Source organism: Pseudorca crassidens, chromosome 6 (assembly GCF_039906515.1).
Source record: "Pseudorca crassidens isolate mPseCra1 chromosome 6, mPseCra1.hap1, whole genome shotgun sequence".
Lineage (NCBI taxonomy): Eukaryota > Metazoa > Chordata > Mammalia > Artiodactyla > Delphinidae > Pseudorca > Pseudorca crassidens.
Genome location: NC_090301.1, coordinates 107,757,775 through 107,829,863, shown reverse-complemented (window position 1 = coordinate 107,829,863; position 72,089 = coordinate 107,757,775).

The window sequence follows — 72,089 nt, the reverse complement described above, 5'->3', positions numbered from 1 at the left end:
AGGAACTTTATCTGTGCTCATTTCAATCTCTGGTTTTATGCAGCACCCCAACTCACCTTTCCCCTTAAGCAAGCATAAGTTGGTTTTCTAAATTTGAGACCCTCTTCTGTTTTGGAATTCATTTCCTGTGTAGCCAAGTTTACATTCTGTGTATTACTGATATCTTATGATGTTTCTTTTTCTGTGTGACTTATTTCAGTTAGAATCATCGTACCTGAATCCACTCATTATGCTGCTACGGGCCTGATGACATAGATTTCATTGCTGAGTGATACTGCATTGTACATAAGTACCACAAGTTCTTTATCCATTTTTCACTTTCTGTGATACTGAACTTGTACGGTAAACGAGGTTCTTGTAAACAGAGGCGTCCCAAACTTTGGGGTGGCTGTGTCTTTTTGATTTTAATTTCCCTAAGCTATAGGACCATAAGTGGAAGTGCCCTAGGCTCTGTTGCTTTGTTTTTTAGATGTTTCAGGAAACACCATACACTTCTCCCGAGTGTCTGTTGGCAATTTACATCCCGCCCATCAGCATAACAAGGCTCCCAGTTCTCCATGGCCTGTCCTGCCTTTCTGGATTTTACACTTTTTTCAGATGGCCCTTTTGACCAGGGGGAAGTGAGACTTCATTGTAGTGCAGATTTCCTTTGCAAGCTTGCTTGGTTGGCCAAAAAGGGCGTATGCGTTTTTTCCTGAATATATTCAGGAAAAAACGCATACGCCCTTTTTTGGCCAAGTGCATCATTGTGGACGTTCTGCCTCTTTTCCTACGCTTTCAATGCAATTCCAGTCTACCTCCTGAAATCGGTTTCCTGCAATTCTGCCCCGCTTTCAAGTCCTCTTGGCAGCCTTACTTCAGTATATTTTTGGACGATAGCTGTCATTTATAACTCTGCAGGTTTGTGAATTACAGTGCCCCTGAGCTCCTTTCTTCAACTCGCTTTCTTGTGAGCTGGCCGCAACACCGCAGGATGGCTTCAGGCCGTAATCTGATTCCGGCACGGCACGCTGAGCCTTTGGTTATTTCCTCTTCCTGGTGGAAATGAGAGTTAAATTTGCCCGTCCAGACACCTCCAGCTAGTCTCTCATTGGTTCTCCCTATTCCTGTTCATCTTCCGCAGAAATTGCAAACTGGGCCAAACAGGAGGTTAAAGGCGCTGACTCTCCAAGTGGGGAGAGTGTTAGTAAAGCGTGTGGAATGTTGCACCCGAGTACCAGGGGAGGAAAACTGAGACATATTTGAACACATCTCCCGTTCACACGGTTGATCATACTCTGGGTTCCACATGCATGTTTTAGCTGAAGGAAGAATACCTTAAACCTGGGTAGTTGAAACCCGTGGAATGGGTACCATGCAATATGACTTCAAAGGGTCTTCATTTGCTCACCGAACCTCTCCAATCCTATCACTGCTGCGTTTATGCCCCTGTACACATGCTTGATTCTCTTTCGGAGACATAGCAATCCATAGGTTTTAAGATACTTACTAGTCAGGTACATTCTTAGGCGTTTAATATGCGGTGTTGAGTCCATTTCATTGAGCAAGGAGTAGCTCTTGTCTATTCCATATTTGGCTTAAGGAACTTTATCTGTGCTCATTTCAATCTCTGGTTTTATGCAGCACCCCAACTCACCTTTCCCCTTAAGCAAGCATAAGTTGGTTTTCTAAATTTGAGACCCTGTTCTGTTCTGTAATTCAGTTCCTGTGTAGCCAAGTTTACATTCCGTGTATTACTGATATCTTATGATGTTTCTTTTTCTGTGTGACTTATTTCAGTTAGAATCATCATACCTGAATCCACTCATTGTGCTGCTAAGGGCCTGATGACATAGATTTCATTGCTGAGTGATATTGCTTTGTAAGTAAACACCACAACTTCATTATCCATTTTTCACTTTCTGCAATGTGGAACTTGTACTGTAAACGAGGTTCTTGTAAACAGAGCCGTTCCAAATTTTGGGGTGGCTGTGTCTTTTTGATTTTAATTTCCCTAAGCTATAGGACCATAAGTGGAAGTGCCCTAGGCTCTGTTGCTTTGTTTTTTAGATGTTTCAGGAAACGCCATACACTTGTCCCGAGTGTCTGTTGGCAATTTATATCCCGCCCATCAGCATAACAAGGCTCCCAGTTCTCCATGGCCTGTCCTGCCTTTCTGGATTTTACACTTTTTTCAGATGGCCCTTTTGACCAGGAGGAAGTGAGACTTCATTGTAGTGCAGATTTCCTTTGCAAGCTTGCTTGGTTGGCCAAAAAGGGCGTATGCGTTTTTTCCTGAATATATTCAGGAAAAAACGCATACGCCCTTTTTGGCCAAGTGCATCATTGTGGACGTTCTGCCTCTTTTCCTATGCTTTCAATGCAATTCCAGTCTACCTCTTGAAATCGGTTTCCTGCAGTTCTGCCCCGCTTTCAAGTCCTCTTGGCAGCCTTACTTCAGTATATTTTTGGACGATAGCTGTCATTTATAACTCTGCAGGTTTGTGCATTACAGTGCCCCTGAGCTCCTTTCTTCAACTCGCTTTCTTGTGAGCTGGCCGCAACACCGCAGGATGGCTTCAGGCCCTAATCTGGTTCCGGCACGGCACGCTGAGCCTTTGGTTATTTCCTCTTCCTGGTGGGAAATGAGAGTTAAATTTGCCCGTCCAGACACCTCCAGCTAGTCTCTCATTGGTTCTCCCTATTCCTGTTCATCTTCCGCAGAAATTGCAAACTGGACCAAACAGGAGGTTAAAGGCGCTGACTCTCCAAGTGGGGAGAGTGTTAGTAAAGCGCCTGGAATGTTGCACCCGAGTACCAGGGGAGGAAAACTGAGACATATTTGAACACGTCTCCCGTTCACACGGTTGATCATACTCTGGGTTCCACATGCATGTTTTAGCTGAAGGAAGAATACCTTAAACCTGGAGAGTTGAGACCCGTGGAATGGGTACCATGCAATATGACTTCAAAGGGTCTTCATTTGCTCACCGAACCTCTCCAATCCTATCACTGCTGCGTTTATGCCCCTGTACACACGCTTGATTCTCTTTTGTAGACATAGCAATCCATAGGTTTTAAGATACTTACTAGTCAGGTACATTCTTAGGCGTTTAATATGGGGTGTTGAGTCCATTTTGTTGAGCAAGGAGTAGCTCTTTTCTATTCCATATTTGGCTTAAGGAACTTTATCTGTGCTCATTTCAATCTCTGGTTTTATGCAGCACCCCAACTCACCTTTCCCCTTAAGCAAGCATAAGTTGGTTTTCTAAATTTGAGACCCTGTTCTGTTTTGGAATTCAGTTCCTGTGTAGCCAAGTTTACATTCCATGTATTAGTGATATCTTATGATGTTTCTTTTTCTGTGTGACTTATTTCAGTTAGAATCATCGTACCTGAATCCACTCATTATGCTGCTACGGGCCTGATGACATAGATTTCATTGCTGAGTGATACTGCATTGTACATAAGTACCACAAGTTCTTTATCCATTTTTCACTTTCTGTGATACTGAACTTGTACGGTAAACGAGGTTCTTGTAAACAGAGGCGTCCCAAACTTTGGGGTGGCTGTGTCTTTTTGATTTTAATTTACCTAAGCTATAGGACCATAAGTGGAAGTGCCCTAGGCTCTGTTGCTTTGTTTTTTAGATGTTTCAGGAAACACCATACACTTCTCCCGAGTGTCTGTTGGCAATTTACATCCCGCCCATCAGCATAACAAGGCTCCCAGTTCTCCATGGCCTGTCCTGCCTTTCTGGATTTTACACTTTTTTCAGATGGCCCTTTTGACCAGGGGGAAGTGAGACTTCATTGTAGTGCAGATTTCCTTTGCAAGCTTGCTTGGTTGGCCAAAAAGGGCGTATGCGTTTTTTCCTGAATATATTCAGGAAAAAACGCATACGCACTTTTTGGCCAAGTGCATCATTGTGGACGTTCTGCCTCTTTTCCTATGCTTTCAATGCAATTCCAGTCTACCTCCTGAAATCGGTTTCCTGCAATTCTGCCCCGCTTTCAAGTCCTCTTGGCAGCCTTACTTCAGTATATTTTTGGACGATAGCTGTCATTTATAACTCTGCAGGTTTGTGAATTACAGTGCCCCTGAGCTCCTTTCTTCAACTCGCTTTCTTGTGAGCTGGCCGCAACACCGCAGCATGTCTTCAGGCCCTAATCTGGTTCCGGCACGGCACGCTGAGCCTTTGGTTATTTCCTCTTCCTGGTGGGAAATGAGAGTTAAATTTGCCCGTCCAGACACCTCCAGCTAGTCTCTCATTGGTTCTCCCTATTCCTGTTCATCTTCCGCAGAAATTGCAAACTGGGCCAAACAGGAGGTTAAAGGCGCTGACTCTCCAAGTGGAGAGAGTGTTAGTAAAGCGTCTGGAATGTTGCACCCGAGTACCAGGGGAGGAAAACTGAGACATATTTGAACACGTCTCCCATTCACACGGTTGATCATACTCTGGGTTCCACATGCATGTTTTAGCTGAAGGAGGAATACCTTAATCCTGGGTAGTTGAGATCCGTGGAATGGGTACCATGCAATATGACTTCAAAGGGTCTTCATTTGCTCACCGAACCTCTCCAATCCTATCACTGCTGCGTTTATGCCCCTGTACACACGCTTGATTCTCTTTTGGGGACATAGCAATCCATAGGTTTTAACATACTTACTAGTCAGGTACATTCTTAGGCGTTTAATATGGGGTGTTGAGTCCATTTCGTTCAAAAAGGAGTAGCTCTTGACTATTCCATATTTGGCTTAAGGAAGTTTATCTGTGCTCATTTCAATCTCTGGTTTTATGCAGCACCCCAACTGACCTTTTCTCTTAAGCAAACATAAGTTGGTTTTCTAAATTTGAGACCCTGTTCTGATTTGGAATTCAGTTCCTTTGTAGCCAAGTTTACATTCCGTGTATTAGTGATATCTTATGATGTTTCTTTTTCTGTGTGACTTATTTCAGTTAGAATCACCATACCTGAATCCACTCATTGTGCTACTAAGGGCCTGATGACATAGATTTCATTGCTGAGTGATATTGCTTTGTAAGTAAATACCACAACTTCTTTATCCATTTTTCACTTTCTGTGATGTTGAACTTGTACTGTAAACGAGGTTCTTGTAAACAGAGGCGTCCCAAACTTTGGGGTGGCTGTGTCTTTTTGATTTTAATTTCCCTAAGCTATAGGACCATAAGTGGAAGTGCCCTAGGCTCTGTTGCTTTCTTTTTTAGATGTTTCAGGAAACACCATACACTTCTCCCGAGTGTCTGTTGGCAATTTACATCCCGCCCATCAGCATAACAAGGCTCCCAGTTCTCCATGGCCTGTCCTGCCTTTCTGGATTTTACACTTTTTTCAGATGGCCCTTTTGACCGGGGGGAAGTGAGACTTCATTGTAGTGCAGATTTCCTTTTGCAAGCTTGCTTGGTTGGCCAAAAAGGGCGTATGCGTTTTTTCCTGAATATATTCAGGAAAAAACGCATACGCCCTTTTTGGCCAAGTGCATCATTGTGGACGTTCTGCTTCTTTTCCTATGCTTTCAATGCAATTCCAGTCTACCTCCTGAAATCGGTTTCCTGCAATTGTGCCCCGCTTTCAAGTCCTCTTGGCAGCCTTAATTCAGTATATTTTTGGACGATAGCTGTCATTTATAACTCTGCAGGTTTGTGAATTACAGTGCCCCTGAGCTCCTTTCTTCAACTCGCTTTCTTGTGAGCTGGCCGCAATACCGCAGGATGGCTTCAGGCCCTAATCTGGTTCCGGCACGGCACGCTGAGCCTTTGGTTAATTCCTCTTCCTGGTGGGAAATGAGAGTTAAATTTGCCCGTCCAGACACCTCCAGCTAGTCTCTCATTGGTTCTCGCTATTCCTGTTCATCTTCCGCAGAAATTGCAAACTGGGCCAAACAGGAGGTTAAAGGGACTGACTCTCCAATTCGGGAGAGTGTTAGTAAAGCGTCTGGAATGTTGCACGCGAGTACCAGGTACGAAAACTGAGACATATTTGAACACGTCTCCCGATCACATGGTTGATCCTACTCTAGGTTCCACATGCATGTTTTAGCTGCAGGAAGAATACCTTAAACCTGGGTAGTTGAAACCCGTGGAATGCGTACCATGCAATATGACTTCAAAGGGTCTTCATTTGCTCACCGAACCTCTCCAATCCTATCACTGCTGCGTTTATGCCCCTGTACATATTCTTGATTCTCTTTCGGAGACATAGCAATCCATAGGTTTTAAGATACTTACTAGTCAGGTACATTCTTAGGCGTTTAATATGCGGTGTTGAGTCCATTTCGTTGAGCAAGGAGTAGCTCTTGTCTATTCCATATTTGGCTTAAGGAACTTTATCTGTGCTCATTTCAATCTCTGGTTTTATGCAGCACCCCAACTCACCTTTCCCCTTAAGCAAGCATAGGTTGGTTTTCTAATTTGAGACCCTGTTCTGTTCTGTAATTCAGTTCCTGTGTAGCCAAGTTTACATTCCGTGTATTACTGATATCTTATGATGTTTCTTTTTCTGTGTGACTTATTTCAGTTAGAAACATCATACCTGAATCCACTCATTGTGCTGCTAAGGGCCTGATGACATAGATTTCATTGCTGAGTGATATTGCTTTGTAAGTAAATACCACAACTTCTTTATCCATTTTTCACTTTCTGCGATGTTGAACTTGTACTGTAAACGAGGTTCTTGTAAACAGAGCCATCCCAAACTTTGGGGTGGCTGTGTCTTTTTGATTTTAATTTCCCTAAGCTATAGGACCATAAGTGGAAGTGCCCTAGGCTCTGTTGCTTTGTTTTTAAGATGTTTCAGGAAACACCATACACTTCTCCCGAGTGTCTGTTGGCAATTTACATCCCGCCCATCAGCATAACAAGACTCCCAGTTCTCCATGGCCTGTTCTCCCTTTCTGGATTTTACACTTTTTTCAGATGGCCCTTTTGACCGGGGGGAAGTGAGACTTCATTGTAGTGCAGATTTCCTTTGCAAGTTTGCTTGGTTGGCCAAAAAGGGCGTATGCATTTTTTCCTGAATATATTCAGGAAAAAACGCATACCCCCTTTTTGGCCAAGTGCATCATTGTGGACGTTCTGCCTCTTTTCCTATGCTTTCAATGCAATTCCAGTCTACCTCCTGAAATCGGTTTCCTGCAATTCTGCCCCGCTTTCAAGTCCTCTTGGCAGCCTTACTTCAGTATATTTTTGGACGATAGCTGTCATTTATAACTCTGCAGGTTTGTGAATTACAGTGCCCCTGAGCTCCTTTCTTCAACTCGCTTTCTTGTGAGCTGGCCGCAACACCGCAGGATGGCTTCAGGCCCTAATATGGTTCCGGCACGGCACGCTGAGCCTTTGGTTAATTCCTCTTCCTGGTGGGAAATGAGAGTTAAATTTGCCCGTCCAGACACCTCCAGCTAGTCTCTCATTGGTTCTCGCTATTCCTGTTCATCTTCCGCAGAAATTGCAAACTGGGCCAAACAGGAGGTTAAAGGGACTGACTCTCCAAGTGGGGAGAGTGTTAGTAAAGCGTCTGGAATGTTGCACCCGAGTACCAGGGTACGAAAACTGAGACATATTTGAACACGTCTCCCGATCACATGGTTGATCATACTCTAGGTTCCACATGCATGTTTTAGCTGAAGGAAGAATACCTTAAACCTGGGTAGTTGAGACCCGTGGAATGGGTACCATGCAATATGACTTCAAAGGGTCTTCATTTGCTCACCGAACCTCTCCAATCCTATCACTGCTGCGTTTATGCCCCTGTGCACATGCTTGATTCTCTTTCGGAGACATAGCAATCCATAGGTTTTAGGATACTTACTAGTCAGGTACATTCTTAGGCGTTTAATATGCGGTGTTGAGTCCATTTCGTTGAGCAAGGAGTAGCTCTTGTCTATTCCATATTTGGCTTAAGGAACTTTATCTGTGCTCATTTCAATCTCTGGTTTTATGCAGCACCCCAACTCACCTTTCCCCTTAAGCAAGCATAAGTTGGTTTTCTAAATTTGAGACCCTGTTCTGTTCTGTAATTCAGTTCCTGTGTAGCCAAGTTTACATTCCGTGTATTACTGATATCTTATGATGTTTCTTTTTCTGTGTGACTTATTTCAGTTAGAATCATCATACCTGAATCCACTCATTGTGCTGCTACGGGCCTGATGACATAGATTTCATTGCTGAGTGATATTGCTTTGTAAGTAAATACCACAACTTCTTTATCCATTTTTCACTTTCTGCGATGTTGAACTTTTACTGTAAACTAGGTTGTTGTAAACAGAGCCATTCCATACTTTGGGGTGGCTGTGTCTTTTTGATTTTAATTTCCCTAAGCTATAGGACCATAAGTGGAAGTGCCCTAGGCTCTGTTGCTTTGTTTTTTAGATGTTTCAGGAAACACCATACACTTCTCCCGAGTGTCTGTTGGCACTTTACATCCCGCCCATCAGCATAACAAGGCTCCCAGTTCTCCATGGCCTGTCCTGCCTTTCTGCATTTTACACTTTTTTCAGATGGCCCTTTTGACCGGGGGGAAGTGAGACTTCATTGTAGTGCAGATTTCCTTTGCAAGCTTGCTTGGTTGGCCAAAAAGGGCGTATGCGTTTTTTCCTGAATATATTCAGGAAAAAACGCATACGCCCTTTTTGGCCAAGTGCATCATTGTGGACGTTCTGCCTCTTTTCCTATGCTTTCAATGCCATTCCTGTTTACCTCCTGAAATCGGTTTCCTGCAATTCTGCCCCGCTTTCAAGTCCTCTTGGCAGCCTTACTTCAGTATATTTTTGGACGATAGCTGTCATTTATAACTCTGCAGGTTTGTGAATTACAGTGCCCCTGAGCTCCTTTCTTCAACTCGCTTTCTTGTGAGCTGGCCGCAACACCGCAGGATGGCTTCAGGCCCTAATCTGGTTCCGGCATGGCACGCTGAGCCTTTGGTTATTTCCTCTTCCTGGTGGGAAATGAGAGATAAATTTGCCCGTCCAGACACCTCCAGCTAGTCTCTCATTGGTTCTCCCTATTCCTGTTCATCTTCCGCAGAAATTGCAAACTGGGCCAAACAGGAGGTTAAAGGCGCTGACTCTCCAAGTGGGGAGATTGTTAGTAAAGCGTCTGGAACGTTGCACCCGAGTACCAGGGGAGGAAAACTGAGACATATTTGAACATGTCTCCCGTTCACACGGTTGATCATACTCTGGGTTCCACATGCATGTTTTAGCTGAAGGAAGAATACCTTAAACCTGGGTAGTTGAGACCCGTGTAATGGGTACCATGCAATATGACTTCAAAGGGTCTTCATTTGCTCACCGAACCTCTCCAATCCTATCACTTCTGCGTTTATGCCCCTCTACACATGCTTGATTCTCTTTTGGAGACATAGCAATCCATAGGTTTTAAGATACTTACTAGTCAGGTACATTCTTAGGCGTTTAATATGGGGTGTTGAGTCCATTTCGTTGAGCAAGGAGTAGCTCTTGTCTATTCCATATTTGGCTTAAGGAACTTTATCTGTGCTCATTTCAATCTCTGGTTTTATGCAGCACCCCAACTCACCTTTCCCCTTAAGCAAGCATAAGTTGGTTTTCTAAATTTGAGACCCTCTTCTGTTTTGGAATTCATTTCCTGTGTATCCAAGTTTACATTCTGTGTATTACTGATATCTTATGATGTTTCTTTTTCTGTGTGACTTATTTCAGTTAGAATCATCGTACCTGAATCCACTCATTATGCTGCTACGGGCCTGATGACATAGATTTCATTGCTGAGTGATACTGCATTGTACATAAGTACCACAAATTCTTTATCCATTTTTCACTTTCTGTGATACTGAACTTGTTCGGTAAACGAGGTTCTTGTAAACAGAGGCGTCCCAAACTTTGGGGTTGCTGTGTCTTTTTTATTTTAATTTCCCTAAGCTATAGGACCATAAGTGGAAGTGCCCTAGGCTCTGTTGCTTTGTTTTTTAGATGTTTCAGGAAACACCATACACTTCTCCTGAGTGTCTGTTGGCAATTTACATCCCGCCCATCAGCATAACAAGGCTCCCAGTTCTCCATGGCCTGTCCTGCCTTTCTGGATTTTACACTTTTTTCAGATGGCCCTTTTGACTGGGGGGAAGTGAGACTTCATTGTAGTGCAGATTTCCTTTGCAAGCTTGCTTGGTTGGCCAAAAAGGGCGTATGCGTTTTTTCCTGAATATATTCAGGAAAAAATGCATACGCCCTTTTTGGCCAAGTGCATCATTGTGGACGTTCTGCCTCTTTTCCTATGCTTTCAATGCAATTCCAGTCTACCTCCTGAAATCGGTTTCCTGCAATTCTGCCCCGCTTTCAAGTCCTCTTGGCAGCCTTACTTCAGTATATTTTTGGACGATAACTGTCATTTATAACTCTGCAGGTTTGTGAATTACAGTGCCCCTGAGCTCCTTTCTTCAACTCGCTTTCTTGTGAGCTGGCCGCAACACCGCAGGATGGCTTCAGGCCCTAATCTGGTTCCGGCACGGCACAGTGAGCCTTTGGTTATTTTCTCTTCCTGGTGGGAAATGAGAGTTAAATTTGCCTGTCAAGACACCTCCAGCTAGTCTCTCATTGGTTCTCCCTATTCCTGTTCATCTTCCGCAGAAATTGCAAACTGGGCCAAACAGGAGGTTAAAGGCGCTTACTCTCCAAGTGGGGAGAGTGTTAGTAAAGCGTCTGGAATGTTGCAGCCGAGTACAAGGGGAGGAAAACTGAGACATATTTGAACACGTCTCCCGTTCACATGGTTGATCATACTCTGGGTTCCACATGCATGTTTTAGCTGAAGGAAGAATACCTTAAACCTGGGTAGTTGAAACCCGTGGAATGGGTACCATGCAATATGACTTCAAAGGGTCTTCATTTGCTCACCAAACCTCTCCAATCCTATCACTGCTGCGTTTATGCCCCTGTACACACGCTTGATTCTCTTTTGGAGACATAGCAATCCATAGGTTTTAAGATACTTACTAGTCAGGTACATTCTTAGGCGTTTAATATGCGGTGTTGAGTCCATTTCGTTGAGCAAGGAGTAGCTCTTGTCTATTCCATATTTGGCTTAAGGAACTTTATCTGTGCTCATTTCAATCTCTGGTTTTATGCAGCACCCCAACTCACCTTTACCCTTAAGCAAGCATAAGTTGGTTTTCTAAATTTGAGACCCTGTTCTGTTCTGTAATTCAGTTCCTGTGTAGCCAAGTTTACATTCCGTGTATTACTGATATCTTATGATGTTTCTTTTTCTGTGTGACTTATTTCAGTTAGAATCATCATACCTGAATCCACTCATTGTGCTACTAAGGGCCTGATGACATATATTTCATTGCTGAGTGATATTGCTTTGTAAGTAAATACCACAACTTCTTTATCCATTTTTCACTTTCTGCGATGTTGAACTTGTACTGTAAACGATGTTCTTGTAAACAGAGCCATCCCAAACTTTGGGGTGGCTGTGTCTTTTTGATTTTAATTTCCCTAAGCTATAGGACCATAAGTGGAAGTGCCCTAGGCTCTGTTGCTTTGTTTTTTAGATGTTTCAGGAAACACCATACACTTCTCCCGAGTGTCTGTTGGCAATTTACATCCCACCCATCAGCATAACAAGGCTCCCAGTTCTCCATGGCCTGTCCTGACTTTCTGGATTTTACACTTTTTTCAGATGGCTCTTTTGACTGGGTGGAAGTGAGACTTCATTGTAGTGCAGATTTCCATTGCAAGCTTGCTTGGTTGGCCGAAAAGGGCGTATGCGTTTTTTTCTGAATATATTCAGGAAAAAACGCATACGCCCTTTTTGGCCAAGTGCATCATTGTGGACGTTCTGCCTCTTTTCCTATGCTTTCAATGCAATTCCAGTCTACCTCCTGAAATCGGTTTCCTGCAATTCTGCCCCGCTTTCAAGTCCTCTTGGCAGCCTTACTTCAGTATATTTTTGGACGATAGCTGTCATTTATAACTCTGCAGGTTTGTGAATTACAGTGCCCCTGAGCTCCTTTCTTCAACTCGCTTTCTTGTGAGCTGGCCGCAACACAGCAGGATGGCTTCAGGCCCTAATCTGGTTCCGGCACGGCACGCTGAGCCTTTGGTTATTTCCTCTTCCTGGTGGGAAATGAGAGTTAAATTTGCCCGTCCAGACACCTCCAGCTAGTCTCTCATTGGTTCTCCCTATTCCTGTTCATCTTCCGCAGAAATTGCAAACTGGGCCAAACAGGAGGTTAAAGGCGCTGACTCTCCAAGTCGGGAGAGTGTTAGTAAAGCGTCTGGAATGTTGCACCCGAGTACCAAGGGAGGAAAACTGAGACATATTTGAACACGTCTCCCGTTCACATGGTTGATCATACTCTGGGTTCCACATGCATGTTTTAGCTGAAGGAAGAATACCTTAAACCTGGGTAGTTGAAACCCGTGGAATGGGTACCATGAAATATGACTTCAAAGGGTCTTCATTTGCTCACCGAACCTCTCTAATCCTATCACTGCTGCGTTTATGCCCCTGTACACACGCTTGATTCTCTTTTGGAGACATAGCAATCCATAGGTTTTAAGATACTTACTAGTCAGGTACATTCTTAGGCGTTTAATATGCGGTGTTGAGTCCATTTCGTTGAGCAAGGAGTAGCTCTTGTCTATTCCATATTTGGCTTAAGGAACTTTATCTGTGCTCATTTCAATCTCTGGTTTTATGCAGCACCCCAACTCACCTTTACCCTTAAGCAAGCATAAGTTGGTTTTCTAAATTTGAGACCCTGTTCTGTTCTGTAATTCAGTTCCTGTGTAGCCAAGTTTACATTCCGTGTATTACTGATATCTTATGATGTTTCTTTTTCTGTGTGACTTATTTCAGTTAGAATCATCATACCTGAATCCACTCATTGTGTTACTAAGGGCCTGATGACATAGATTTCATTGCTGAGTGATATTGCTTTGTAAGTAAATACCACAACTTCTTTATCCATTTTTCACTTTCTGCGATGTTGAACTTGTACTGTAAACGAGGTTCTTGTAAACAGTGCCGTTCCATACTTTGGGGTGGCTGTTTCTACTTGATTTTAATTTCCCTAAGCTATAGGACCATAAGTGGAAGTGCCCTAGGCTCTGTTGCTTTGTTTTTTAGGTGGTTCAGGAAACACCATACATTTCTCCCGAGTGTCTGTTGGCAATTTACATCCCGCCCATCAGCATAACAAGGCTCCCAGTTCTCCATGGCCTGTCCTGCCTTTCTGGATTTTACACTTTTTTCAGGTGGCCCTTTTGACCGGGGGGAAGTGAGACTTCATTGTAGTGCAGATTTCCTTTGCAAGCTTGCTTGGTTGGCCAAAAAGGGCGTATGCGTTTTTTCCTGAATATATTCAGGAAAAAACGCATACGCCCTTTTTGGCCAAGTGCATCATTGTGGACGTTCTGCCTCTTTTCCTATGCTTTCAATGCAATTCCAGTCTACCTCCTGAAATCGGTTTCCTGCAATTCTGCCCCGCTTTCAAGTCCTCTTGGCAGCCTTACTTCAGTATATTTTTGGACGATAGCTGTCATTTATAACTCTGCAGGTTTGTGAATTACAGTACCCCTGAGCTCCTTTCTTCAACTCGCTTTCTTGTGAGCTGGCCGCAACACCGCAGGATGGCTTCAGGCCCTAATCTGGTTCCGGCACGGCACGCTGAGCCTTTGGTTAATTCCTCTTCCTGGTGGAAATGAGAGTTAAATTTGCCCGTCCAGACACCTCCAGCTAGTCTCTCATTGGTTCTCGCTATTCCTGTTCATCTTCCGCAGAAATTGCAAACTGGGCCAAACAGGAGGTTAAAGGGACTGACTCTCCAAGTCGGGAGAGTGTTAGTAAAGCGTCTGGAATGTTGCACCCGAGTACCAGGGTACGAAAACTGAGACATATTTGAACACGTCTCCCGATCACATGGTTGATCATACTCTAGGTTCCACATGCATGTTTTAGCTGCAGGAAGAATACCTTAAACCTGGGTAGTTGAAACCCGTGGAATGGGTACCATGCAATATGACATCAAAGGGTCTTCATTTGCTCACCAAACCTCTCCAATCCTATCACTGCTGCGTTTATGCCCCTGTACACATGCTTGATTCTCTTTCGGAGACATAGCAATCCATAGGTTTTAAGATACTTACTAGTCAGGTACATTCTTAGGCGTTTAATATGGGGTGTTGAGTCCATTTCGTTGAGTAAGGAGTAGCTCTTGTCTATTCCATATTTGGCTTAAGGAACTTTATCTGTGCTCATTTCAATCTCTGGTTTTATGCAGCACCCCAACTCACCTTTACCCTTAAGCAAGCATAAGTTGGTTTTCTAAATTTGAGACCCTGTTCTGTTTTGGAATTCAGTTCCTGTGTAGCCAAGTTAAATTCCGTGTATTACTGATATCTTATGATGTTTCTTTTTCTGTGTGACTTATTTCAGTTAGAATCATCATACCTGAATCCACTCATTGTGCTGCTAAGGGCCTGATGACATAGATTTCATTGCTGAGTGATATTGCTTTGTAAGTAAATACCACAACTTCTTTATCCATTTTTCACTTTCTGCGATGTTGAACTTGTACTGTAAACGAGGTTCTTGTAAACAGAGCTGTTGCAAACTTTGGGGTGGCTGTGTCTTTTTGATTTTAATTTCCCTAAGCTATAGGACCATAAGTGGAAGTGCCCTAGGCTCTGTTGCTTTGCTTTTTAGATGTTTCAGGAAACACCATACACTTCTCCCGAGTGTCTGTTGGCAATTTACATCCCGCCCATCAGCATAACAAGGCTCCCAGTTCTCCATGGCCTGTCCTGCCTTTCTGGATTTTACACTTTTTTCAGATGGCCCTTTTGACCGGGGGGAAGTGAGACTTCATTGTAGTGCAGATTTCCTTTGCAAGCTTGCTTGGTTGGCCAAAAAGGGCGTATGCGTTTTTTCCTGAATATATTCAGGAAAAAACGCATACGCCCTTTTTGGCCAAGTGCATCATTGTGGACGTTCTGCCTCTTTTCCTATGCTTTCAATGCAATTCCAGTCTACCTCCTGAAATCGGTTTCCTGCAATTCTGCCCCGCTTTCAAGTCCTCTTGGCAGCCTTACTTCAGTATATTTTTGGACGATAGCTGTCATTTATAACTCTGCAGGTTTGTGAATTACAGTGCCCCTGAGCTCCTTTCTTCAACTCGCTTTCTTGTGAGCTGGCCGCAACACCGCAGGATGGCTTCAGGCCCTAATCTGGTTCCGGAATGGCACGCTGAGCCTTTGGTTATTTCCTCTTCCTGGTGGGAAATGAGAGTTAAATTTGCCCGTCCAGACACCTCCAGCTAGTCTCTCATTGGTTCTCCCTATTCCCGTTCATCTTCCGCAGAAATTGCAAACTGGGCCAAACAGGAGGTTAAAGGCTCTGACTCTCCAAGTGGGGAGAGTGTTAGTAAAGCGTCTGGAATGTTGCACCCGAGTACCAGGGGAGGAAAACTGAGACATATTTGAACACGTCTCCCGTTCACACGGTTGATCATACTCTGGGTTCCACATGCATGTTTTAGCTGAAGGAAGAATACCTTAAACCTGGAGAGTTGAGACCCGTGGAATGGGTACCATGCAATAAGACTTCAAAGGGTCTTCATTTGCTCACCGAACCTCTCCAATCCTATCACTGCTGCGTTTATGCCCCTGTACACACGCTTGATTGTCTTTTGGAGACATAGCAATCCATAGGTTTTAAGATACTTACTAGTCAGGTACATTCTTAGGCGTTTAATATGGGGTGTTGAGTCCATTTCGTTGAGCAAGGAGTAGCTCTTGTCTATTCCATATTTGGCTTAAGGAACTTTATCTGTGCTCATTTCAATCTCTGGTTTTATGCAGCACCCCAACTCACCTTTCCCCTTAAGCAAGCATAAGTTGGTTTTCTAAATTTGAGACCCTCTTCTGTTTTGGAATTCAGTTCCTGTGTAGCCAAGTTTACATTCTGTGTATTACTGATATCTTATGATGTTTCTTTTTCTGTGTGACTTATTTCAGTTAGAATCATCGTACCTGAATCCACTCATTATGCTGCTACGGGCCTGATGACATAGATTTCATTGCTGAGTGATACTGCATTGTACATAAGTACCACAAGTTCTTTATCCATTTTTCACTTTCTGTGATACTGAACTTGTACGGTAAACGAGGTTCTTGTAAACAGAGGCGTCCCAAACTTTGGGGTGGCTGTGTCTTTCTGATTTTAATTTCCCTAACTATAGGACCATAAGTGGAAGTGCCCTAGGCTCTGTTGCTTTGTTTTTTAGAAGTTTCAGGAAACACCATACACTTCTCCCGAGTGTCTGTTGGCAATTTACATCCCGCCCATCAGCATAACAAGGCTCCCAGTTCTCCATGGCCTGTCCTGCCTTTCTGGAATTTACACTTTTTTCAGATGGCCCTTTTGACCGGGGGGAAGTGAGACTTCATTGTAGTGCAGATTTCCTTTGCAAGTTTGCTTGGTTGGTCAAAAACGGCGTATGCGTTTTTTCCTGAATATATTCAGGAAAAAACGCATACGCCCTTTTTGGCCAAGTGCATCATTGTGGACGTTCTGCCTCTTTTCCTATGCTTTCAATGCAATTCCAGTCTACCTCCTGAAATCGGTTTCCTGCAATTCTGCCCCGCTTTCAAGTCCTCTTGGCAGCCTTACTTCAGTATATTTTTGGACGATAGCTGTCATTTATAACTCTGCAGGTTTGTGAATTACAGTGCCCCTGAGCTCCTTTCTTCAACTCGCTTTCTTGTGACCTGGCCGAAACACCGCAGGATGGCTTCAGGCCCTAATCTGGTTCCAGCACGTCACGCTGAGCCTTTGGTTAATTCCTCTTCCTGGTGGGAAATGAGAGTTAAATTTACGGTCCAGACACCTCCAGCTAGTCTCTCATTGGTTCTCGCTATTCCTGTTCATCTTCCGCAGAAATTGCAAACTGGGCCAAACAGGAGGTTAAAGGGACTGACTCTCCAAGTCGGGAGAGTGTTAGTAAAGCGTCTGGAATGTTGCACCCGAGTACCAGGGTACGAAAACTGAGACATATTTGAACACGTCTCCCGATCACATGGTTTATCATACTCTAGGTTCCATATGCATGTTTTAGCTGAAGGAAGAATAACTTAAACCTGGGTAGTTGAAACCCGTGGAATGGGTACCATGCAATATGACTTCAAAGGGTCTTCATTTGCTCACCGAACCTCTCCAATCCTATCACTGCTGCGTTAATGCCCTTGTACACATGCTTGATTCTCTTCCGGAGACATAGCATTCCATAGGTTTTAAGATACTTACTAGTCAGGTACATTCTTAGGCGTTTAATATGTGGTGTTGAGTCCATTTCGTTGAGCAAGGAGTAGCTATTGTCTATTCCATATTTGGCTTAAGGAACTTTATCTGTGCTCATTTCAATCTCTGGTTTTATGCAGCACCCCAACTCACCTTTCCCCTTAAGCAAACATAATTTGGTTTTCTCAATTTGAGACCCTGTTCTGTTTTGGAATTCAGTTCCTGTGTAGCCAAGTTTACATTCCGTGTATTACTGATATCTTATGATGTTTCTTTTTCTGTGTGACTTATTTCAGTTAGAATCATCGTACCTGAATCCACTCATTATGCTGCTACGGGCCTGATGACATAGATTTCATTGCTGAGTGATACTGCATTGTACGTAAGTACCACAAGTTCTTTATCCATTTTTCACTTTCTGTGATACTGAACTTGTACGGTAAACGAGGTTCTTGTAAACAGAGGCGTCCCAAACTTTGGGGTGGCTGTGTCTTTTTGATTTTAATTTCCCTAAGCTATAGGACCATAAGTGGAAGTGCCCTAGGCTCTGTTGCTTTGTTTTTTAGATGTTTCAGGAAACACCATACACTTCTCCCAAGTGTCTGTTGGCAATTTACATCCCGCCCATCAGCATAACAAGGCTCCCAGTTCTCTATGGCCTGTCCTGCCTTTCTGGATTTTACACTTTTTTCAGATGGCCCTTTTGACTGAGGGGAAGTGGGACTTCATTGTAGTGCAGATTTCCTTTGCAAGTTTGCTTGGTTGACCAAAAAGGGCGTATGCGTTTTTTCCTGAATATATTCAGGAAAAAACGCATACGCCCTTTTTGGCTAAGTGCATCATTGAGGACGTTCTGCCTCTTTTCCTATTCTTTCAACGCAATTCCAGTCTACCTCCTGAAATGGGTTTCCTGCAATTCTGCCCTGCTTTCAAGTCCTCTTGGCAGCCTTACTTCGGTATATTTTTGGACGATAGCTGTCATTTATAACTCTGCAGGTTTGTGAATTACAGTGCCCCTGAGCTCCTTTCTTCAATTCGCTTTCTTGTGAGCTGGCCGCAACACCGCAGGATGGCTTCAGGCCCTAATCTGGTTCCGGCACGGCACGCTGAGCCTTTGGTTAATTCCTCTTCCTGGTGGGAAATGAGAGTTAAATTTTCCCGTCCAGACACCTCCAGCTAGTCTCTCATTGGTTCTCACTATTCCTGTTCATCTTCCGCAGAAATTGCAAACTGGGCCAAAGAGGAGGTTAAAGGGACTGACTCTCCAAGTCGGGAGAGTGTTAGTAAAGCGTCTGGAATGTTGCACCCGAGTACCAGGGTACGAAAACTGAGACATATTTGAACACGTCTCTCGATCACATGGTTGATCATACTCTAGGTTCCACATGCATGTTTTAGCTGCAGGAAGAATACCTTAAACCTGGGTAGTTGAAACCCGTGGAATGGGTACCATGCAATATGACTTCAAAGGGTCTTCATTTGCTCACCGAACCTCTCCAATCCTATCACTGCTGCGTTTATGCACCTGTACACATGCTTGATTCTCTTTCGGAGACATAGCAATCCATAGGTTTTAAGATACTTACTAGTCAGGTACATTCTTAGGCGTTTAATATGGGGTGTTGAGTCCATTTCGTTGAGCAAGGAGTAGCTCTTGTCTATTCCATATTTGGCTTAAGGAACTTTATCTGTGCTCATTTCAATCTCTGGTTTTATGCAGCACCCCAACTCACCTTTCCCCTTAAGCAAGCATAAGTTGGTTTTCTAAATTTGAGACCCTGTTCTGTTCTGTAATTCAGTTCCTGTGTAGCCAAGTTTACATTCCGTGTATTAGTGATATCTTATGATGTTTCTTTTTCTGTGTGACTTATTTCAGTTAGAATCACCATACCTGAATCCACTCATTGTGCTACTAAGGGCCTGATGACATAGATTTCATTGCTGAGTGATATTGCTTTGTAAGTAAATACCACAACTTCTTTATCCATTTTTCACTTTCTGCGATGTTGAACTTGTACTGTAAACGAGGTTCTTGTAAACAGAGGCGTCCCAAACTTTGGGGTGGCTGTGTCTTTTTGATTTTAATTTCCCTAAGCTATAGGACCATAAGTGGAAGTGCCCTAGGCTCTGTTGCTTTGTTTTTTAGATGTTTCAGGAAACACCATACACTTCTCCCGAGTGTCTGTTGGCAATTTACATCCCGCCCATCAGCATAACAAGGCTCCCAGTTCTCCATGGCCTGTCCTGCCTTTCTGGATTTTACACTTTTTTCAGATGGCCCTTTTGACCGGGAGGAAGTGAGACTTCATTGTAGTGCAGATTTCCTTTGCAAGCTTGCTTGGTTGGCCAAAAAGGGCGTATGCGTTTTTTCCTGAATATATTCAGGAAAAAACGCATACGCCCTTTTTGGCCAAGTGCATCATTGTGAACGTTCTGCCTCTTTTCCTATGCTTTCAATGTATTCCAGTCTACCTCCTGAAATCGGTTTCCTGCAATTCTGCCCCGCTTTCAAGTCCTCTTGGCAGCCTTAATTCAGTATATTTTTGGACGATACCTGTCATTTATAACTCTGCAGGTTTGTGAATTACAGTGCCCCTGAGCTCCTTTCTTCAACTCGCTTTCTTGTGAGCTGGCCGCAATACCGCAGGATGGCTTCAGGCCCTAATCTGATTCCGTCACGGCACGCTGAGCCTTTGGATAATTCCTCTTCCTGGTGGGAAATGAGAGTTAAATTTGCCCGTCCAGACACCTCCAGCTAGTCTCTCATTGGTTCTCCCTATTCCTGTTCATCTTCCGCAGAAATTGCAAACTGGGCCAAACAGGAGGTTAAAGGGACTGACTCTCCAAGTCGGGAGAGTGTTAGTAAAGCGTCTGGAATGTTGCACGCGAGTACCAGGTACGAAAACTGAGACATATTTGAACACGTCTCCCGATCACATGGTTGATCACACTCTAGGTTCCACATGCATGTTTTAGCTGCAGGAAGAATACCTTAAACCTGGGTAGTTGAAACCCGTGGAATGCGTACCATGCAATATGACTTCAAAGGGTCTTCATTTGCTCACCGAACCTCTCCAATCCTATCACTGCTGCGTTTATGCCCCTGTACATATGCTTGATTCTCTTTCGGAGACATAGCAATCCATAGGTTTTAAGATACTTACTAGTCAGGTACATTCTTAGGCGTTTAATATGGGGTGTTGAATCCATTTCGTTGAGCAAGGAGTAGCTCTTGGCTATTCCATATTTGGCTTAAGGAACTTTATCTGTGCTCATTTCAATCTCTGGTTTTATGCAGCACCCCAACTCACCTTTACCCTTAAGCAAGCATAAGTTGGTTTTCTAAATTTGAGACCCTGTTCTGTTCTGTAATTCAGTTCCTGTGTAACCAAGTTTACATTCCGTGTATTACTGATATCTTATGATGTTTCTTTTTCTGTGTGACTTATTTCAGTTAGAATCATCATACCTGAATCCACTCATTGTGCTGCTAAGGGCCTGATGACATAGATTTCATTGCTGAGTGATATTACTTTGTAAGTAAATACCACAACTTCTTTATCCATTTTTCACTTTCTGCGATGTTGAACTTGTACTGTAAACGAGGTTCTTGTAAACAGAGCCGTTCCAAACTTTGGGGTGGCTGTGTCTTTTTGATTTTAATTTCCCTAAGCTATAGGACCATAAGTGGAAGTGCCCTAGGCTCTGTTGCTTTGTTTTTTAGATGTTTCAGGAAACACCATACACTTCTCCCGAGTGTCTGTTGGCAATTTACATCCCGCCCATCAGCATAACAAGGCTCCCAGTTCTCCATGGCCTGTCCTGCCTTTCTGGATTTTACACTTTTTTCAGATGGCCCTTTTGATCGGGGGGAAGTGAGACTTCATTGTAGTGCAGATTTCCTTTGCAAGCTTGCTTGGTTGGCCAAAAAGGGCGTATGCGTTTTTTCCTGAATATATTCAGGAAAAAACGCATACGCCCTTTTTGGCCAAGTGCATCATTGTGGACGTTCTGCCTCTTTTCCTATGCTTTCAATGCAATTCCTGTCTACCTCCTGAAATCGGTTTCCTGCAATTCTGCCCCGCTTTCAAGTCCTCTTGGCAGCCTTACTTCAGTATATTTTTGGACGATAGCTGTCATTTATAACTCTGCAGGTTTGTGAATTACAGTACCCCTGAGCTCCTTTCTTCAACTCGCTTTCTTGTGAGCTGGCCGCAACACCGCAGGATGGCTTCAGGCCCTAATCTGGTTCCGGCACGGCACGCTGAGCCTTTGGTTAATTCCTCTTCCTGGTGGGAAATGAGAGTTAAATTTGCCCGTCCAGACACCTCCAGCTAGTCTCTCATTGGTTCTCGCTATTCCTGTTCATCTTCCGCAGAAATTGCAAACTGGGCCAAACAGGAGGTTAAAAGGACTGACTCTCCAAGTCGGGAGAGTGTTAGTAAAGCGTCTGGAATGTTGCACCCGAGTACCAGGGTACGAAAACTGAGACATATTTGAACACGTCTCCCGATCACATGGTTGATCATACTCTAGGTTCCACATGCATGCTTTAGCTGCAGGAAGAATACCTTAAACCTGGGTAGTTGAAACCCGTGGAATGGGTACCATGCAATATGACTTCAAAGGGTCTTCATTTGCTCACCGAACCTCTCCAATCCTATCACTGCTGCGTTTATGCCCCTGTACACATGCTTGATTCTCTTTCGGAGACATAGCAATCCATAGGTTTTAAGATACTTACTAGTCAGGTACATTCTTAGGCGTTTAATATGGGGTGTTGAGTCCATTTCATTGAGCAAGGAGTAGCTCTTGTCTATTCCATATTTGGCTTAAGGAACTTTATCTGTGCTCATTTCAATCTCTGGTTTTATGCAGCACCCCAACTCACCTTTCCCCTTAAGCAAGCATAAGTTGATTTTCTAAATTTGAGACCCTGTTCTGTTCTGTAATTCAGTTCCTGTGTAGCCAAGTTTACATTCCGTGTATTAGTGATATCTTATGATGTTTCTTTTTCTGTGTGACTTATTTCCGTTAGAATCATCATACCTGAATCCACTCATTGTGCTGCTAAGGGCCTGATGACATAGATTTCATTGCTGAGTGATATTGCTTTGTAAGTAAATACCACAACTTCTTTATCCATTTTTCACTTTCTGCGATGTTGAACTTGTACTGTAAACGATGTTCTTGTAAACAGAGCCATCCCAAAGTTTGGGGTGGCTGTGTCTTTTTGATTTTAATTTCCCTAAGCTATAGGACCATAAGTGGAAGTGCCCTAGGCTCTGTTGCTTTGTTTTTTAGATGTTTCAGGAAACACCATACACTTCTCCCGAGTGTCTGTTGGCAATTTACATCCCACCCATCAGCATAACAAGGCTCCCAGTTCTCCATGGCCTGTCCTGACTTTCTGGATTTTACACTTTTTTCAGATGGCCCTTTTGACTGGGTGGAAGTGAGACTTCATTGTAGTGCAGATTTCCATTGCAAGCTTGCTTGGTTGGCCAAAAAGGGCGTATGCGTTTTTTTCTGAATATATTCAGGAAAAAACGCATACGCCCTTTTTGGCCAAGTGCATCATTGTGGACGTTCTGCCTCTTTTCCTATGCTTTCAATGCAATTCCAGTCTACCTCCTGAAATCGGTTTCCTGCAATTCTGCCCCGCTTTCAAGTCCTCTTGGCAGCCTTACTTCAGTATATTTTTGGACGATAGCTGTCATTTATAACTCTGCAGGTTTGTGAATTACAGTGCCCCTGAGCTCCTTTCTTCAACTCGCTTTCTTGTGACCTGGCCGCAACACCGCAGGATGGCTTCAGGCCCTAATCTGGTTCCGGCACGGCACGCTGAGCCTTTGGTTATTTCCTCTTCCTGGTGGGAAATGAGAGTTAAATTTGCCCGTCCAGACACCTCCAGCTAGTCTCTCATTGGTTCTCCCTATTCCTGTTCATCTTCCGCAGAAATTGCAAACTGGGCCAAACAGGAGGTTAAAGGGACTGACTCTCCAAGTCGGGAGAGTGTTAGTAAAGCGTCTGGAATGTTGCACCCGAGTACCAGGGGAGGAAAACTGAGACATATTTGAACACATCTCCCGTTCACACGGTTGATCATACTCTGGGTTCCACATGCATGTTTTAGCTGAAGGAAGAATATCTTAAACCTGGGTAGTTGAAACCCGTGAAATGGGTACCATGAAATATGACTTCAAAGGGTCTTCATTTGCTCACCGAACCTCTCCAATCCTATCACTGCTGCGTTTATGCCCCTGTACACACGCTTGATTCTCTTTTGGAGACATAGCAATCCATAGGTTTTAAGATACTTACTAGTCAGGTACATTCTTAGGCGTTTAATATGCGGTGTTGAGTCCATTTCGTTGAGCAAGGAGTACCTCTTGTCTATTCCATATTTGGCTTAAGGAACTTTATCTGTGCTCATTTCAATCTCTGGTTTTATGCAGCACCCCAACTCACCTTTACCCTTAAGCAAGCATAAGTTGGTTTTCTAAATTTGAGACCCTGTTCTGTTCTGTAATTCAGTTCCTGTGTAGCCAAGTTTACATTCCGTGTATTACTGATATCTTATGATGTTTCTTTTTCTGTGTGACTTATTTCAGTTAGAATCATCATACCTGAATCCACTCATTGTTCTACTAAGGGCCTGATGACATAGATTTCATTGCTGAGTGATATTGCTTTGTAAGTAAATACCACAACTTCTTTATCCATTTTTCACTTTCTGCGATGTTGAACTTGTACTGTAAACGAGGTTCTTGTAAACAGAGCCGTTCCATACTTTGGAGTGGCTGTTTCTACTTGATTTTAATTTCCCTAAGCTATAGGACCATAAGTGGAAGTGCCCTAGGCTCTGTTGCTTTGTTTTTTAGGTGGTTCAGGAAACACCATACATTTCTCCCGAGTGTCTGTTGGCAATTTACATCCCGCCCATCAGCATAACAAGGCTCCCAGTTCTCCATGGCCTGTCCTGCCTTTCTGGATTTTACACTTTTTTCAGGTGGCCCTTTTGACCGGGGGGAAGTGAGACTTCATTGTAGTGCAGATTTCCTTTGCAAGCTTGCTTGGTTGGCCAAAAAGGGCGTATGCGTTTTTTCCTGAATATATTCAGGAAAAAACGCATACGCCCTTTTTGGCCAAGTGCATCATTGTGGACGTTCTGCCTCTTTTCCTGTGCTTTCAATGCAATTCCAGTCTACCTCCTGAAATCGGTTTCCTGCAATTCTGCCCCGCTTTCAAGTCCTCTTGGCAGCCTTACTTCAGTATATTTTTGGACGATAGCTGTCATTTATAACTCTGCAGGTTTGTGAATTACAGTACCCCTGAGCTCCTTTCTTCAACTCGCTTTCTTGTGAGCTGGCCGCAACACCGCAGGATGGCTTCAGGCCCTAATCTGGTTCCGGCACGGCACGCTGAGCCTTTGGTTAATTCCTCTTCCTGGTGGGAAATGAGAGTTAAATTTGCCCGTCCAGACACCTCCAGCTAGTCTCTCATTGGTTCTCACTATTCCTGTTCATCTTCCACAGAAATTGCAAACTGGACCAAACAGGAGGTTAAAGGGACTGACTCTCCAAGTCGGGAGAGTGTTAGTAAAGCGTCTGGAATGTTGCACCCGAGTACCAGGGTACGAAAACTGAGACATATTTGAACACGTCTCCCGATCACATGGTTGATCATACTCTAGGTTCCACATGCATGTTTTAGCTGCAGGAAGAATACCTTAAACCTGGGTAGTTGAAACCCGTGGAATGGGTACCATGCAATATGACTTCAAAGGGTCTTCATTTGCTCACCGAACCTCTCCAATCCTATCACTGCTGCGTTTATGCCCCTGTACACATGCTTGATTCTCTTTCGGAGACATAGCAATCCATAGGTTTTAAGATACTTACTAGTCAGGTACATTCTTAGGCGTTTAATATGGGGTGTTGAGTCCATTTCGTTGAGCAAGGAGTAGCTCTTGTCTATTCCATATTTGGCTTAAGGAACTGTATCTGTGCTCATTTCAATCTCTGGTTTTATGCAGCACCCCAACTCACCTTTCCCCTTAAGCAAGCATAAGTTGGTTTTCTAAATTTGAGACCCTGTTCTGTTCTGTAATTCAGTTCCTGTGTAGCCAAGTTTACATTCCGTGTATTACTGATATCTTATGATGTTTCTTTTTCTGTGTGACTTATTTCAGTTAGAATCATCATACCTGAATCCACTCATTGTGCTGCTAAGGGCCTGATGACATAGATTTCATTGCTGAGTGATATTGCTTTGTAAGTAAATACCACAACTTCTTTATCCATTTTTCACTTTCTGCGATGTTGAACTTGTACTGTAAACGATGTTCTTGTAAACAGAGCCATCCCAAGCTTTGGGATGGCTGTGTCTTTTTGATTTTAATTTCCCTAAGCTATAGGACCATAAGTGGAAGTGCCCTAGGCTCTGTTGCTTTGTTTTCTAGGTGGTTCAGGAAACACCATACACTTCTCCCAAGTTTCTGTTGGCAATTTACATCCCGCCCATCAGCATAACAAGGCTCCCAGTTCTCCATGGCCTGTCCTGCCTTTCTGGATTTTACACTTTTTTCAGATGGCCCTTTTGACCGGGGGGAAGTGAGACTTCATTGTAGTGCAGATTTCCTTTGCAAGCTTGTTTGGTTGGCCAAAAAGGGCGTATGCGTTTTTTCCTGAATATATTCAGGAAAAAACGCATACGCCCTTTTTGGCCAAGTGCATCATTGTGGACGTTCTGCCTCTTTTCCTATGCTTTCAATGCAATTCCAGTCTACCTCCTGAAATCGGTTTCCTGCAATTCTGCCCCGCTTTCAAGTCCTCTTGGCAGCCTTACTTCAGTATATTTTTGGACGATAGCTGTCATTTATAACTCTGCAGGTTTGTGAATTACAGTACCCCTGAGCTCCTTTCTTCAACTCGCTTTCTTGTGAGCTGGCCGCAACACCGCAGGATGGCTTCAGGCCCTAATCTGGTTCCGGCACGGCACGCTGAGCCTTTGGTTAATTCCTCTTCCTGGTGGAAATGAGAGTTAAATTTGCCCGTCCAGACACCTCCAGCTAGTCTCTCATTGGTTCTTGCTATTCCTGTTCATCTTCCGCAGAAATTGCAAACTGGGCCAAACAGGAGGTTAAAGGGACTGACTCTCCAAGTCGGGAGAGTGTTAGTAAAGCGTCTGGAATGTTGCACCCGAGTACCAGGGTACGAAAACTGAGACATATTTGAACACGTCTCCCGATCACATGGTTGATCATACTCTAGGTTCCACATGCATGTTTTAGCTGCAGGAAGAATACCTTAAACCTGGGTAGTTGAAACCCGTGGAATGGGTACCATGCAATATGACATCAAAGGGTCTTCATTTGCTCACCAAACCTCTCCAATCCTATCACTGCTGCGTTTATGCCCCTGTACACATGCTTGATTCTCTTTCGGAGACATAGCAATCCATAGGTTTTAAGATACTTACTAGTCAGGTACATTCTTAGGCGTTTAATATGGGGTGTTGAGTCCATTTCGTTGAGTAAGGAGTAGCTCTTGTCTATTCCATATTTGGCTTAAGGAACTTTATCTGTGCTCATTTCAATCTCTGGTTTTATGCAGCACCCCAACTCACCTTTACCCTTAAGCAAGCATAAGTTGGTTTTCTAAATTTGAGACCCTGTTCTGTTCTGTAATTCAGTTCCTGTGTAGCCAAGTTAAATTCCGTGTATTACTGATATCTTATGATGTTTCTTTTTCTGTGTGACTTATTTCAGTTAGAATCATCATACCTGAATCCACTCATTGTGCTGCTAAGGGCCTGATGACATAGATTTCATTGCTGAGTGATATTGCTTTGTAAGTAAATACCACAACTTCTTTATCCATTTTTCACTTTCTGCGATGTTGAACTTGTACTGTAAACGAGGTTCTTGTAAACAGAGCTGTTGCAAACTTTGGGGTGGCTGTGTCTTTTTGATTTTAATTTCCCTAAGCTATAGGACCATAAGTGGAAGTGCCCTAGGCTCTGTTGCTTTGTTTTTTAGATGTTTCAGGAAACACCATACACTTCTCCCGAGTGTCTGTTGGCAATTTACATCCCGCCCATCAGCATAACAAGGCTCCCAGTTCTCCATGGCCTGTCCTGCCTTTCTGGATTTTACACTTTTTTCAGATGGCCCTTTTGACCGGGGGGTAGTGAGACTTCATTGTAGTGCAGATTTCCTTTGCAAGGTTGCTTGGTTGGTCAAAAAGGGCGTATGCGTTTTTTCCTGAATATATTCAGGAAAAAACGCATATGCCCTTTTTGGCCAAGTGCATCATTGTGGACGTTCTGCCTCTTTTCCTATGCTTTCAATGCAATTCCAGTCTACCTCCTGAAATCGGTTTCCTGCAATTCTGCCCCACTTTCAAGTCCTCTTGGCAGCCTTACTTCAGTATATTTTTGGACGATAGCTGTCATTTATAACTCTGCAGGTTTGTGAATTACAGTGCCCCTGAGCTCCTTTCTTCAACTCGCTTTCTTTTGAGCTGGCCGCAACACAGCAGGATGGCTTCAGGCCCTAATCTGGTTCCGGCACGGCACGCTGAGCCTTTGGTTATTTCTTCTTCCTGGTGGGAAATGAGAGTTAAATTTGCCCGTCCAGACACCTCCAGCTAGTCTCTCATTGGTTCTCCCTATTCCTGTTCATCTTCCGCAGAAATTGCAAACTGGGCCAAACAGGAGGTTAAAGGCGCTGACTCTCCAAGTGGGGAGAGTGTTAGTAAAGCGTCTGGAATGTTGCACCCGAGTACCAGGGGAGGAAAACTGAGACATATTTGAACACGTCTCCCGTTCACATGGTTGATCATACTCTGGGTTCCACATGCATGTTTTAGCTGAAGGAAGAATACCTTAAACCTGGGTAGTTGAAACCCGTGGAATGGGTACCATGCAATATGACTTCAAAGGGTCTTCATTTGCTCACCGAACCTCTCCAATCCTATCACTGCTGCGTTTATGCCCCTGTACACACGCTTGATTCTCTTTTGGAGACATAGCAATCCATAGGTTTTAAGATACTTACTAGTCAGGCACATTCTTAGGCGTTTAATATGCGGTGTTGAGTCCATTTCGTTGAGCAAGGAGTAGCTCTTGTCTATTCCATATTTGGCTTAAGGAACTTTATCTGTGCTCATTTCAATCTCTGGTTTTATGCAGCACCCCAACTCACCTTTACCCTTAAGCAAGCATAAGTTGGTTTTCTAAATTTGAGACCCTGTTCTGTTCTGTAATTCAGTTCCTGTGTAGCCAAGTTTACATTCCGTGTATTACTGATATCTTATGATGTTTCTTTTTCTGTGTGACTTATTTCAGTTAGAATCATCATGCCTGAATCCACCCATTGTGCTGCTAAGGGCCTGATGACATAGATTTCATTGCTGAGTGATATTGCTTTGTAAGTAAATACCACAACTTCTTTATCCATTTTTCACTTTCTGCGATGTTGAACTTGTACTGTAAACGATGTTCTTGTAAACAGAGCCATCCCAAACTTTGGGATGCTGTGTCTTTTTGATTTTAATTTCCCTAAGCTATAGGACCATAAGTGGAAGTGCCCTAGGCTCTGTTGCTTTGTTTTTTAGATGTTTCAGGAAACACCATACACTTCTCCCGAGTGTCTGTTGGCAATTTACATCCCGCCCATCAGCATAACAAGGCTCCCAGTTCTCCATGGCCTGTCCTGACTTTCTGGATTTTACACTTTTTTCAGATGGCCCTTTTGACTGGGGGGAAGTGAGACTTCATTGTAGTGCAGATTTCCTTTGCAAGCTTGCTTGGTTGGCCAAAAAGGGCGTATGCGTTTTTTCCTGAATATATTCAGGAAAAAACGCATACGCCCTTTTTGGCCAAGTGCATCATTGTGGACGTTCTGCCTCTTTTCCTATGCTTTCAATGCAATTCCAGTCTACCTCCTGAAATCGGTTTCCTGCAATTCTGCCCCGCTTTCAAGTCCTCTTGGCAGCCTTACTTCAGTATATTTTTGGACGATAGCTGTCATTTATAACTCTGCAGGTGTGTGAATTACAGTGCCCCTGAGCTCCTTTCTTCAACTCGCTTTCTTTTGAGCTGGCCACAACACAGCAGGATGGCTTCAGGCCCTAATCTGGTTCCGGCACGGCACGCTGAGCCTTTGGTTATTTCCTCTTCCTTGTGGGAAATGAGAGTTAAATTTGCCCGTCCAGACACCTCCAGCTAGTCTCTCATTGGTTCTCCCTATTCCTGTTCATCTTCCGCAGAAATTGCAAACTGGGCCAAACAGGAGGTTAAAGGGACTGACTCTCCAAGTCGGGAGAGTGTTAGTAAAGCGTCTGGAATGTTGCACCCGAGTACCAGGGTACGAAAACTGAGACATATTTGAACACGTCTCCCGATCACATGGTTGATCATACTCTAGGTTCCACATGCATGTTTTAGCTGCAGGAAGAATACCTTAAACCTGGGTAGTTGAAACCCGTGGAATGGGTACCATGCAATATGACTTCAAAGGGTCTTCATTTGCTCACCGAACCTCTCCAATCCTATCACTGCTGCGTTTATGCCCCTGTACACATGCTTGATTCTCTTTCGGAGACATAGCAATTCATAGGTTTTAAGATACTTACTAGTCAGGTACATTCTTAGGCGTTTAATATGGGGTGTTGAGTCCATTTCGTTGAGCAAGGAGTAGCTCTTGTCTATTCCATATTTGGCTTAAGGAAATTTATCTGTGCTCATTTCAATCTCTGGTTTTATGCAGCACCCCAACTCACCTTTACCCTTAAGCAAGCATAAGTTGGTTTTCTAAATTTGAGACCCTGTTCTGTTTTGGAATTCAGTTCCTGTGTAGCCAAGTTTACATTCCGTGTATTACTGATATCTTATGATGTTTCTTTTTCTGTGTGACTTATTTCAGTTAGAATCATCATACCTGAATCCACTCATTGTGCTGCTAAGGGCCTGATGACATAGATTTCATTGCTGAGTGATATTGCTTTGTAAGTAAATACCACAACTTCTTTATCCATTTTTCACTTTCTGCGATGTTGAACTTGTACTGTAAACGAGGTTCTTGTAAACAGAGCTGTTGCAAACTTTGGGGTGGCTGTGTCTTTTTGATTTTAATTTCCCTAAGCTATAGGACCATAAGTGGAAGTGCCCTAGGCTCTGTTGCTTTGTTTTTTAGATGTTTCAGGAAACACCATACACTTCTCCCGAGTGTCTGTTGGCAATTTACATCCCGCCCATCAGCATAACAAGGCTCCCAGTTCTCCATGGCCTGTCCTGCCTTTCTGCATTTTACACTTTTTTCAGATGGCCCTTTTGACCGGGGGGAAGTGAGACTTCATTGTAGTGCAGATTTCCTTTGCAAGCTTGCTTGGTTGGCCAAAAAGGGCGTATGCGTTTTTTCCTGAATATATTCAGGAAAAAACGCATACGCCCTTTTTGGCCAAGTGCATCATTGTGGACGTTCTGCCTCTTTTCCTATGCTTTCAATGCAATTCCAGTCTACCTCCTGAAATCGGTTTCCTGCAATTCTGCCCCGCTTTCAAGTCCTCTTGGCAGCCTTACTTCAGTATATTTTTGGACGATAGCTGTCATTTATAACTCTGCAGGTTTGTGAATTACAGTACCCCTGAGCTCCTTTCTTCAACTCGCTTTCTTGTGAGCTGGCCGCAACACCGCAGGATGGCTTCAGGCCCTAATCTGGTTCCGGCACGGCACGCTGAGCCTTTGGTTAATTCCTCTTCCTGGTGGAAATGAGAGTTAAATTTGCCCGTCCAGACACCTCCAGCTAGTCTCTCATTGGTTCTCGCTATTCCTGTTCATCTTCCGCAGAAATTGCAAACTGGGCCAAACAGGAGGTTAAAGGGACTGACTCTCCAAGTCGGGAGAGTGTTAGTAAAGCGTCTGGAATGTTGCACCCGAGTACCAGGGTACGAAAACTGAGACATATTTGAACACGTCTCCCGATCACATGGTTGATCATACTCTAGGTTCCACATGCATGTTTTAGCTGCAGGAAGAATACCTTAAACCTGGGTAGTTGAAACCCGTGGAATGGGTACCATGCAATATGACATCAAAGGGTCTTCATTTGCTCACCAAACCTCTCCAATCCTATCACTGCTGCGTTTATGCCCCTGTACACATGCTTGATTCTCTTTCGGAGACATAGCAATCCATAGGTTTTAAGATACTTACTAGTCAGGTACATTCTTAGGCGTTTAATATGGGGTGTTGAGTCCATTTTGTTGAGTAAGGAGTAGCTCTTGTCTATTCCATATTTGGCTTAAGGAACTTTATCTGTGCTCATTTCAATCTCTGGTTTTATGCAGCACCCCAACTCACCTTTACCCTTAAGCAAGCATAAGTTGGTTTTCTAAATTTGAGACCCTGTTCTGTTTTGGAATTCAGTTCCTGTGTAGCCAAGTTAAATTCCGTGTATTACTGATATCTTATGATGTTTCTTTTTCTGTGTGACTTATTTCCGTTAGAATCATCATACCTGAATCCACTCATTGTGCTGCTAAGGGCCTGATGACATAGATTTCATTGCTGAGTGATATTGCTTTGTAAGTAAATACCACAACTTCTTTATCCATTTTTCACTTTCTGCGATGTTGAACTTGTACTGTAAACGAGGTTCTTGTAAACAGAGCTGTTGCAAACTTTGGGGTGGCTGTGTCTTTTTGATTTTAATTTCCCTAAGCTATAGGACCATAAGTGGAAGTGCCCTAGGCTCTGTTGCTTTGTTTTTTAGATGTTTCAGGAAACACCATACACTTCTCCCGAGTGTCTGTTGGCAATTTACATCCCGCCCATCAGCATAACAAGGCTCCCAGTTCTCCATGGCCTGTCCTGCCTTTCTGCATTTTACACTTTTTTCAGATGGCCCTTTTGACCGGGGGGAAGTGAGACTTCATTGTAGTGCAGATTTCCTTTGCAAGCTTGCTTGGTTGGCCAAAAAGGGCGTATGCGTTTTTTCCTGAATATATTCAGGAAAAAACGCATACGCCCTTTTTGGCCAAGTGCATCATTGTGGACGTTCTGCCTCTTTTCCTATGCTTTCAATGCAATTCCAGTCTACCTCCTGAAATCGGTTTCCTGCAATTCTGCCCCGCTTTCAAGTCCTCTTGGCAGCCTTACTTCAGTATATTTTTGGACGATAGCTGTCATTTATAACTCTGCAGGTGTGTGAATTACAGTACCCCTGAGCTCCTTTCTTCAACTCGCTTTCTTGTGAGCTGGCCGCAACACCGCAGGATGGCTTCAGGCCCTAATCTGGTTCCGGCACGGCACGCTGAGCCTTTGGTTAATTCCTCTTCCTGGTGGGAAATGAGAGTTAAATTTGCCCGTCCAGACACCTCCAGCTAGTCTCTCATTGGTTCTCGCTATTCCTGTTCATCTTCCGCAGAAATTGCAAACTGGGCCAAACAGGAGGTTAAAGGGACTGACTCTCCAAGTCGGGAGAGTGTTAGTAAAGCATCTGGAATGTTGCACCCGAGTACCAGGGGACGAAAACTGAGACATATTTGAACACGTCTCCCGATCACATGGTTGATCATACTCTAGGTTCCACATGCATGTTTTAGCTGCAGGAAGAATACCTTAAACCTGGGTAGTTGAAACCCGTGGAATGGGTACCATGCAATATGACTTCAAAGGGTCTTCATTTGCTCACTGAACCTCTCCAATCCTATCACTGCTGCGTTTATGCCCCTGTACACATGCTTGATTCTCTTTCGGAGACATAGCAATTCATAGGTTTTCAGATACTTACTAGTCAGGTACATTCTTAGGCGTTTAATATATGGTGTTGAGTCCATTTCGTTGAGCAAGGAGTAGCTCTTGTCTATTCCATATTTGGCTTAAGGAAATTTATCTGTGCTCATTTCAATCTCTGGTTTTATGCAGCACCCCAACTCACCTTTACCCTTAAGCAAGCATAAGTTGGTTTTCTAAATTTGAGACCCTGTTCTGTTTTGGAATTCAGTTCCTGTGTAGCCAAGTTTACATTCCGTGTATTACTGATATCTTATGATGTTTCTTTTTCTGTGTGACTTATTTCAGTTAGAATCATCATACCTGAATCCACTCATTGTGCTGCTAAGGGCCTGATGACATAGATTTCATTGCTGAGTGATATTGCTTTGTAAGTAAATACCACAACTTCTTTATCCATTTTTCACTTTCTGCGATGTTGAACTTGTACTGTAAACGAGGTTCTTGTAAACAGAGCCGTCCCAAACTTTGGGGTGGCTGTGTCTTTTTGATTTTAATTTCCCTAAGCTATAGGACCATAAGTGGAAGTGCCCTAGGCTCTGTTGCTTTGTTTTTTAGATGTTTCAGGAAACACCATACACTTCTCCCGAGTGTCTGTTGGCAATTTACATCCCGCCCATCAGCATAACAAGGCTCCCAGTTCTCCATGGCCTGTCCTGCCTTTCTGGATTTTACACTTTTTTCAGATGGCCCTTTTGACCGGGGGGAAGTGAGACTTCATTGTAGTGCAGATTTCCTTTGCAAGCTTGCTTGGTTGGCCAAAAAGGGCGTATGCGTTTTTTCCTGAATATATTCAGGAAAAAACGCATACGCCCTTTTTGGCCAAGTGCATCATTGTGGACGTTCTGCCTCTTTTCCTATGCTTTCAATGCAATTCCAGTCTACCTCCTGAAATCGGTTTCCTGCAATTCTGCCCCGCTTTCAAGTCCTCTTGGCAGCCTTACTTCAGTATATTTTTGGACGATAGCTGTCATTTATAACTCTGCAGGTTTGTGAATTACAGTACCCCTGAGCTCCTTTCTTCAACTCGCTTTCTTGTGAGCTGGCCGCAACACCGCAGGATGGCTTCAGGCCCTAATCTGGTTCCGGCACGGCACGCTGAGCCTTTGGTTAATTCCTCTTCCTGGTGGGAAATGAGAGTTAAATTTGCCCGTCCAGACACCTCCAGCTAGTCTCTCATTGGTTCTCGCTATTCCTGTTCATCTTCCGCAGAAATTGCAAACTGGGCCAAACAGGAGGTTAAAGGGACTGACTCTCCAAGTCGGGAGAGTGTTAGTAAAGCGTCTGGAATGTTGCACCCGAGTACCAGGGGACGAAAACTGAGACATATTTGAACACGTCTCCCGATCACATGGTTGATCATACTCTGGGTTCCACATGCATGTTTTAGCTGCAGGAAGAATACCTTAAACCTGGGTAGTTGAAACCCGTGTAATGGGTACCATGCAATATGACTTCAAAGGGTCTTCATTTGCTCACCGAACCTCTCCAATCCTATCACTGCTGCGTTTATGCCCCTGTACACATGCTTGATTCTCTTTCGGAGACATAGCAATCCATAGGTTTTAAGATACTTACTAGTCAGGTACATTCTTAGGCGTTTAATATGGGGTGTTGAGTCCATTTCGTTGAGCAAGGAGTAGCTCTTGTCTATTCCATATTTGGCTTAAGGAACTTTATTTGTGCTCATTTCAATCTCTGGTTTTATGCAGCACCCCAACTCACCTTTACCCTTAAGCAAGCATAAGTTGGTTTTCTAAATTTGAGACCCTGTTCTGTTTTGGAATTCAGTTCCTGTGTAGCCAAGTTTATATTCCGTGTATTACTGATATCTTATGATGTTTCTTTTTCTGTGTGACTTATTTCAGTTAGAATCATCATACCTGAATCCACTCATTGTGCTGCTAAGGGCCTGATGACATAGATTTCATTGCTGAGTGATATTGCTTTGTAAGTAAATACCACAACTTCTTTATCCATTTTTCACTTTCTGCGATGTTGAACTTGTACTGTAAACGAGGTTCTTGTAAACAGAGCTGTTGCAAACTTTGGGGTGGCTGTGTCTTTTTGATTTTAATTTCCCTAAGCTATAGGACCATAAGTGGAAGTGCCCTAGGCTCTGTTGCTTTGTTTTTTAGATGTTTCAGGAAACACCATACACTTCTCCCGAGTGTCTGTTGGCAATTTACATCCCGCCCATCAGCATAACAAGGCTCCCAGTTCTCCATGGCCTGTCCTGCCTTTCTGCATTTTACACTTTTTTCAGATGGCCCTTTTGACTGGGGGGAAGTGAGACTTCATTGTAGTGCAGATTTCCTTTGCAAGCTTGCTTGGTTGGCCAAAAAGGGCGTATGCGTTTTTTCCTGAATATATTCAGGAAAAAACGCATACGCCCTTTTTGGCGAAGTGCATCATTGTGGACGTTCTGCCTCTTTTCCTATGCTTTCAATGCAATTCCAGTCTACCTCCTGAAATCGGTTTCCTGCAATACTGCCCCGCTTTCAAGTCCTCTTGGCAGCCTTACTTCAGTATATTTTTGGACGATAGCTGTCATTTATAACTCTGCAGGTTTGTGAATTACAGTGCCCCTGAGCTCCTTTCTTCAACTCGCTTTCTTTTGAGCTGGCCACAACACAGCAGGATGGCTTCAGGCCCTAATCTGGTTCCGGCACGGCACGCTGAGCCTTTGGTTATTTCCTCTTCCTGGTGGGAAATGAGAGTTAAATTTGCCCGTCCAGACACCTCCAGCTAGTCTCTCATTGGTTCTCCCTATTCCTGTTCATCTTCTGCAGAAATTGCAAACTGGGCCAAACAGGAGGTTAAAGGCGCTGACTCTCCAAGTGGGGAGAGTGTTAGTAAAGCGTCTGGAATGTTGCACCCGAGTACCAGGGGAGGAAAACTGAGACATATTTGAACACGTCTCCCGTTCACATGGTTGATCATACTCTGGGTTCCACATGCATGTTTTAGCTGAAGGAAGAATACCTTAAACCTGGGTAGTTGAAACCCGTGGAATGGGTACCATGCAATATGACTTCAAAGGGTCTTCATTTGCTCACCGAACCTCTCCAATCCTATCACTGCTGCGTTTATGCCCCTGTACACATGCTTGATTCTCTTCCGGAGACATAGCAATCCATAGGTTTTAAGATACTTACTAGTCAGGTACATTCTTAGGCGTTTAATATACGGTGTTGAGTCCATTTCGTTGAGCAAGGAGTAGCTCTTGTCTATTCCATATTTGGCTTAAGGAACTTTATCTGTGCTCATTTCAATCTCTGGTTTTATGCAGCACCCCAACTCACCTTTACCCTTAAGCAAGCATAAGTTGGTTTTCTAAATTTGAGACCCTGTTCTGTTCTGTAATTCAGTTCCTGTGTAGCCAAGTTTACATTCCGTGTATTAGTGATATCTTATGATGTTTCTTTTTCTGTGTGACTTATTTCCGTTAGAATCATCATACTTGAATCCACTCATTGTGCTGCTAAGGGCCTGATGACATAGATTTCATTGCTGAGTGATATTGCTTTGTAAGTAAATACCACAAATTCTTTATCCATTTTTCAATTTCTGCGATGTTGAACTTCTACTGTAAACGAGGTTCTTGTAAACAGAGGCGTCCCAAACTTTGGGGTGGCTGTGTCTTTTTGATTTTAATTTCCCTAAGCTATAGGACCATAAGTGGAAGTGCCCTAGGCTCTGTTGCTTTGTTTTTTAGATGTTTCAGGAAACACCATACACTTCTCCCGAGTGTCTGTTGGCAATTTACATCCCGCCCATCAGCATAACAAGGCTCCCAGTTCTCCATGGCCTGTCCTGACTTTCTGGATTTTACACTTTTTTCAGATGGCCCTTTTGACCGGGAGGAAGTGAGACTTCATTGTAGTGCAGATTTCCTTTGCAAGCTTGCTTGGTTGGCCAAAAAGTGTGTATGCGTTTTTTCCTGAATATATTCAGGAAAAAACGCATACGCCCTTTTTGGCCAAGTGCATCATTGTGGACGTTCTGCCTCTTTTCCTATGCTTTCAATGCAATTCCAGTCTACCTCCTGAACTCGGTTTCCTGCAATTCTGCCCCGCTTTCAAGTCCTCTTGGCAGCCTTACTTCAGTATATTTTTGGACGATAGCTGTCATTTATAACTCTGCAGGTTTGTGAATTACAGTGCCCCTGAGCTCCTTTCTTCAACTCGCTTTCTTTTGAGCTGGCCGCAACACAGCAGGATGGCTTCAGGCCCTAATCTGGTTCCGGCACGGCACGCTGAGCCTTTGGTTATTTCCTCTTCCTGGTGGGAAATGAGAGTTAAATTTGCCCGTCCAGACACCTCCAGCTAGTCTCTCATTGGTTCTCCCTATTCCTGTTCATCTTCCGCAGAAATTGCAAACTGGGCCAAACAGGAGGTTAAACGGACTGACTCTCCAAGTGGGGAGAGTGTTAGTAAAGCGTCTGGAATGTTGCACCCGAGTACCAGGGGAGGAAAACTGAGACATATTTGAACACGTCTCCCGTTCACACGGTTGATCATACTCTTGGTTCCACATGCATGTTTTAGCTGAAGGATGAATACCTTAAACCTGGAGAGTTGAGACCCATGTAATGGGTACCATGCAATATGACTTCAAAGGGTCTTCATTTGCTCACCGAACCTCTCCAATCCTATCACTGCTGCGTTTTTGCCCCTGTACACATGCTTGATTCTCTTCCGGAGACATAGCAATCCATAGGTTTTAAGATACTTACTAGTCAGGTACATTCTTAGGCGTTTAATATGGGGTGTTGAGTCCATTTCGTTGAGCAAGGAGTAACTCTTGTCTATTCCATATTTGGCTTAAGGAACTTTATTTGTGCTCATTTCAATCTCTGGTTTTATGCAGCACCCCAACTCACCTTTACCCTTAAGCAAGCATAAGTTGGTTTTCTAAATTTGAGACCCTGTTCTGTTTTGGAATTCAGTTCCTGTGTAGCCAAGTTTACATTCCATGTATTACTGATATCTTATGATGTTTCTTTTTCTGTGTGACTTATTTCAGTTAGAATCATCATACCTGAATCCACTCATTGTGCTGCTAAGGGCCTGATGACATAGATTTCATTGCTGAGTGATATTGCTTTGTAAGTAAATACCACAACTTCTTTATCCATTTTTCACTTTCTGCGATGTTGAACTTGTACTGTAAACGAGGTTCTTGTAAACAGAGCTGTTGCAAACTTTGGGGTGGCTGTGTCTTTTTGATTTTAATTTCCCTAAGCTATAGGACCATAAGTGGAAGTGCCCTAGGCTCTGTTGCTTTGTTTTTTAGATGTTTCAGGAAACACCATACACTTCTCCCGAGTGTCTGTTGGCAATTTACATCCCGCCCATCAGCATAACAAGGCTCCCAGTTCTCCATGGCCTGTCCTGACTTTCTGGATTTTACACTTTTTTCAGATGGCCCTTTTGACTGGGGGGAAGTGAGACTTCATTGTAGTGCAGATTTCTTTGCAAGCTTGCTTGGTTGGCCAAAAAGGGCGTATGCGTTTTTTCCTGAATATATTCAGGAAAAAACGCATACGCCCTTTTTGGCGAAGTGCATCATTGTGGACATTCTGTCTCTTTCCCTATGCTTTCAATGCAATTCCAGTCTACCTCCTGAAATCGGTTTCCTGCAATTCTGCCCCGCTTTCAAGTCCTCTTGGCAGCCTTACTTCAGTATATTTTTGGACGATAGCTGTCATTTATAACTCTGCAGGTTTGTGAATTACAGTGCCCCTGAGCTCCTTTCTTCAACTCGCTTTCTTTTGAGCTGGCCACAACACAGCAGGATGGCTTCAGGCCCTAATCTGGTTCCGGCACGGCACGCTGAGCCTTTGGTTATTTCCTCTTCCTGGTGGGAAATGAGAGTTAAATTTGCCCGTCCAGACACCTCCAGCTAGTCTCTCATTGGTTCTCCCTATTCCTGTTCATCTTCTGCAGAAATTGCAAACTGGGCCAAACAGGAGGTTAAAGGCGCTGACTCTCCAAGTGGGGAGAGTGTTAGTAAAGCGTCTGGAATGTTGCACCCGAGTACCAGGGGAGGAAAACTGAGACATATTTGAACACGTCTCCCGTTCACATGGTTGATCATACTCTGGGTTCCACATGCATGTTTTAGCTGAAGGAAGAATACCTTAAACCTGGGTAGTTGAAACCCGTGTAATGGGTACCATGCAATATGACTTCAAAGGGTCTTCATTTGCTCACCGAACCTCTCCAATCCTATCACTGCTGCGTTTATGCCCCTGTACACACGCTTGATTCTCTTTTGGAGACATAGCAATCCATAGGTTTTAAGATACTTACTAGTCAGGTACATTCTTAGGCGTTTAATATGCGGTGTTGAGTCCATTTCGTTGAGCAAGGAGTAGCTCTTGTCTATTCCATATTTGGCTTAAGGAAATTTATCTGTGCTCATTTCAATCTCTGGTTTTATGCAGCACCCCAACTCACCTTTACCCTTAAGCAAGCATAAGTTGGTTTTCTAAATTTGAGACCCTGTTCTGTTCTGTAATTCAGTTCCTGTGTAGCCAAGTTTACATTCCGTGTATTACTGATATCTTATGATGTTTCTTTTTCTGTGTGACTTATTTCAGTTAGAATCATCATACCTGAATCCACTCATTGTGCTACTAAGGGCCTGATGACATATATTTCATTGCTGAGTGATATTGCTTTGTAAGTAAATACCACAACTTCTTTATCCATTTTTCACTTTCTGCGATGTTGAACTTGTACTGTAAATGATGTTCTTGTAAACAGAGCCATCCCAAACTTTGGGGTGGCTGTGTCTTTTTGATTTTAATTTCCCTAAGCTATAGGACCATAAGTGGAAGTGCCCTAGGCTCTGTTGCTTTGTTTTTTAGATGTTTCAGGAAACACCATACACTTCTCCCGAGTGTCTGTTGGCAATTTACATCCCACCCATCAGCATAACAAGGCTCCCAGTTCTCCATGGCCTGTCCTGACTTTCTGGATTTTACACTTTTTTCAGATGGCCCTTTTGACTGGGTGGAAGTGAGACTTCATTGTAGTGCAGATTTCCATTGCAAGCTTGCTTGGTTGGCCAAAAAGGGCGTATGCGTTTTTTTCTGAATATATTCAGGAAAAAACGCATACGCCCTTTTTGGCCAAGTGCATCATTGTGGACGTTCTGCCTCTTTTCCTATGCTTTCAATGCAATTCCAGTCTACCTCCTGAAATCGGTTTCCTGCAATTCTGCCCCGCTTTCAAGTCCTCTTGGCAGCCTTACTTCAGTATATTTTTGGACGATAGCTGTCATTTATAACTCTGCAGGTTTGTGAATTACAGTGCCCCTGAGCTCCTTTCTTCAACTCGCTTTCTTGTGAGCTGGCCGCAACACAGCAGGATGGCTTCAGGCCCTAATCTGGTTCCGGCACGGCACGATGAGCCTTTGGTTATTTCCTCTTCCTGGTGGGAAATGAGAGTTAAATTTGCCCGTCCAGACACCTCCAGCTAGTCTCTCATTGGTTCTCCCTATTCCTGTTCATCTTCCGCAGAAATTGCAAACTGGGCCAAACAGGAGGTTAAAGGCGCTGACTCTCCAAGTGGGGAGAGTGTTAGTAAAGCGTCTGGAATGTTGCACCCGAGTACCAAGGGAGGAAAACTGAGACATATTTGAACACGTCTCCCGTTCACATGGTTGATCATACTCTGGGTTCCACATGCATGTTTTAGCTGAAGGAAAAATACCTTAAACCTGGGTAGTTGAAACCCGTGGAATGGGTACCATGCAATATGACTTCAAAGGGTCTTCATTTGCTCACCGAACCTCTCTAATCCTATCACTGCTGCGTTTATGCCCCTGTACACACGCTTGATTCTCTTTTGGAGACATAGCAATCCATAGGTTTTAAGATACTTACTAGTCAGGTACATTCTTAGGCGTTTAATATGCGGTGTTGAGTCCATTTCGTTGAGCAAGGAGTACCTCTTGTCTATTCCATATTTGGCTTAAGGAACTTTATCTGTGCTCATTTCAATCTCTGGTTTTATGCAGCACCCCAACTCACCTTTACCCTTAAGCAAGCATAAGTTGGTTTTCTAAATTTGAGACCCTGTTCTGTTCTGTAATTCAGTTCCTGTGTAGCCAAGTTTACATTCCGTGTATTACTGATATCTTATGATGTTTCTTTTTCTGTGTGACTTATTTCAGTTAGAATCATCATACCTGAATCCACTCATTGTGCTACTAAGGGCCTGATGACATAGATTTCATTGCTGAGTGATATTGCTTTGTAAGTAAATACCACAACTTCTTTATCCATTTTTCACTTTCTGCGATGTTGAACTTGTACTGTAAACGAGGTTCTTGTAAACAGAGCCGTTCCATACTTTGGAGTGGCTGTTTCTACTTGATTTTAATTTCCCTAAGCTATAGGACCATAAGTGGAAGTGCCCTAGGCTCTGTTGCTTTGTTTTTTAGGTGGTTCAGGAAACACCATACATTTCTCCCGAGTGTCTGTTGGCAATTTACATCCCGCCCATCAGCATAACAAGGCTCCCAGTTCTCCATGGCCTGTCCTGCCTTTCTGGATTTTACACTTTTTTCAGGTGGCCCTTTTGACCGGGGGGAAGTGAGACTTCATTGTAGTGCAGATTTCCTTTGCAAGCTTGCTTGGTTGGCCAAAAAGGGCGTATGCGTTTTTTCCTGAATATATTCAGGGAAAAACGCATACGCCCTTTTTGGCCAAGTGCATCATTGTGGACGTTCTGCCTCTTTTCCTATGCTTTCAATGCAATTCCAGTCTACCTCCTGAAATCGGTTTCCTGCAATTCTGCCCCGCTTTCAAGTCCTCTTGGCAGCCTTACTTCAGTATATTTTTGGACGATAGCTGTCATTTATAACTCTGCAGGTTTGTGAATTACAGTACCCCTGAGCTCCTTTCTTCAACTCGCTTTCTTGTGAGCTGGCCGCAACACCGCAGGATGGCTTCAGGCCCTAATCTGGTTCCGGCACGGCACGCTGAGCCTTTGGTTAATTCCTCTTCCTGGTGGGAAATGAGAGTTAAATTTGCCCGTCCAGACACCTCCAGCTAGTCTCTCATTGGTTCTCACTATTCCTGTTCATCTTCCGCAGAAATTGCAAACTGGGCCAAACAGGAGGTTAAAGGGACTGACTCTCCAAGTCGGGAGAGTGTTAGTAAAGCGTCTGGAATGTTGCACCCGAGTACCAGGGTACGAAAACTGAGACATATTTGAACACGTCTCCCGATCACATGGTTGATCATACTCTAGGTTCCACATGCATGTTTTAGCTGCAGGAAGAATACCTTAAACCTGGGTAGTTGAAACCCGTGGAATGGGTACCATGCAATATGACTTCAAAGGGTCTTCATTTGCTCACCGAACCTCTCTAATCCTATCACTGCTGCGTTTATGCCCCTGTACACACGCTTGATTCTCTTTTGGAGACATAGCAATCCATAGGTTTTAAGATACTTACTAGTCAGGTACATTCTTAGGCGTTTAATATGCGGTGTTGAGTCCATTTCGTTGAGCAAGGAGTACCTCTTGTCTATTCCATATTTGGCTTAAGGAACTTTATCTGTGCTCATTTCAATCTCTGGTTTTATGCAGCACCCCAACTCACCTTTACCCTTAAGCAAGCATAAGTTGGTTTTCTAAATTTGAGACCCTGTTCTGTTCTGTAATTCAGTTCCTGTGTAGCCAAGTTTACATTCCGTGTATTACTGATATCTTATGATGTTTCTTTTTCTGTGTGACTTATTTCAGTTAGAATCATCATACCTGAATCCACTCATTGTGCTACTAAGGGCCTGATGACATAGATTTCATTGCTGAGTGATATTGCTTTGTAAGTAAATACCACAACTTCTTTATCCATTTTTCACTTTCTGCGATGTTGAACTTGTACTGTAAACGAGGTTCTTGTAAACAGAGCCGTTCCATACTTTGGAGTGGCTGTTTCTACTTGATTTTAATTTCCCTAAGCTATAGGACCATAAGTGGAAGTGCCCTAGGCTCTGTTGGTTTGTTTTTTAGGTGGTTCAGGAAACACCATACATTTCTCCCGAGTGTCTGTTGGCAATTTACATCCCGCCCATCAGCATAACAAGGCTCCCAGTTCTCCATGGCCTGTCCTGCCTTTCTGGATTTTACACTTTTTTCAGGTGGCCCTTTTGACCGGGGGGAAGTGAGACTTCATTGTAGTGCAGATTTCCTTTGCAAGCTTGCTTGGTTGGCCAAAAAGGGCGTATGCGTTTTTTCCTGAATATATTCAGGAAAAAACGCATACGCCCTTTTTGGCCAAGTGCATCATTGTGGACGTTCTGCCTCTTTTCCTATGCTTTCAATGCAATTCCAGTCTACCTCCTGAAATCGGTTTCCTGCAATTCTGCCCCGCTTTCAAGTCCTCTTGGCAGCCTTACTTCAGTATATTTTTGGACGATAGCTGTCATTTATAACTCTGCAGGTTTGTGAATTACAGTACCCCTGAGCTCCTTTCTTCAACTCGCTTTCTTGTGAGCTGGCCGCAACACCGCAGGATGGTTTCAGGCCCTAATCTGGTTCCGGCACGGCACGCTGAGCCTTTGGTTAATTCCTCTTCCTGGTGGGAAATGAGAGTTAAATTTGCCCGTCCAGACACCTCCAGCTAGTCTCTCATTGGTTCTCACTATTCCTGTTCATCTTCCGCAGAAATTGCAAACTGGGCCAAACAGGAGGTTAAAGGGACTGACTCTCCAAGTCGGGAGAGTGTTAGTAAAGCGTCTGGAATGTTGCACCCGAGTACCAGGGTACGAAAACTGAGACATATTTGAACACGTCTCCCGATCACATGGTTGATCATACTCTAGGTTCCACATGCATGTTTTAGCTGCAGGAAGAATACCTTAAACCTGGGTAGTTGAAACCCGTGGAATGGGTACCATGCAATATGACTTCAAAGGGTCTTCATTTGCTCACCGAACCTCTCCAATCCTATCACTGCTGCGTTTATGCCCCTGTACACATGCTTGATTCTCTTTCGGAGACATAGCAATCCATAGGTTTTAAGATACTTACTAGTCAGGTACATTCTTAGGCGTTTAATATGGGGTGTTGAGTCCATTTCGTTGAGCAAGGAGTAGCTCTTGTCTATTCCATATTTGGCTTAAGGAACTGTATCTGTGCTCATTTCAATCTCTGGTTTTATGCAGCACCCCAACTCACCTTTACCCTTAAGCAAGCATAAGTTGGTTTTCTAAATTTGAGACCCTGTTCTGTTCTGTAATTCAGTTCCTGTGTAGCCAAGTTTACATTCCGTGTATTACTGATATCTTATGATGTTTCTTTTTCTGTGTGACTTATTTCAGTTAGAATCATCATACCTGAATCCACTCATTGTGCTGCTAAGGGCCTGATGACATAGATTTCATTGCTGAGTGATATTGCTTTGTAAGTAAATACCACAACTTCTTTATCCATTTTTCACTTTCTGCGATGTTGAACTTGTACTGTAAACGATGTTCTTGTAAACAGAGCCTTCCCAAACTTTGGGATGGCTGTGTCTTTTTGATTTTAATTTCCCTAAGCTATAGGACCATAAGTGGAAGTGCCCTAGGCTCTGTTGCTTTGTTTTTTAGGTGGTTCAGGAAACACCATACACTTCTCCCAAGTTTCTGTTGGCAATTTACATCCCGCCCATCAGCATAACAAGGCTCCCAGTTCTCCATGGCCTGTCCTGCCTTTCTGGATTTTACACTTTTTTCAGATGGCCCTTTTGACCGGGGGGAAGTGAGACTTCATTGTAGTGCAGATTTCCTTTGCAAGCTTGTTTGGTTGGCCAAAAAGGGCGTATGCGTTTTTTCCTGAATATATTCAGGAAAAAACGCATACGCCCTTTTTGGCCAAGTGCATCATTGTGGACGTTCTGCCTCTTTTCCTATGCTTTCAATGCAATTCCAGTCTACCTCCTGAAATCGGTTTCCTGCAATTCTGCCCCGCTTTCAAGTCCTCTTGGCAGCCTTACTTCAGTATATTTTTGGACGATAGCTGTCATTTATAACTCTGCAGGTTTGTGAATTACAGTACCCCTGAGCTCCTTTCTTCAACTCGCTTTCTTGTGAGCTGGCCGCAACACCGCAGGATGGCTTCAGGCCCTAATCTGGTTCCGGCACGGCACGCTGAGCCTTTGGTTAATTCCTCTTCTTGGTGGAAATGAGAGTTAAATTTGCCCGTCCAGACACCTCCAGCTAGTCTCTCATTGGTTCTCGCTATTCCTGTTCATCTTCCGCAGAAATTGCAAACTGGGCCAAACAGGAGGTTAAAGGGACTGACTCTCCAAGTCGGGAGAGTGTTAGTAAAGCGTCTGGAATGTTGCACCCGAGTACCAGGGTACGAAAACTGAGACATATTTGAACACGTCTCTCGATCACATGGTTGATCATACTCTAGGTTCCACATGCATGTTTTAGCTGCAGGAAGAATACCTTAAACCTGGGTAGTTGAAACCCGTGGAATGGGTACCATGCAATATGACTTCAAAGGGTCTTCATTTGCTCACCGAACCTCTCCAATCCTATCACTGCTGCGTTTATGCCCCTGTACACATGCTTGATTCTCTTTCGGAGACATAGCAATCCATAGGTTTTAAGATACTTACTAGTCAGGTACATTCTTAGGCGTTTAATATGGGGTGTTGAGTCCATTTCGTTGAGTAAGGAGTAGCTCTTGTCTATTCCATATTTGGCTTAAGGAACTTTATCTGTGCTCATTTCAATCTCTGGTTTTATGCAGCACCCCAACTCACCTTTACCCTTAAGCAAGCATAAGTTGGTTTTCTAAATTTGAGACCCTGTTCTGTTTTGGAATTCAGTTCCTGTGTAGCCAAGTTAAATTCCGTGTATTACTGATATCTTATGATGTTTCTTTTTCTGTGTGACTTATTTCAGTTAGAATCATCATACCTGAATCCACTCATTGTGCTGCTAAGGGCCTGATGACATAGATTTCATTGCTGAGTGATATTGCTTTGTAAGTAAATACCACAACTTCTTTATCCATTTTTCACTTTCTGCGATGTTGAACTTGTACTGTAAACGAGGTTCTTGTAAACAGAGCTGTTGCAAACTTTGGGGTGGCTGTGTCTTTTTGATTTTAATTTCCCTAAGCTATAGGACCATAAGTGGAAGTGCCCTAGGCTCTGTTGCTTTGCTTTTTAGATGTTTCAGGAAACACCATACACTTCTCCCGAGTGTCTGTTGGCAATTTACATCCCGCCCATCAGCATAACAAGGCTCCCAGTTCTCCATGGCCTGTCCTGCCTTTCTGGATTTTACACTTTTTTCAGATGGCCCTTTTGACTGAGGGGAAGTGAGACTTCATTGTAGTGCAGATTTCCTTTGCAAGCTTGCTTGGTTGGCCAAAAAGGGCGTATGCGTTTTTTCCTGAATATATTCAGGAAAAAACGCATACGCCCTTTTTGGCCAAGTGCATCATTGTGGACGTTCTGCCTCTTTTCCTATGCTTTCAATGCAATTCCAGTCTACCTCCTGAAATCGGTTTCCTGCAATTCTGCCCCGCTTTCAAGTCCTCTTGGCAGCCTTACTTCAGTATATTTTTGGACGATAGCTGTCATTTATAACTCTGCAGGTTTGTGAATTACAGTGCCCCTGAGCTCCTTTCTTCAACTCGCTTTCTTTTGAGCTGGCCACAACACAGCAAGATGGCTTCAGGCCCTAATCTGGTTCCGGCACGGCACGCTGAGCCTTTGGTTATTTCCTCTTCCTGGTGGGAAATGAGAGTTAAATTTGCCCGTCCAGACACCTCCAGCTAGTCTCTCATTGGTTCTCCCTATTCCTGTTCATCTTCCGCAGAAATTGCAAACTGGGCCAAACAGGAGGTTAAAGGGACTGACTCTCCAAGTCGGGAGAGTGTTAGTAAAGCGTCTGGAATGTTGCACCCGAGTACCAGGGTACGAAAACTGAGACATATTTGAACACGTCTCCCGATCACATGGTTGATCATACTCTAGGTTCCACATGCATGTTTTAGCTGCAGGAAGAATACCTTAAACCTGGGTAGTTGAAACCCGTGGAATGGGTACCATGCAATATGACTTCAAAGGGTCTTCATTTGCTCACCGAACCTCTCCAATCCTATCACTGCTGCGTTTATGCCCCTGTACACATGCTTGATTCTCTTTCGGAGACATAGCAATTCATAGGTTTTAAGATACTTACTAGTCAGGTACATTCTTAGGCGTTTAATATGGGGTGTTGAGTCCATTTCGTTGAGCAAGGAGTAGCTCTTGTCTATTCCATATTTGGCTTAAGGAAATTTATCTGTGCTCATTTCAATCTCTGGTTTTATGCAGCACCCCAACTCACGTTTACCCTTAAGCAAGCATAAGTTGGTTTTCTAAATTTGAGACCCTGTTCTGTTCTGTAATTCAGTTCCTGTGTAGCCAAGTTTACATTCCGTGTATTACTGATATCTTATGATGTTTCTTTTTCTGTGTGACTTATTTCAGTTAGAATCATCATACCTGAATCCACTCATTGTGCTACTAAGGGCCTGATGACATAGATTTCATTGCTGAGTGATATTGCTTTGTAAGTAAATACCACAACTTCTTTATCCATTTTTCACTTTCTGCGATGTTGAACTTGTACTGTAAACGAGGTTCTTGTAAACAGAGCCGTTCCATACTTTGGAGTGGCTGTTTCTACTTGATTTTAATTTCCCTAAGCTATAGGACCATAAGTGGAAGTGCCCTAGGCTCTGTTGCTTTGTTTTTTAGGTGGTTCAGGAAACACCATACATTTCTCCCGAGTGTCTGTTGGCAATTTACATCCCGCCCATCAGCATAACAAGGCTCCCAGTTCTCCATGGCCTGTCCTGCCTTTCTGGATTTTACACTTTTTTCAGGTGGCCCTTTTGACCGGGGGGAAGTGAGACTTCATTGTAGTGCAGATTTCCTTTGCAAGCTTGCTTGGTTGGCCAAAAAGGGCGTATGCGTTTTTTCCTGAATATATTCAGGAAAAAACGCATACGCCCTTTTTGGCCAAGTGCATCATTGTGGACGTTCTGCCTCTTTTCCTATGCTTTCAATGCAATTCCAGTCTACCTCCTGAAATCGGTTTCCTGCAATTCTGCCCCGCTTTCAAGTCCTCTTGGCAGCCTTACTTCAGTATATTTTTGGACGATAGCTGTCATTTATAACTCTGCAGGTTTGTGAATTACAGTACCCCTGAGCTCCTTTCTTCAACTCGCTTTCTTGTGAGCTGGCCGCAACACCGCAGGATGGCTTCAGGCCCTAATCTGGTTCCGGCACGGCACGCTGAGCCTTTGGTTAATTCCTCTTCCTGGTGGGAAATGAGAGTTAAATTTGCCCGTCCAGACACCTCCAGCTAGTCTCTCATTGGTTCTCACTATTCCTGTTCATCTTCCGCAGAAATTGCAAACTGGGCCAAACAGGAGGTTAAAGGGACTGACTCTCCAAGTCGGGAGAGTGTTAGTAAAGCGTCTGGAATGTTGCACCCGAGTACCAGGGTACGAAAACTGAGACATATTTGAACACGTCTCCCGATCACATGGTTGATCATACTCTAGGTTCCACATGCATGTTTTAGCTGCAGGAAGAATACCTTAAACCTGGGTAGTTGAAACCCGTGGAATGGGTACCATGCAATATGACTTCAAAGGGTCTTCATTTGCTCACCGAACCTCTCCAATCCTATCACTGCTGCGTTTATGCCCCTGTACACATGCTTGATTCTCTTTCGGAGACATAGCAATCCATAGGTTTTAAGATACTTACTAGTCAGGTACATTCTTAGGCGTTTAATATGGGGTGTTGAGTCCATTTCGTTGAGCAAGGAGTAGCTCTTGTCTATTCCATATTTGGCTTAAGGAACTGTATCTGTGCTCATTTCAATCTCTGGTTTTATGCAGCACCCCAACTCACCTTTACCCTTAAGCAAGCATAAGTTGGTTTTCTAAATTTGAGACCCTGTTCTGTTCTGTAATTCAGTTCCTGTGTAGCCAAGTTTACATTCCGTGTATTACTGATATCTTATGATGTTTCTTTTTCTGTGTGACTTATTTCAGTTAGAATCATCATACCTGAATCCACTCATTGTGCTGCTAAGGGCCTGATGACATAGATTTCATTGCTGAGTGATATTGCTTTGTAAGTAAATACCACAACTTCTTTATCCATTTTTCACTTTCTGCGATGTTGAACTTGTACTGTAAACGATGTTCTTGTAAACAGAGCCATCCCAAACTTTGGGATGGCTGTGTCTTTTTGATTTTAATTTCCCTAAGCTATAGGACCATAAGTGGAAGTGCCCTAGGCTCTGTTGCTTTGTTTTTTAGGTGGTTCAGGAAACACCATACACTTCTCCCAAGTTTCTGTTGGCAATTTACATCCCGCCCATCAGCATAACAAGGCTCCCAGTTCTCCATGGCCTGTCCTGCCTTTCTGGATTTTACACTTTTTTCAGATGGCCCTTTTGACCGGGGGGAAGTGAGACTTCATTGTAGTGCAGATTTCCTTTGCAAGCTTGTTTGGTTGGCCAAAAAGGGCGTATGCGTTTTTTCCTGAATATATTCAGGAAAAAACGCATACGCCCTTTTTGGCCAAGTGCATCATTGTGGACGTTCTGCCTCTTTTCCTATGCTTTCAATGCAATTCCAGTCTACCTCCTGAAATCGGTTTCCTGCAATTCTGCCCCGCTTTCAAGTCCTCTTGGCAGCCTTACTTCAGTATATTTTTGGACGATAGCTGTCATTTATAACTCTGCAGGTTTGTGAATTACAGTACCCCTGAGCTCCTTTCTTCAACTCGCTTTCTTGTGAGCTGGCCGCAACACCGCAGGATGGCTTCAGGCCCTAATCTGGTTCCGGCACGGCACGCTGAGCCTTTGGTTAATTCCTCTTCCTGGTGGAAATGAGAGTTAAATTTGCCCGTCCAGACACCTCCAGCTAGTCTCTCATTGGTTCTCGCTATTCCTGTTCATCTTCCGCAGAAATTGCAAACTGGGCCAAACAGGAGGTTAAAGGGACTGACTCTCCAAGTCGGGAGAGTGTTAGTAAAGCGTCTGGAATGTTGCACCCGAGTACCAGGGTACGAAAACTGAGACATATTTGAACACGTCTCTCGATCACATGGTTGATCATACTCTAGGTTCCACATGCATGTTTTAGCTGCAGGAAGAATACCTTAAACCTGGGTAGTTGAAACCCGTGGAATGGGTACCATGCAATATGACTTCAAAGGGTCTTCATTTGCTCACCGAACCTCTCCAATCCTATCACTGCTGCGTTTATGCCCCTGTACACATGCTTGATTCTCTTTCGGAGACATAGCAATCCATAGGTTTTAAGATACTTACTAGTCAGGTACATTCTTAGGCGTTTAATATGGGGTGTTGAGTCCATTTCGTTGAGTAAGGAGTAGCTCTTGTCTATTCCATATTTGGCTTAAGGAACTTTATCTGTGCTCATTTCAATCTCTGGTTTTATGCAGCACCCCAACTCACCTTTACCCTTAAGCAAGCATAAGTTGGTTTTCTAAATTTGAGACCCTGTTCTGTTTTGGAATTCAGTTCCTGTGTAGCCAAGTTAAATTCCGTGTATTAATGATATCTTATGATGTTTCTTTTTCTGTGTGACTTATTTCAGTTAGAATCATCATACCTGAATCCACTCATTGTGCTGCTAAGGGCCTGATGACATAGATTTCATTGCTGAGTGATATTGCTTTGTAAGTAAATACCACAACTTCTTTATCCATTTTTCACTTTCTGCGATGTTGAACTTGTACTGTAAACGAGGTTCTTGTAAACAGAGCTGTTGCAAACTTTGGGGTGGCTGTGTCTTTTTGATTTTAATTTCCCTAAGCTATAGGACCATAAGTGGAAGTGCCCTAGGCTCTGTTGCTTTGCTTTTTAGATGTTTCAGGAAACACCATACACTTCTCCCGAGTGTCTGTTGGCAATTTACATCCCGCCCATCAGCATAACAAGGCTCCCAGTTCTCCATGGCCTGTCCTGCCTTTCTGCATTTTACACTTTTTTCAGATGGCCCTTTTGACCGGGGGGAAGTGAGACTTCATTGTAGTGCAGATTTCCTTTGCAAGCTTGCTTGGTTGGCCAAAAAGGGCGTATGCGTTTTTTCCTGAATATATTCAGGAAAAAACGCATACGCCCTTTTTGGCCAAGTGCATCATTGTGGACGTTCTGCCTCTTTTCCTATGCTTTCAATGCAATTCCAGTCTACCTCCTGAAATCGGTTTCCTGCAATTCTGCCCCGCTTTCAAGTCCTCTTGGCAGCCTTACTTCAGTATATTTTTGGACGATAGCTGTCATTTATAACTCTGCAGGTTTGTGCATTACAGTGCCCCTGAGCTCCTTTCTTCAACTCGCTTTCTTTTGAGCTGGCCACAACACAGCAGGATGGCTTCAGGCCCTAATCTGGTTCCGGCACGGCACGCTGAGCCTTTGGTTATTTCCTCTTCCTGGTGGGAAATGAGAGTTAAATTTGCCCGTCCAGACACCTCCAGCTAGTCTCTCATTGGTTCTCCCTATTCCTGTTCATCTTCCGCAGAAATTGCAAACTGGGCCAAACAGGAGGTTAAAGGGACTGACTCTCCAAGTCGGGAGAGTGTTAGTAAAGCATCTGGAATGTTGCACCCGAGTACCAGGGGACGAAAACTGAGACATATTTGAACACGTCTCCCGATCACATGGTTGATCATACTCTAGGTTCCACATGCATGTTTTAGCTGCAGGAAGAATACCTTAAACCTGGGTAGTTGAAACCCGTGGAATGGGTACCATGCAATATGACTTCAAAGGGTCTTCATTTGCTCACTGAACCTCTCCAATCCTATCACTGCTGCGTTTATGCCCCTGTACACATGCTTGATTCTCTTTCGGAGACATAGCAATTCATAGGTTTTCAGATACTTACTAGTCAGGTACATTCTTAGGCGTTTAATATATGGTGTTGAGTCCATTTCGTTGAGCAAGGAGTAGCTCTTGTCTATTCCATATTTGGCTTAAGGAAATTTATCTGTGCTCATTTCAATCTCTGGTTTTATGCAGCACCCCAACTCACCTTTACCCTTAAGCAAGCATAAGTTGGTTTTCTAAATTTGAGACCCTGTTCTGTTTTGGAATTCAGTTCCTGTGTAGCCAAGTTTACATTCCGTGTATTACTGATATCTTATGATGTTTCTTTTTCTGTGTGACTTATTTCAGTTAGAATCATCATACCTGAATCCACTCATTGTGCTGCTAAGGGCCTGATGACATAGATTTCATTGCTGAGTGATATTGCTTTGTAAGTAAATACCACAACTTCTTTATCCATTTTTCACTTTCTGCGATGTTGAACTTGTACTGTAAACGAGGTTCTTGTAAACAGAGCCGTCCCAAACTTTGGGGTGGCTGTGTCTTTTTGATTTTAATTTCCCTAAGCTATAGGACCATAAGTGGAAGTGCCCTAGGCTCTGTTGCTTTGTTTTTTAGATGTTTCAGGAAACACCATACACTTCTCCCGAGTGTCTGTTGGCAATTTACATCCCGCCCATCAGCATAACAAGGCTCCCAGTTCTCCATGGCCTGTCCTGCCTTTCTGGATTTTACACTTTTTTCAGATGGCCCTTTTGACCGGGGGGAAGTGAGACTTCATTGTAGTGCAGATTTCCTTTGCAAGCTTGCTTGGTTGGCCAAAAAGGGCGTATGCGTTTTTTCCTGAATATATTCAGGAAAAAACGCATACGCCCTTTTTGGCCAAGTGCATCATTGTGGACGTTCTGCCTCTTTTCCTATGCTTTCAATGCAATTCCAGTCTACCTCCTGAAATCGGTTTCCTGCAATTCTGCCCCACTTTCAAGTCCTCTTGGCAGCCTTACTTCAGTATATTTTTGGACGATAGCTGTCATTTATAACTCTGCAGGTTTGTGAATTACAGTGCCCCTGAGCTCCTTTCTTCAACTCGCTTTCTTTTGAGCTGGCCGCAACACAGCAGGATGGCTTCAGGCCCTAATCTGGTTCCGGCACGGCACGCTGAGCCTTTGGTTATTTCTTCTTCCTGGTGGGAAATGAGAGTTAAATTTGCCCGTCCAGACACCTCCAGCTAGTCTCTCATTGGTTCTCCCTATTCCTGTTCATCTTCCGCAGAAATTGCAAACTGGGCCAAACAGGAGGTTAAAGGCGCTGACTCTCCAAGTGGGGAGAGTGTTAGTAAAGCGTCTGGAATGTTGCACCCGAGTACCAGGGGAGGAAAACTGAGACATATTTGAACACGTCTCCCGTTCACATGGTTGATCATACTCTGGGTTCCACATGCATGTTTTAGCTGAAGGAAGAATACCTTAAACCTGGGTAGTTGAAACCCGTGGAATGGGTACCATGCAATATGACTTCAAAGGGTCTTCATTTGCTCACCGAACCTCTCCAATCCTATCACTGCTGCGTTTATGCCCCTGTACACACGCTTGATTCTCTTTTGGAGACATAGCAATCCATAGGTTTTAAGATACTTACTAGTCAGGTACATTCTTAGGCGTTTAATATGCGGTGTTGAGTCCATTTCGTTGAGCAAGGAGTAGCTCTTGTCTATTCCATATTTGGCTTAAGGAACTTTATCTGTGCTCATTTCAATCTCTGGTTTTATGCAGCACCCCAACTCACCTTTACCCTTAAGCAAGCATAAGTTGGTTTTCTAAATTTGAGACCCTGTTCTGTTCTGTAATTCAGTTCCTGTGTAGCCAAGTTTACATTCCGTGTATTACTGATATCTTATGATGTTTCTTTTTCTGTGTGACTTATTTCAGTTAGAATCATCATACCTGAATCCACCCATTGTGCTGCTAAGGGCCTGATGACATAGATTTCATTGCTGAGTGATATTGCTTTGTAAGTAAATACCACAACTTCTTTATCCATTTTTCACTTTCTGCGATGTTGAACTTGTACTGTAAACGATGTTCTTGTAAACAGAGCCATCCCAAACTTTGGGATGGCTGTGTCTTTTTGATTTTAATTTCCCTAAGCTATAGGACCATAAGTGGAAGTGCCCTAGGCTCTGTTGCTTTGTTTTTTAGATGTTTCAGGAAACACCATACACTTCTCCCGAGTGTCTGTTGGCAATTTACATCCCGCCCATCAGCATAACAAGGCTCCCAGTTCTCCATGGCCTGTCCTGACTTTCTGGATTTTACACTTTTTTCAGATGGCCCTTTTGACTGGGGGGAAGTGAGACTTCATTGTAGTGCAGATTTCCTTTGCAAGCTTGCTTGGTTGGCCAAAAAGGGCGTATGCGTTTTTTCATGAATATATTCAGGAAAAAACGCATACGCCCTTTTTGGCCAAGTGCATCATTGTGGACGTTCTGCCTCTTTTCCTATGCTTTCAATGCAATTCCAGTCTACCTCCTGAAATCGGTTTCCTGCAATTCTGCCCCGCTTTCAAGTCCTCTTGGCAGCCTTACTTCAGTATATTTTTGGACGATAGCTGTCATTTATAACTCTGCAGGTGTGTGAATTACAGTGCCCCTGAGCTCCTTTCTTCAACTCGCTTTCTTTTGAGCTGGCCACAACACAGCAGGATGGCTTCAGGCCCTAATCTGGTTCCGGCACGGCACGCTGAGCCTTTGGTTATTTCCTCTTCCTGGTGGGAAATGAGAGTTAAATTTGCCCGTCCAGACACCTCCAGCTAGTCTCTCATTGGTTCTCCCTATTCCTGTTCATCTTCCGCAGAAATTGCAAACTGGGCCAAACAGGAGGTTAAAGGGACTGACTCTCCAAGTCGGGAGAGTGTTAGTAAAGCGTCTGGAATGTTGCACCCGAGTACCAGGGTACGAAAACTGAGACATATTTGAACACGTCTCCCGATCACATGGTTGATCATACTCTAGGTTCCACATGCATGTTTTAGCTGCAGGAAGAATACCTTAAACCTGGGTAGTTGAAACCCGTGGAATGGGTACCATGCAATATGACTTCAAAGGGTCTTCATTTGCTCACCGAACCTCTCCAATCCTATCACTGCTGCGTTTATGCCCCTGTACACATGCTTGATTCTCTTTCGGAGACATAGCAATTCATAGGTTTTAAGATACTTACTAGTCAGGTACATTCTTAGGCGTTTAATATGGGGTGTTGAGTCCATTTCGTTGAGCAAGGAGTAGCTCTTGTCTATTCCATATTTGGCTTAAGGAAATTTATCTGTGCTCATTTCAATCTCTGGTTTTATGCAGCACCCCAACTCACCTTTACCCTTAAGCAAGCATAAGTTGGTTTTCTAAATTTGAGACCCTGTTCTGTTTTGGAATTCAGTTCCTGTGTAGCCAAGTTTACATTCCGTGTATTACTGATATCTTATGATGTTTCTTTTTCTGTGTGACTTATTTCAGTTAGAATCATCATACCTGAATCCACTCATTGTGCTGCTAAGGGCCTGATGACATAGATTTCATTGCTGAGTGATATTGCTTTGTAAGTAAATACCACAACTTCTTTATCCATTTTTCACTTTCTGCGATGTTGAACTTGTACTGTAAACGAGGTTCTTGTAAACAGAGCTGTTGCAAACTTTGGGGTGGCTGTGTCTTTTTGATTTTAATTTCCCTAAGCTATAGGACCATAAGTGGAAGTGCCCTAGGCTCTGTTGCTTTGTTTTTTAGATGTTTCAGGAAACACCATACACTTCTCCCGAGTGTCTGTTGGCAATTTACATCCCGCCCATCAGCATAACAAGGCTCCCAGTTCTCCATGGCCTGTCCTGCCTTTCTGCATTTTACACTTTTTTCAGATGGCCCTTTTGACCGGGGGGAAGTGAGACTTCATTGTAGTGCAGATTTCCTTTGCAAGCTTGCTTGGTTGGCCAAAAAGGCGTATGCGTTTTTTCCTGAATATATTCAGGAAAAAACGCATACGCCCTTTTTGGCCAAGTGCATCATTGTGGACGTTCTGCCTCTTTTCCTATGCTTTCAATGCAATTCCAGTCTACCTCCTGAAATCGGTTTCCTGCAATTCTGCCCCGCTTTCAAGTCCTCTTGGCAGCCTTACTTCAGTATATTTTTGGACGATAGCTGTCATTTATAACTCTGCAGGTGTGTGAATTACAGTACCCCTGAGCTCCTTTCTTCAACTCGCTTTCTTGTGAGCTGGCCGCAACACCGCAGGATGGCTTCAGGCCCTAATCTGGTTCCGGCACGGCACGCTGAGCCTTTGGTTAATTCCTCTTCCTGGTGGGAAATGAGAGTTAAATTTGCCCGTCCAGACACCTCCAGCTAGTCTCTCATTGGTTCTCGCTATTCCTGTTCATCTTCCGCAGAAATTGCAAACTGGGCCAAACAGGAGGTTAAAGGGACTGACTCTCCAAGTCGGGAGAGTGTTAGTAAAGCATCTGGAATGTTGCACCCGAGTACCAGGGGACGAAAACTGAGACATATTTGAACACGTCTCCCGATCACATGGTTGATCATACTCTAGGTTCCACATGCATGTTTTAGCTGCAGGAAGAATACCTTAAACCTGGGTAGTTGAAACCCGTGGAATGGGTACCATGCAATATGACTTCAAAGGGTCTTCATTTGCTCACTGAACCTCTCCAATCCTATCACTGCTGCGTTTATGCCCCTGTACACATGCTTGATTCTCTTTCGGAGACATAGCAATTCATAGGTTTTCAGATACTTACTAGTCAGGTACATTCTTAGGCGTTTAATATATGGTGTTGAGTCCATTTCGTTGAGCAAGGAGTAGCTCTTGTCTATTCCATATTTGGCTTAAGGAAATTTATCTGTGCTCATTTCAATCTCTGGTTTTATGCAGCACCCCAACTCACCTTTACCCTTAAGCAAGCATAAGTTGGTTTTCTAAATTTGAGACCCTGTTCTGTTTTGGAATTCAGTTCCTGTGTAGCCAAGTTTACATTCCGTGTATTACTGATATCTTATGATGTTTCTTTTTCTGTGTGACTTATTTCAGTTAGAATCATCATACCTGAATCCACTCATTGTGCTGCTAAGGGCCTGATGACATAGATTTCATTGCTGAGTGATATTGCTTTGTAAGTAAATACCACAACTTCTTTATCCATTTTTCACTTTCTGCGATGTTGAACTTGTACTGTAAACGAGGTTCTTGTAAACAGAGCCGTCCCAAACTTTGGGGTGGCTGTGTCTTTTTGATTTTAATTTCCCTAAGCTATAGGACCATAAGTGGAAGTGCCCTAGGCTCTGTTGCTTTGTTTTTTAGATGTTTCAGGAAACACCATACACTTCTCCCGAGTGTCTGTTGGCAATTTACATCCCGCCCATCAGCATAACAAGGCTCCCAGTTCTCCATGGCCTGTCCTGCCTTTCTGCATTTTACACTTTTTTCAGATGGCCCTTTTGACCGGGGGGAAGTGAGACTTCATTGTAGTGCAGATTTCCTTTGCAAGCTTGCTTGGTTGGCCAAAAAGGGCATATGCGTTTTTTCCTGAATATATTCAGGAAAAAACGCATACGCCCTTTTTGGCGAAGTGCATCATTGTGGACGTTCTGCCTCTTTTCCTATGCTTTCAATGCAATTCCAGTCTACCTCCTGAAATCGGTTTCCTGCAATTCTGCCCCGCTTTCAAGTCCTCTTGGCAGCCTTACTTCAGTATATTTTTGGACGATAGCTGTCATTTATAACTCTGCAGGTTTGTGCATTACAGTGCCCCTGAGCTCCTTTCTTCAACTCGCTTTCTTGTGAGCTGGCCACAACACAGCAGGATGGCTTCAGGCCCTAATCTGGTTCCGGCACGGCACGCTGAGCCTTTGGTTATTTCCTCTTCCTGGTGGGAAATGAGAGTTAAATTTGCCCGTCCAGACACCTCCAGCTAGTCTCTCATTGGTTCTCCCTATTCCTGTTCATCTTCTGCAGAAATTGCAAACTGGGCCAAACAGGAGGTTAAAGGCGCTGACTCTCCAAGTGGGGAGAGTGTTAGTAAAGCGTCTGGAATGTTGCACCCGAGTACCAGGGGAGGAAAACTGAGACATATTTGAACACGTCTCCCGTTCACATGGTTGATCATACTCTGGGTTCCACATGCATGTTTTAGCTGAAGGAAGAATACCTTAAACCTGGGTAGTTGAAACCCGTGTAATGGGTACCATGCAATATGACTTCAAAGGGTCTTCATTTGCTCACCGAACCTCTCCAATCCTATCACTGCTGCGTTTATGCCCCTGTACACATGCTTGATTCTCTTCCGGAGACATAGCAATCCATAGGTTTTAAGATACTTACTAGTCAGGTACATTCTTAGGCGTTTAATATACGGTGTTGAGTCCATTTCGTTGAGCAAGGAGTAGCTCTTGTCTATTCCATATTTGGCTTAAGGAACTTTATCTGTGCTCATTTCAATCTCTGGTTTTATGCAGCACCCCAACTCACCTTTACCCTTAAGCAAGCATAAGTTGGTTTTCTAAATTTGAGACCCTGTTCTGTTCTGTAATTCAGTTCCTGTGTAGCCAAGTTTACATTCCGTGTATTACTGATATCTTATGATGTTTCTTTTTCTGTGTGACTTATTTCCGTTAGAATCATCATACCTGAATCCACTCATTGTGCTGCTAAGGGCCTGATGACATAGATTTCATTGCTGAGTGATATTGCTTTGTAAGTAAATACCACAAATTCTTTATCCATTTTTCAATTTCTGCGATGTTGAACTTCTACTGTAAACGAGGTTCTTGTAAACAGAGGCGTCCCAAACTTTGGGGTGGCTGTGTCTTTTTGATTTTAATTTCCCTAAGCTATAGGACCATAAGTGGAAGTGCCCTAGGCTCTGTTGCTTTGTTTTTTAGATGTTTCAGGAAACACCATACACTTCTCCCGAGTGTCTGTTGGCAATTTACATCCCGCCCATCAGCATAACAAGGCTCCCAGTTCTCCATGGCCTGTCCTGACTTTCTGGATTTTACACTTTTTTCAGATGGCCCTTTTGACCGGGAGGAAGTGAGACTTCATTGTAGTGCAGATTTCCTTTGCAAGCTTGCTTGGTTGGCCAAAAAGTGTGTATGCGTTTTTTCCTGAATATATTCAGGAAAAAACGCATACGCCCTTTTTGGCCAAGTGCATCATTGTGGACGTTCTGCCTCTTTTCCTATGCTTTCAATGCAATTCCAGTCTACCTCCTGAAATCGGTTTCCTGCAATTCTGCCCCGCTTTCAAGTCCTCTTGGCAGCCTTACTTCAGTATATTTTTGGACGATAGCTGTCATTTATAACTCTGCAGGTTTGTGAATTACAGTACCCCTGAGCTCCTTTCTTCAACTCGCTTTCTTGTGAGCTGGCCGCAACACCGCAGGATGGCTTCAGGCCCTAATCTGGTTCCGGCACGGCACGCTGAGCCTTTGGTTAATTCCTCTTCCTGGTGGGAAATGAGAGTTAAATTTGCCCGTCCAGACACCTCCAGCTAGTCTCTCATTGGTTCTCGCTATTCCTGTTCATCTTCCGCAGAAATTGCAAACTGGGCCAAACAGGAGGTTAAAGGGACTGACTCTCCAAGTCGGGAGAGTGTTAGTAAAGCGTCTGGAATGTTGCACCCGAGTACCAGGGGACGAAAACTGAGACATATTTGAACACGTCTCCCGATCACATGGTTGATCATACTCTAGGTTCCACATGCATGTTTTAGCTGCAGGAAGAATACCTTAAACCTGGGTAGTTGAAACCCGTGTAATGGGTACCATGCAATATGACTTCAAAGGGTCTTCATTTGCTCACCGAACCTCTCCAATCCTATCACTGCTGCGTTTATGCCCCTGTACACATGCTTGATTCTCTTCCGGAGACATAGCAATCCATAGGTTTTAAGATACTTACTAGTCAGGTACATTCTTAGGCGTTTAATATGGGGTGTTGAGTCCATTTCGTTGAGCAAGGAGTAGCTCTTGTCTATTCCATATTTGGCTTAAGGAACTTTATTTGTGCTCATTTCAATCTCTGGTTTTATGCAGCACCCCAACTCACCTTTACCCTTAAGCAAGCATAAGTTGGTTTTCTAAATTTGAGACCCTGTTCTGTTTTGGAATTCAGTTCCTGTGTAGCCAAGTTTATATTCCGTGTATTACTGATATCTTATGATGTTTCTTTTTCTGTGTGACTTATTTCAGTTAGAATCATCATACCTGAATCCACTCATTGTGCTGCTAAGGGCCTGATGACATAGATTTCATTGCTGAGTGATATTGCTTTGTAAGTAAATACCACAACTTCTTTATCCATTTTTCACTTTCTGCGATGTTGAACTTGTACTGTAAACGAGGTTCTTGTAAACAGAGCTGTTGCAAACTTTGGGGTGGCTGTGTCTTTTTGATTTTAATTTCCCTAAGCTATAGGACCATAAGTGGAAGTGCCCTAGGCTCTGTTGCTTTGTTTTTTAGATGTTTCAGGAAACACCATACACTTCTCCCGAGTGTCTGTTGGCAATTTACATCCCGCCCATCAGCATAACAAGGCTCCCAGTTCTCCATGGCCTGTCCTGCCTTTCTGCATTTTACACTTTTTTCAGATGGCCCTTTTGACTGGGGGGAAGTGAGACTTCATTGTAGTGCAGATTTCCTTTGCAAGCTTGCTTGGTTGGCCAAAAAGGGCATATGCGTTTTTTCCTGAATATATTCAGGAAAAAACGCATACGCCCTTTTTGGCCAAGTGCATCATTGTGGACGTTCTGCCTCTTTTCCTATGCTTTCAATGCAATTCCAGTCTACCTCCTGAAATCGGTTTCCTGCAATTCTGCCCCGCTTTCAAGTCCTCTTGGCAGCCTTACTTCAGTATATTTTTGGACGATAGCTGTCATTTATAACTCTGCAGGTTTGTGCATTACAGTGCCCCTGAGCTCCTTTCTTCAACTCGCTTTCTTGTGAGCTGGCCACAACACAGCAGGATGGCTTCAGGCCCTAATCTGGTTCCGGCACGGCACGCTGAGCCTTTGGTTATTTCCTCTTCCTGGTGGGAAATGAGAGTTAAATTTGCCCGTCCAGACACCTCCAGCTAGTCTCTCATTGGTTCTCCCTATTCCTGTTCATCTTCTGCAGAAATTGCAAACTGGGCCAAACAGGAGGTTAAAGGCGCTGACTCTCCAAGTGGGGAGAGTGTTAGTAAAGCGTCTGGAATGTTGCACCCGAGTACCAGGGGAGGAAAACTGAGACATATTTGAACACGTCTCCCGTTCACATGGTTGATCATACTCTGGGTTCCACATGCATGTTTTAGCTGAAGGAAGAATACCTTAAACCTGGGTAGTTGAAACCCGTGTAATGGGTACCATGCAATATGACTTCAAAGGGTCTTCATTTGCTCACCGAACCTCTCCAATCCTATCACTGCTGCGTTTATGCCCCTGTACACATGCTTGATTCTCTTCCGGAGACATAGCAATCCATAGGTTTTAAGATACTTACTAGTCAGGTACATTCTTAGGCGTTTAATATACGGTGTTGAGTCCATTTCGTTGAGCAAGGAGTAGCTCTTGTCTATTCCATATTTGGCTTAAGGAACTTTATCTGTGCTCATTTCAATCTCTGGTTTTATGCAGCACCCCAACTCACCTTTACCCTTAAGCAAGCATAAGTTGGTTTTCTAAATTTGAGACCCTGTTCTGTTCTGTAATTCAGTTCCTGTGTAGCCAAGTTTACATTCCGTGTATTAGTGATATCTTATGATGTTTCTTTTTCTGTGTGACTTATTTCCGTTAGAATCATCATACCTGAATCCACTCATTGTGCTGCTAAGGGCCTGATGACATAGATTTCATTGCTGAGTGATATTGCTTTGTAAGTAAATACCACAAATTCTTTATCCATTTTTCAATTTCTGCGATGTTGAACTTCTACTGTAAACGAGGTTCTTGTAAACAGAGGCGTCCCAAACTTTGGGGTGGCTGTGTCTTTTTGATTTTAATTTCCCTAAGCTATAGGACCATAAGTGGAAGTGCCCTAGGCTCTGTTGCTTTGTTTTTTAGATGTTTCAGGAAACACCATACACTTCTCCCGAGTGTCTGTTGGCAATTTACATCCCGCCCATCAGCATAACAAGGCTCCCAGTTCTCCATGGCCTGTCCTGACTTTCTGGATTTTACACTTTTTTCAGATGGCCCTTTTGACCGGGAGGAAGTGAGACTTCATTGTAGTGCAGATTTCCTTTGCAAGCTTGCTTGGTTGGCCAAAAAGTGTGTATGCGTTTTTTCCTGAATATATTCAGGAAAAAACGCATACGCCCTTTTTGGCCAAGTGCATCATTGTGGACGTTCTGCCTCTTTTCCTATGCTTTCAATGCAATTCCAGTCTACCTCCTGAACTCGGTTTCCTGCAATTCTGCCCCGCTTTCAAGTCCTCTTGGCAGCCTTACTTCAGTATATTTTTGGACGATAGCTGTCATTTATAACTCTGCAGGTTTGTGAATTACAGTGCCCCTGAGCTCCTTTCTTCAACTCGCTTTCTTTTGAGCTGGCCGCAACACAGCAGGATGGCTTCAGGCCCTAATCTGGTTCCGGCACGGCACGCTGAGCCTTTGGTTATTTCCTCTTCCTGGTGGGAAATGAGAGTTAAATTTGCCCGTCCAGACACCTCCAGCTAGTCTCTCATTGGTTCTCCCTATTCCTGTTCATCTTCCGCAGAAATTGCAAACTGGGCCAAACAGGAGGTTAAACGGACTGACTCTCCAAGTGGGGAGAGTGTTAGTAAAGCGTCTGGAATGTTGCACCCGAGTACCGGGGAGGAAAACTGAGACATATTTGAACACGTCTCCCGTTCACACGGTTGATCATACTCTTGGTTCCACATGCATGTTTTAGCTGAAGGATGAATACCTTAAACCTGGAGAGTTGAGACCCATGTAATGGGTACCATGCAATATGACTTCAAAGGGTCTTCATTTGCTCACCGAACCTCTCCAATCCTATCACTGCTGCGTTTATGCCCCTGTACACATGCTTGATTCTCTTCCGGAGACATAGCAATCCATAGGTTTTAAGATACTTACTAGTCAGGTACATTCTTAGGCGTTTAATATGGGGTGTTGAGTCCATTTCGTTGAGCAAGGAGTAACTCTTGTCTATTCCATATTTGGCTTAAGGAACTTTATTTGTGCTCATTTCAATCTCTGGTTTTATGCAGCACCCCAACTCACCTTTACCCTTAAGCAAGCATAAGTTGGTTTTCTAAATTTGAGACCCTGTTCTGTTTTGGAATTCAGTTCCTGTGTAGCCAAGTTTACATTCCGTGTATTACTGATATCTTATGATGTTTCTTTTTCTGTGTGACTTATTTCAGTTAGAATCATCATACCTGAATCCACTCATTGTGCTGCTAAGGGCCTGATGACATAGATTTCATTGCTGAGTGATATTGCTTTGTAAGTAAATACCACAACTTCTTTATCCATTTTTCACTTTCTGCGATGTTGAACTTGTACTGTAAACGAGGTTCTTGTAAACAGAGCTGTTGCAAACTTTGGGGTGGCTGTGTCTTTTTGATTTTAATTTCCCTAAGCTATAGGACCATAAGTGGAAGTGCCCTAGGCTCTGTTGCTTTGTTTTTTAGATGTTTCAGGAAACACCATACACTTCTCCCGAGTGTCTGTTGGCAATTTACATCCCGCCCATCAGCATAACAAGGCTCCCAGTTCTCCATGGCCTGTCCTGACTTTCTGGATTTTACACTTTTTTCAGATGGCCCTTTTGACCGGGAGGAAGTGAGACTTCATTGTAGTGCAGATTTCCTTTGCAAGCTTGCTTGGTTGGCCAAAAAGGGCGTATGCGTTTTTTCCTGAATATATTCAGGAAAAAACGCATACGCCCTTTTTGGCCAAGTGCATCATTGTGGACGTTCTGCCTCTTTTCCTATGCTTTCAATGCAATTCCAGTCTACCTCCTGAACTCGGTTTCCTGCAATTCTGCCCCGCTTTCAAGTCCTCTTGGCAGCCTTACTTCAGTATATTTTTGGACGATAGCTGTCATTTATAACTCTGCAGGTTTGTGCATTACAGTGCCCCTGAGCTCCTTTCTTCAACTCACTTTCTTGTGACCTGGCCTCAACACCGCAGGATGGCTTCAGGCCCTAATCTAGTTCTGGCACGGCACGCTGAGCCTTTGGTTAATTCCTCTTCCTGGTGGGAAATGAGAGTTAAATTTGCCCGTCCAGACACCTCCAGCTAGTCTCTCATTGGTTCTCGCTATTCCTGTTCATCTTCCGCAGAAATGGCAAACTGGGCCAAACAGGAGGTTAAATGGACTGACTCTCCAAGTCGGGAGAGTGTTAGTAAAGCGTCTGGAATGTTGCACCCGAGTACCAGGGTACGAAAACTGAGACATATTTGAACACGTCTCCCGATCACACGGTTGATCATACTCTGGGTTCCACATGCATGTTTTAGCTGAAGGAAGAATACCTTAAACCTGGATAGTTGAGACCCGTGGAATGGGTACCATGCAATATGACTTCAAAGGGTCTTCATTTGCTCACCGAACCTCTCCAATCCTATCACTGCTGCGTTTATGCCCCTGTACACATGCTTGATTCTCTTTCGGAGACATAGCAATCCATAGGTTTTAAGATACTTACTAGTCAGGTATATTCTTAGGCGTTTAATATGGGGTGTTGAGTCCATTTCGTTGAGCAAGGAGTAGCTCTTGTCTATTCCATATTTGGCTTAAGGAACTTTATCTGTGCTCATTTCAATCTCTGGTTTTATGCAGCACCCAACTCACCTTTCCCCTTAAGCAAGCATAAGTTGGTTTTCTAAATTTGAGACCCTGTTCTGTTCTGTAATTCAGTTCCTGTGTAACCAAGTTTACATTCCGTGTATTACTGATATCTTATGATGTTTCTTTTTCTGTGTGACTTATTTCAGTTAGAATCATCGTACCTGAATCCACTCATTGTGCTGCTAAGGGCCTGATGACATAGATTTCATTGTTGAGTGATATTGCTTTGTAAGTAAATACCACAACTTTTTTATCCATTTTTCACTTTCTGCCATGTTGAACTTGTACTGTAAACGAGGTTCTTTTAAACGAGGCGTTCAAAACTTTGGGGTGGCTGTGTCTTTTTGATTTTAATTTCCCTAAGCTATAGGACCATAAGTGGAAGTGCCCTAGGCTCTGTTGCTTTGTTTTTTAGATGTTTCAGGAAACACCATACACTTCTCCCGAGTGTCTGTTGGCAATTTACATCCCGCCCATCAGCATAACAAGGCTCCCAGTTCTCCATGGCCTGTCCTGCCTTTCTGGATTTTACACTTTTTTCAGATGGCCCTTTTGACCAGTGGGAAGTGAGAGTTCATTGTAGTGCAGATTTCCTTTGCAAGGTTGCTTGGTTGGCCAAAAAGGGCGTATGCGTTTTTTCCTGAATATATTCAGGAAAAAACGCATACGCCCTCTTTGGCCAAGTGCATCATTGTGGACGTTCTGCCTCTTTTCCTATGCTTTCAATGCAATTCCAGTCTACCTCCTGAACTCGGTTTCCTGCAATTCTGCCCCGCTTTCAAGTCCTCTTGGCAGCCTTACTTCAGTATATTTTTGGACGATAGCTGTCATTTATAACTCTGCAGGTTTGTGCATTACAGTGCCCCTGAGCTCCTTTCTTCAACTCGCTTTCTTTTGAGCTGGCCGCAACACCGCAGGATGGCTTCAGGCCCTAATCTGGTTCCGGCACGGCACGCTGAGCCTTTGGTTAATTCCTCTTCCTGGTGGGAAATGAGAGTTAAATTTGCCCGTCCAGACACCTCCAGCTAGTCTCTCATTGGTTCTCCCTATTCCTGTTCATCTTCCGCAGAAATTGCAAACTGGGCCAAACAGGAGGTTAAAGGGACTGACTCTCCAAGTGGGGAGAGTGTTAGTAAAGCGTCTGGAATGTTGCACCCGAGTACCAGGGTACGAAACCTGAGACATATTTGAACACGTCTCCCGATCACATGGTTGATCATACTCTAGGTTCCACATGCATGTTTTAGCTGAAGGACGAATACCTTAAACATGGGTAGTTGAAACCCGTGGAATGGGTACCATGCAATATGACTTCAAAGGGTCTTCATTTGCTCACCGAACCTCTCCAATCCTATCACTGCTGCGTTTATGCCCCTGTACACATGCTTGATTCTCTTTCGGAGACATAGTAATCCATAGGTTTTAAGATACTTACTAGTCAGGTACATTCTTAGGCGTTTAATATGGGGTGTTGAGTCCATTTCGTTGAGCAAGGAGTAGCTCTTGTCTATTCCATATTTGGCTTAAGGAACTTTATCTGTGCTCATTTCAATCTCTGGTTTTATGCAGCACCCCAACTCACCTTTACCTTAAGCAAGCATAAGTTGGTTTTCTAAATTTGAGACCCTGTTCTGTTCTGTAATTCAGTTCCTGTGTAGCCAAGTTTACATTCCGTGTATTACTGATATCTTATGATGTTTCTTTTTCTGTGTGACTTATTTCAGTTAGAATCATCATACCTGAATCCACTCATTGTGCTGCTAAAGGCCTGATGACATAGATTTCATTGCTGAGTGATATTGCTTTGTAAGTAAATACCACAACTTCTTTATCCATTTTTCACTTTCTGCGATGTTGAACTTGTACTGTAAACGAGGTTCTTGTAAACAGAGGCGTCCCAAACTTTGGGGTGGCTGTGTCTTTTTGATTTTAATTTCCCTAAGCTATAGGACCATAAGTGGAAGTGCCCTAGGCTCTGTTGCTTTGTTTTTTAGATGTCTCAGGAAACACCATACACTTCTCCCGAGTGTCTGTTGGCAATTTACATCCCGCCCATCAGCATAACAAGGCTCCCAGTTCTCCATGGCCTGTCCTGCCTTTCTGGATTTTACACTTTTTTCAGATGGCCCTTTTGACCGGGGGGAAGTGAGACTTCATTGTAGTGCAGATTTCCTTTGCAAGCTTGCTTGGTTGGCCAAAAAGGGTGTATGTGTTTTTTCCTGAATATATTCAGGAAAAAACGCATACGCGCTTTTTGGCCAAGTGCATCATTGTGGACGTTCTGCCTCTTTTCCTATGCTTTCAATGCAATTCCAGTCTACCTCCTGAAATCGGTTTCCTGCAATTCTGCCCCGCTTTCAAGTCCTCTTGGCAGCCTTACTTCAGTATATTTTTGGATGATAGCCTGTCATTTATAACTCTGCAGGTTTGTGAATTACAGTGCCCCTGAGCTCCTTTCTTCAACTCGCTTTCTTTTGAGCTGGCCGCAACACCGCAGGATGGCTTCAGGCCCTAATCTGGTTCAGGCACGGCACGCTGAGCCTTTGGTTAATTCCTCTTCCTGGTGGGAAATGAGAGTTAAATTTGCGCGTCCAGACACCTCAAGCTAGTCTCTCATTGGTTCTCGCTATTCCTGTTCATCTTCCGCAGAAATTGCAAACTGCGCCAAACAGGAAGTTAAAGGGACTGACTCTCCAAGTCGGGAGAGTGTTAATAAAGCGTCTGGAATGCTGCACCCTAGTACCAGGGTACGAAAACTGAGACATATTTGAACACGTCTCCCGATTACATGGTTGATCATACTCTAGGTTCCACATGCATGTTTTAGCTGAAGGAAGCATACCTTAAACCTGAGTAGCTGAAACCCGTGGAATGGGTACCATGCAATATGACTTCAAAGGGTCTTCATTTGCTCACCAAACCTCTCCAATCCTATCACTGCTGCGTTTATGCCCCTGTACACATGCTTGATTCTCTTTCGGAGACATAGCAATCCATAGGTTTTAAGATACTTACTAGTCAGGTACATTCTTAGGCGTTTAATATGCGGTGTTGAGTCCATTTCGTTGAGCAAGGAGTAGCTCTTGTCTATTCCACATTTGGCTTAAGGAACTTTATCTGTGCTCATTTCAATCTCTGGTTTTATGCAGCACCCCAACTCACCTTTCCCCTTAAGCAAGCATAAGTTGGTTTTCTAAATTTGAGACCGTGTTCTGTTCTGTAATTCAGTTCCTGTGTAGCCAAGTTTACATTCATTGTATTACTGATACCTTATGATGTTTCTTTTTCTGTGTGACTTATTTCAGTTAGAATCATCGTACCTGAATCCACTCATTATGCTGCTACGGGCCTGATGACATAGATTTCATTGCTGAGTGATACTGCATTGTACGTAAGTACCACAAGTTCTTTATCCATTTTTCACTTTCTGTGATATTGAACTTGAACGGTAAACTTGGTTCTTGTAAACAGAGGCGTCCCAAACTTTGCGGTGGCTGTGTCTTTTTTATTTTAATTTCCCTAAGCTATAGGACCATAAGTGGAAGTGCCCTACGCTCTGTTGCTTTGTTTTTTAGATGTTTCAGGAAACACCATACACTTCTCCCGAGTGTCTGTTGGCAATTTACATCCCGCCCATCAGCATAACAAGGCTCCCAGTTCTCCATGGCCTGTCCTGCCTTTCTGGATTTTACAGTTTTTTCAGATGGCCTTTTTTACCGGGGGGAAGTGAGACTTCATTGTAGTGCAGATTTCCTTTGCAAGCTTGCTTGGTTGGCCAAAAAGGGCGTATGCGTTTTTTCCTGAATATATTCAGGAAAAAACGCATACACCATTTTGGCCAAGTGCATCATTGTGGACGTTCTGCCTCTTTTCCTATGCTTTCAATGCAATTCCAGTCTACCTCCTGAAATCGGTTTCCTGCAATTCTGCCCCGCTTTCAAGTCCTCTTGGCAGCCTTACTTCTGTATATTTTCGGACGATAGCTGTCATTTATAACTCTGCAGGTTTGTGAATTACAGTGCCCCTGAGCTCCTTTCTTCAACTCGCTTTCTTGTGAGCTGGCCCCAACACAACAGGATTGCTTCAGGCCCTAATCTGGTTCCGGCACAGCACACTGAGTCTTTGGTTAATTCCTCTTCCTGGTGGGAAATGAGAGTTAAATTTGCCCGTCCAGACACCTCCAGCTAGTCTCTCATTGGTTCTCCCTATTCCTGTTCATCTTCCGCAGAAATTGCAAACTGGGCCAAACAGGAGGTTAAAGGCACTTACTCTCCAAGTCGGGAGAGTGTTAGTAAAGCGTCTGGAATATTGCACCCGAGTACCAGGGGACCAAAACTGAGACATATTTGAACACGTCTCCCGATCACACAGTTGATCATACTCTGGGTTCCACATGCATGTTTTAGCTGAAGGAAGAATACCTTTAACATGGAGAGTTGAGACCCGTGGAATGGGTACCATGCAATATGACTTCAAAGGGTCTTCGTTTGCTCACCAAACCTCTCCAATCCTATCACTGCTGCGTTTATGCCCCTGCACACACGCTTGAATCTCTTTCGGAGACATAGCAATCCATAGGTTTTAAGATACTTACTAGTCAGGTACATTCTTAGGCGTTTAATATGGGGTGTTGAGTCCATTTCGTTGAGCAAGGAGTAGCTCTTGTCTATTCCATATTTGGCTTAAGGAACTTTATCTGTGCTCATTTCAATCTCTGGTTTTATGCAGCACCCCAACTCACCTTTCCCCTTAAGCAAGCATAAGTTGCTTTTCTAAATTTGAGACCCTGTTCTGTTATGTAATTCAGGTCCTGTGTAGCCAAGTTTACATTCCGTGTGTTAGTGATATCTTATGATGTTTCTTTTTCTGTGTGACTTATTTCAGTTAGAATCCTCATACCTGAATCCACTCATTATGCTGCTATGGCCCTGAAGACATAGATTTCTTTGCTGAGTGATATTGCATTGTACGTAAGTACCACAACTTCTTTATCCATTTTTCACTTTCTGCGATATTGAAGTTGTACCTAAAATTAGGTTCTATAAAACAGAGGCGTCCCAAACTTTGGGGTGGCTGTGTCTTTTTGATTTTAATTTCCCTAAGCTATAGGACCATAAGTGGAAGTGCCGTAGGCTCTGTTGCTTTGTTTTTTAGATGTTTCAGGAAACACCATACACTTCTCCCGAGTGTCTGTTGGCAATTTACATCCCGCCCATCAGCATAACAAGGCTCCCAGTTCTCCATGGCCTGTCCTGACTTTCTGGATTTTACACTTTTTTCAGATGGCCCTTTTGACTGGGGGGAAGTGAGACTTCATTGTAGTGCAGATTTCCTTTGCAAGCTTGCTTGGTTGGCCAAAAAGGGCGTATGCGTTTTTTCCTGAATATATTCAGGAAAAAACGCATACGCCCTTTTTGGCCAAGTGCATCATTGTGGACGTTCTGCCTCTTTTCCTATGCTTTCAATGCAATTCCAGTCTACCTCCTGAACTCGGTTTCCTGCAATTCTGCCCCGCTTTCAAGTCCTCTTGGCAGCCTTACTTCAGTATATTTTTGGACGATAGCTGTCATTTATAACTCTGCAGGTTTGTGAATTACAGTGCCCCTGAGCTCCTTTCTTCAACTCGCTTTCTTTTGAGCTGGCCGCAACACAGCAGGATGGCTTCAGGCCCTAATCTGGTTCCGGCACGGCACGCTGAGCCTTTGGTTATTTCCTCTTCCTGGTGGGAAATGAGAGTTAAATTTGCCCGTCCAGACACCTCCAGCTAGTCTCTCATTGGTTCTCCCTATTCCTGTTCATCTTCCGCAGAAATTGCAAACTGGGCCAAACAGGAGGTTAAACGGACTGACTCTCCAAGTGGGGAGAGTGTTAGTAAAGCGTCTGGAATGTTGCACCCGAGTACCGGGGAGGAAAACTGAGACATATTTGAACACGTCTCCCGTTCACACGGTTGATCATACTCTTGGTTCCACATGCATGTTTTAGCTGAAGGATGAATACCTTAAACCTGGAGAGTTGAGACCCATGTAATGGGTACCATGCAATATGACTTCAAAGGGTCTTCATTTGCTCACCGAACCTCTCCAATCCTATCACTGCTGCGTTTATGCCCCTGTACACATGCTTGATTCTCTTCCGGAGACATAGCAATCCATAGGTTTTAAGATACTTACTAGTCAGGTACATTCTTAGGCGTTTAATATGGGGTGTTGAGTCCATTTCGTTGAGCAAGGAGTAACTCTTGTCTATTCCATATTTGGCTTAAGGAACTTTATTTGTGCTCATTTCAATCTCTGGTTTTATGCAGCACCCCAACTCACCTTTACCCTTAAGCAAGCATAAGTTGGTTTTCTAAATTTGAGACCCTGTTCTGTTTTGGAATTCAGTTCCTGTGTAGCCAAGTTTACATTCCGTGTATTACTGATATCTTATGATGTTTCTTTTTCTGTGTGACTTATTTCAGTTAGAATCATCATACCTGAATCCACTCATTGTGCTGCTAAGGGCCTGATGACATAGATTTCATTGCTGAGTGATATTGCTTTGTAAGTAAATACCACAACTTCTTTATCCATTTTTCACTTTCTGCGATGTTGAACTTGTACTGTAAACGAGGTTCTTGTAAACAGAGGCGTCCCAAACTTTGGGGTGGCTGTGTCTTTTTGATTTTAATTTCCCTAAGCTATAGGACCATAAGTGGAAGTGCCCTAGGCTCTGTTGCTTTGTTTTTTAGATGTCTCAGGAAACACCATACACTTCTCCCGAGTGTCTGTTGGCAATTTACATCCCGCCCATCAGCATAACAAGGCTCCCAGTTCTCCATGGCCTGTCCTGCCTTTCTGGATTTTACACTTTTTTCAGATGGCCCTTTTGACCGGGGGGAAGTGAGACTTCATTGTAGTGCAGATTTCCTTTGCAAGCTTGCTTGGTTGGCCAAAAAGGGTGTATGTGTTTTTTCCTGAATATATTCAGGAAAAAACGCATACGCGCTTTTTGGCCAAGTGCATCATTGTGGACGTTCTGCCTCTTTTCCTATGCTTTCAATGCAATTCCAGTCTACCTCCTGAAATCGGTTTCCTGCAATTCTGCCCCGCTTTCAAGTCCTCTTGGCAGCCTTACTTCAGTATATTTTTGGATGATAGCCTGTCATTTATAACTCTGCAGGTTTGTGAATTACAGTGCCCCTGAGCTCCTTTCTTCAACTCGCTTTCTTTTGAGCTGGCCGCAACACCGCAGGATGGCTTCAGGCCCTAATCTGGTTCAGGCACGGCACGCT